The 71,332-nt window shown below is 41.6% G+C and overlaps 3 protein-coding genes and 1 long non-coding RNA gene across 9 annotated transcripts; 3 read left to right on the forward strand and 1 right to left on the reverse strand.

Moving 5' to 3' along the window:
• The first annotated feature begins 5,325 nt into the window (after positions 1-5,325).
• LOC113448046 (cyclin-dependent kinase 4 inhibitor B-like) lies at positions 5,326-16,914 on the forward strand. Of its 4 annotated transcripts, none has more exons than XM_087926559.1 (3): positions 5,326-5,485; positions 6,978-7,728; positions 16,158-16,914. In XM_087926559.1, exons 2-3 carry the CDS (start codon positions 7,585-7,587, stop codon positions 16,413-16,415), a joined length of 402 nt encoding a protein of 133 aa, XP_087782685.1. In that variant the 5' UTR covers positions 5,326-5,485; positions 6,978-7,584; the 3' UTR covers positions 16,416-16,914. The 4 variants fall into 4 exon arrangements, with proteins under 4 accessions (XP_087782685.1, XP_087782686.1, XP_026574384.1 ...); XM_087926560.1 differs by having other exon boundaries at positions 6,984-7,728; XM_026718599.2 differs by having other exon boundaries at positions 6,997-7,728.
• Positions 13,968-34,768, reverse strand: LOC113448047 (uncharacterized). Of its 2 annotated transcripts, XR_015742144.1 has the most exons (7): positions 34,200-34,768; positions 33,106-33,286; positions 28,546-28,650; positions 21,604-21,739; positions 21,240-21,300; positions 16,133-16,355; positions 13,968-15,394 (listed from the first exon to the last, which is right to left on the reverse strand). It is a non-coding gene; the product is annotated as an uncharacterized LOC113448047 (long non-coding RNA). The 2 variants fall into 2 exon arrangements; XR_003375691.2 differs by lacking the exon at positions 21,240-21,300 and having other exon boundaries at positions 34,200-34,766.
• A 39-nt stretch (positions 34,769-34,807) lies between these two features.
• On the forward strand, positions 34,808-45,881 carry LOC113448044 (uncharacterized). The gene is made up of 3 exons (XM_087926556.1): positions 34,808-35,562; positions 44,440-44,589; positions 45,596-45,881. Exons 1-3 carry the CDS (start codon positions 35,389-35,391, stop codon positions 45,704-45,706), a joined length of 435 nt encoding a protein of 144 aa, XP_087782682.1. The 5' UTR covers positions 34,808-35,388; the 3' UTR covers positions 45,707-45,881.
• A 5,545-nt stretch (positions 45,882-51,426) lies between these two features.
• On the forward strand, positions 51,427-55,377 carry LOC148127266 (cyclin-dependent kinase inhibitor 2A-like). Of its 2 annotated transcripts, none has more exons than XM_087926557.1 (2): positions 51,427-51,621; positions 54,524-55,377. In XM_087926557.1, exons 1-2 carry the CDS (start codon positions 51,481-51,483, stop codon positions 54,788-54,790), a joined length of 408 nt encoding a protein of 135 aa, XP_087782683.1. In that variant the 5' UTR covers positions 51,427-51,480; the 3' UTR covers positions 54,791-55,377. The 2 variants fall into 2 exon arrangements, with proteins under 2 accessions (XP_087782683.1, XP_087782684.1); XM_087926558.1 differs by lacking the exon at positions 51,427-51,621 and adding an exon at positions 52,424-53,673.
• The last annotated feature ends 15,955 nt before the right edge of the window (positions 55,378-71,332 follow it).

The following is a 71,332-nucleotide window of genomic DNA, read 5'->3' on the forward strand; positions in this document are numbered from 1 at the left end:
CCCCCCCCCCCCCCCCCCCCCCCCCCCCCCCCCCCCCCCCCCCCCCCCCCCCCCCCCCCCCCCCCCCCCCCCCCCCCCCCCCCCCCCCCCCCCCCCCCCCCCCCCCCCCCCCCCCCCCCCCCCCCCCCCCCCCCCCCCCCCCCCCCCCCCCCCCCCCCCCCCCCCCCCCCCCCCCCCCCCCCCCCCCCCCCCCCCCCCCCCCCCCCCCCCCCCCCCCCCCCCCCCCCCCCCCCCCCCCCCCCCCCCCCCCCCCCCCCCCCCCCCCCCCCCCCCCCCCCCCCCCCCCCCCCCCCCCCCCCCCCCCCCCCCCCCCCCCCCCCCCCCCCCCCCCCCCCCCCCCCCCCCCCCCCCCCCCCCCCCCCCCCCCCCCCCCCCCCCCCCCCCCCCCCCCCCCCCCCCCCCCCCCCCCCCCCCCCCCCCCCCCCCCCCCCCCCCCCCCCCCCCCCCCCCCCCCCCCCCCCCCCCCCCCCCCCCCCCCCCCCCCCCCCCCCCCCCCCCCCCCCCCCCCCCCCCCCCCCCCCCCCCCCCCCCCCCCCCCCCCCCCCCCCCCCCCCCCCCCCCCCCCCCCCCCCCCCCCCCCCCCCCCCCCCCCCCCCCCCCCCCCCCCCCCCCCCCCCCCCCCCCCCCCCCCCCCCCCCCCCCCCCCCCCCCCCCCCCCCCCCCCCCCCCCCCCCCCCCCCCCCCCCCCCCCCCCCCCCCCCCCCCCCCCCCCCCCCCCCCCCCCCCCCCCCCCCCCCCCCCCCCCCCCCCAGTCTTGGAGGAGTCTCCTCTGATGGACTCTAGATCAGCTTGGTTGGAAGTTGGGGTTCCTAAAAAGCGTAATCCCTGTTGTAATACCAGTAAAAGCTGGACTGCCGAGGCAGTGGAACTTATCCAAGGATTGATAAAAGCCTATCTGGCACAACTCCCCAATCTTTGCATCTCCCTTTGCAACACCCCACTTCAGAGATCAGCATTGTAGTTCTCCTAAGTGGGCTGACCTGTTGCCATGTCTAATCAAACAGTCCCATTGGCTGACCTGCTGCCATGTCTAATCCAGGCAGTCCCCATTGTCTAACCTATTGCCATGTCTAATCCAACAGTCTCATTGGGTGACCTGTTGCCATGTCTAATCAAACAGTCCCATTGGCTGACCTGTTGCCATGTCTAATCAAACAGTCCCATTGGCTGACCTGTTGCCATGTCTAATCAAACAGTCCCATTGGCTGACCTGTTGCCATGTCTAATCCAGGCAGTCCCCATTGACTAACCTATTGCCATGTCTAATCAAACAGTCCCATTGGCTGACCTGTTGCCATGTCTAATCCAGGCAGTCCCCATTGACTAACCTATTGCCATGTCTAATCAAACAGTCCCATTGGCTGACCTGTTGCCATGTCTAATCCAACAGTCTCATTGGCTGACCTGTTGCCATGTCTAATCCAGGCAGTCCCATTGGCTGACCTGTTGCCATGTCTAATCCAAGGCAGTCCCATTGTCTGACCTATTGCCATGTCTAATCCAACAGTCCCATTGGCTGACCTGTTGCCATGTCTAATCCAACAGTCTCATTGGCTGACCTGTTGCCATGTCTAATCCAGCAGTCCCATTGGCTGATCTGTTGCCATGTCTAATCAAACAGTCCCATTGGCTGACCTGTTGCCATGTCTAATCCAGGCAGTCCCACTGCTGACCTGTTGCCATGTCTAATCCAGGCAGTCCCATTGGCTGACCTGTTGCCATGTCTAATCCAACAGTCCCATTGGCTGACCTGTTGCCATGTCTAATCCAGGCAGTCCCATTGGCTGACCTGTTGCCATGTCTAATCAAACAGTCCCATTGGCTGACCTGTTGCCATGTCTAATCCAACAGTCCCATTGGCTGACCTGTTGCCATGTCTAATCCAACAGTCTCATTGGCTGACCTGTTGCCATGTCTAATCCAGCAGTCCCATTGGCTGACCTGTTGCCATGTCTAATCCAGCAGTCCCATTGGCTGACCTGTTGCCATGTCTAATCAAACAGTCCCATTGGCTGACCTGTTGCCATGTCTAATCCAGGCAGTCCCCATTGTCTAACCTATTGCCATGTCTAATCCAACAGTCCCATTGGCTGACCTGTTGCCATGTCTAATCAAACAGTCCCATTGGCTGACCTGTTGCCATGTCTAATCCAACAGTCTCATTGGCTGACCTGTTGCCATGTCTAATCCAGGCAGTCCCATTGGCTGACCTGTTGCCATGTCTAATCAAACAGTCCCATTGGCTGACCTGTTGCCATGTCTAATCAAACAGTCCCATTGGCTGACCTGTTGCCATGTCTAATCCAGGCAGTCCCCATTGTCTAACCTATTGCCATGTCTAATCCAACAGTCTCATTGGGTGACCTGTTGCCATGTCTAATCCAGCAGTCCCACTGCTGACCTGTTCCATGTCTAACCAGTCCCATTGGCTGACCTGTTGCCATGTCTAATCCAGCAGTCCATTGGCTGACCTGTTGATATCAATGTCCCCATACTAACCTATGCCAGCAGTCCCATTGGCTGACCTGTTGCCACTGTTGCCATGTCTAATCAAACAGTCCCATTGGCTGACCTGTTGCCATGTCTAATCCAGGCAGTCCCATTGGCTGACCTGTTGCCATGTCTAATCCAACAGTCTCATTGTCTAACCTATTGCCATGTCTAATCCAACAGTCTCATTGGGTGACCTGTTGCCATGTCTAATCCAGCAGTCCCACTGGCTGACCTGTTGCCATGTCTAATCCAGCAGTCCCACTGGCTGACCTGTTGCCATGTCTAATCCAGGCAGTCCCCATTGACTAACCTATTGCCATGTCTAATCCAACAGTCCCATTGGCTGACCTGTTGCCATGTCTAATCAAACAGTCTCATTGGCTGACCTGTTGCCATGTCTAATCCAGGCAGTCCCATTGGCTGACCTGTTGCCATGTCTAATCAAACAGTCTCATTGGCTGACCTGTTGCCATGTCTAATCCAGGCAGTCCCATTGTCTGACCTGTTGCCATGTCTAATCAACAGTTCCATTTGGCTGACCTGTTGCCATGTCTAATCCAGCAGTTGCCATGTCTAATCAAACAGTCCATTGGCTGACCTGTTGCCATGTCTAATCCAGCAGTCCCACTGGCTGACCTGTTGCCATGTCTAATCAAACAGTCCCATTGGCTGACCTGTTGCCATGTCTAATCAAACAGTCCCATTGGCTGACCTGTTGCCATGTCTAATCAAACAGTCCCATTGGCTGACCTGTTGCCATGTCTAATCAAACAGTCCCATTGGCTGACCTATTGCCATGTCTAATCCAACAGTCCCATTGGCTGACCTGTTGCCATGTCTAATCAAACAGTCCCATTGGCTGACCTGTTGCCATGTCTAATCAAACAGTCCCATTGGCTGACCTGTTGCCATGTCTAATCAAACAGTCCCATTGGCTGACCTGTTGCCATGTCTAATCCAGGCAATCCCCATTGACTAACCTATTGCCATGTCTAATCAAACATTCCCATTGGCTGACCTGTTGCCATATCTAATCCAACAGTCTCATTGGCTGACTACTGTTGCCATGTCTAATCCAGGCAGTCCCATTGGCTGACCTGTTGCCATGTCTAATCCAACAGTCTCATTGGCTGACCTGTTGCCATGTCTAATCCAGGCAGTCCCATTGGCTGACCTGTTGCCATGTCTAATCAAACAGTCCCATTGGCTGATCTGTTACCATGTCTATTCCAGCCAGTCCCCAATGACTGAATTGCCATGTCTATTCTAGTTCATGAACTATGTACATGGACATTTTTCTACCCTTCACAGGGAAGGTCAGCCATATGTGGACGCCATTGCCATCAAATCCACCCACTCTCTTTTTCATAAATCCTAAAAGCAGGCCTTGCCTCTAAATCCCTGCCTTGAGGGCTCCATCCTCATCTAGTATTGTTGCTGCTTCACCCTCTCTCAAGATGACTGTTGCATTATGAACCCCCCCGATCTGCTGTCTTGTCTAGCTGACAGGAGACACAAAGCAACACTTACAAAGTTACAATATCTTACACAGGAGTTGACTTGCTTGGGATGCACAATTGGCCTGACTATGGAGTGCTCAGCTCAAACCCTGTCACTAAAGTAAAAATTACATCCCTTCAAAGCATGGGATTGGGGGTGTGGATAGTCTTTCACCAGGAGTTCTCATTGCAGCCAGATGAAGAGACCCCTACCAGGTCCTTCTGACAACCCAGGCCACCCTCAAAATAGCAAAGCAAGACTCCTGGATCCATTGTTTACACATGAAGTCTGAAGTAGAGGACCCCAGCAATGAGACCAACACAACCACCTGAATATTTCTTATCCAACTTATCACAGACCCATAAACTGACCAGACGATATTCAAAGCTCTCTTCCAGCCTTCAAACTGAACAAACCCACTAGAAATGAAAGACTTGTTGGGGCAATGGGGCTCATTTTCTGTGTCTTTTATTAGCATCAAGGGCAGGAGGATAGGATCTTGCTGTCAAATTCTACCCCCACTTCAAGCAGGCATCCCATGCTTATTTACCTGTCCCGGAACAGATCATGTATTTTTTTTCTAACACACACGTATCTTGATTATCTACTGAAAGGGTGGAAAAAAGTGAGCATGTGCTAATCAGGCCCCATCAGGCTACCTTGTATACGAAAAGATAATGCTGTGTAGGACAGCATTGTCCTACATGTAGGGGTGTCAAACTCACTTCATCACGTTTCGGTCATGAAATGTATTGTGACTTTTTGTCCCCTTCGCTAAAATGGGGGTAGTCGTGGCCAGCCATCCAGCCCATAGGCCGTGAGTTTGATACCCCTTGTGTATGATATATCTAAAAGAGGGACATGGAGTGAAGTGGCCCTTAATCTTTATTTTAAAGGATTTTATTGGGAGGGAGGTATTGATGATAGTCAGGCTTCGTGAATCTCAGCAAAGCATCAAGTTGAATGTATCTTTCCCTCTGCACTCTGCTAAATAGAGGAAGAGAGGCAAAAAAAAACTCCAGTTATTCCATTTAGGCTCTGATTACACCCCTGCCCACTGTTGGCACACTCACCCATCCCAAGACATTCTCTCTAAAAGAAGCATAGCCTTTGGCAAAATGAAAAATAAGTAAAAATATTTCCTAAAAACAACAGCCAAAAGAGTCCGAATCAAAGGTTATGCTGTATAGCTATAGTCATCTGACAGCTCAAAACAGATTTTAGATTCTGTGGACTGTGAAGTTCAACAGCACAGCAAGTCTGGACTTGCCCAGAGATCATTTTTCCTATAAGAGGAAGTCCAAATTTGGTGAGCTTGGAGCCAGGCAAACTGTGAGTTTGGTCCCTTGGAAACAAATGTTCAGATTGCAGCCTGCAGGGATGATGAGGTCACTGGAAAAGTAAGTTTGTTAATACCTTTGTTTCCACGGTGGACCATCAAACTCTAAGGACTCCAAGGATGTCTCTATAGGACTGGCTAGCTGTTGCAAAGGTAATGTTAACTTTTTCTTATTTGGATGACTCTGACGATATATGACTGTTTGAACAAACTATCTCCGTGCTCCAGTGGGTGGATTGAAGAGTGGGGAATGGTGGGAACTCTGTGGGGCTGCCCTATTTGCTCTCTGAAACACAAGCTTTGTGGTACTTCAGCTGTTCCTACTGGAATGCACCCGAAGATACAGCCAGTTAAATTGGGAGGCGTTTCTGAGGGAGCTATCAATGTTTACAAGACTCCTTCTGATTCAAAACATAAATATGTCAGGCTATTTACCCAGGCACACAAAACAGAATTAAGTGTTCTGCCTCAACCCACCAACCACCCCCCACCAAAAAAAACCCAAAACATTTTGAACAGTCCCAAAGGTGCTTTTTCATGAGGCAACTGGACTTTCTTGTTTTTTTTTCCTTTTGAAGATGTTTCGCTTCTCATCCAAGCAGCTTCTTCAGCTCTGGCAGTAGCGGGGGAATGAAAGGATTTATATTCCTTGCAGACAGCTGGTCATTGGCATCCTTTTAGAGGGTCCTCGAAGCACTTGGAGGTTTATCTGTGTCCTCGGGGTCACCTGAGTGGTGCTCCTGGTTCCTGTAGTCTGCAGTTCCCCCACCCCCCACTCCATTCCTACACCCCACACCATTCAAAGGGTGATCATCCCAAATTGTAGAGCTGAAAGTCTGTAGAGATTCTCAGTCATCCAGATCATGGTTGTCCCAAAGGTGTTTTTTTTTTTTCAGGAGGCCATTGGACTTAGTTTGTTTCATTTCTCATCCAAGAAGCTTCTTCTATTTTGAGCATGTTCACCCAATGTATCAAGTCAAAGGTTGGGTTCTTTACCAAGCACAGCCTATTCTAACAGCTTGTGTGAACTCGGTCACAGCCTAGTGGGTTTTTTTTTGTTTGTTTTGTTTTAAAAAGACCAGCTGGCTACTTGAACCTATGCGAAATAGCACCAAACGGTCTTTGTGCTCCTAGCTCACCTGTTCCCCACCCCCCCACCCCCCCTAACGAAATAGCTCTTGGCCATTCCTTTTTGGCTTAAAGTCAGACTGCATGAATTTAACCCTCGGCAGTCTGGCATGAAATTGCACAGAGCTGTTTTTGGGAGACAAAAGGAACCCAGGGCTTACACATACCTACATCACTCACAAACGTTGCTCAGGTAAGTCAAAAAAAAAAAAAAGCCTCCCGGGACGAGTTGCTCATAGGCTACAGGGGTAGAGTTGTGGATCGTCCCATTTGTGACCCTAAAGGAGCATGGCGCTCTCATTGGGCAGCAAATGGGTTTCAGTTAACAGCCACACACAAGTTTTGGGGAGTGGGGGAAAAGCATCGCCCTAGATCAGAGGTCTCCAACCTTGGCAACTTTAAGACCTGTGGACTGAAGTCCTTTGGGTCTTCAAGTTGCCAGGCTTGGAGACCCCTGCCCTAGATTCACTTCTGAGCAAATGGGCCAAAGTGTTTTGACTTCATTATTAACCAACAGAAACAGGTCTCCTCCGCAGGGGGACTTTGCTCCAAACCACCGTCCAATCAGAAGAGGAAGCGGGATCCCCCCAATCCAGAATCCTGCCCCTCGTTCCGCGCTCCGTGGGGCAGAGCCCCTCTAATAAAGACGTCCCGAAGGGCGGACGCTCCATTCCAGGCAGGGATTCCATTCCAGCCTTCTCCGCAGGCATCAGCGATGCGCATGCGCCCTCCGCAGCCTGTTTTTTTTTTTTTTTTTTTCCCCTTCCCCGTAGCTACCGAGAGAGGGCGCTTAATTGGAAGCCTTGAAATAACAGCAGCGCCCCGGAGAATTCAATCCCAGCCTGGCCAGGCGCGAGCGGATTAAACCCGGGCAGGCTGAGAATAAGGGAAACAACGTCGATCCTCGCTCGCTCGGATACCTTGAAGGCGATCGGTGGGAGGAAGGGGGGAAAGAAACAGCCGAAGAAGGGAGGGAGATTCTCCGAGAGGTTGGAAGGGCGAAGAGGAAACCCAGAGGGCTGGATCGTGAAATCTTTTGCAGGACTGGTGTGCAAGAGAAAAGGGGACGGAGCCAGCCACTGGCAGATGCGCTCGCCTTAGAGACACCCCGCCTTGGGTCAACCATGGAAGCTCCAAATGGAGACGGCTGTCAGGCGAATCAGCTGGCCAACGCCGCTGCCCGCGGAGACCTGGAGACCGCGGCGAGGCTGCTGGAGAGCGGGGCGGACCCTAACGCCCTCAACGTCTTCGGCCGGAGCCCGATTCAGGTGGGACCTTCTGTGGACGAAAGATCAAAGAGGTTGACTGGGAGGAGGGACGAGGAGGCTGCTGATAGCTCAGCGTGCAAACGTTTCTTGGCATTTGAAAGTCTTACCGGGAAGACGTGTTTGTGGGAGGTGGGGAGGCCCTTCTGGTGTCTTGTTTTTCCCACCTTGGTTGCTTTTAAAAAAAATTGCAGCCCTTGATCGGCATACAAGACGCCTCCGAGCGTTAAACTCGAAAGCTTAGTTTACTCAGGGTTCGGGCTCGGAGTAAAAAAGAGCTGCAACCTCGGGGACCCTGAGAAGTCTGTCGACCTTTTGCCATTCCCCTTTCTCCCCGGCTTATCCCTCTCCTATCTCTCCCGGCCACTCACTCTCCCACACGCGCAATTCCTGCCCCTTAAAGAGCCCTTTGGAATTTAGACTTCATTCAGTAACCATGGGAATGGCTACTGTGCTGAGGGATGAAAACACAGTATTATGCTATGCTGCTCCTGTTCAGATGAAGCAGAAATTAGGGCTGACGGTTTTTATTATATATGGTATTTATTGTCTCTCCCCCCCCCCCCCTTGCCTTTGGGGGAAGACTGTGTGACTTTTGATCATACCGAATCGCTGCTTCAAAATTTAGGAGAAACTTTTATCCCAGCCCCAACCAGGGAGGAGCCTATGTCCACAAACTTACATCGACACGGTTGGTTACTTACATCTATAGATTTTCTCTCTTGGGAATTCAAATAAGAAAATGAAGGGCAAGGATGAAAAAAAATATTAAATACTCTTCTATATCCCCACCCGTTTCACCAAATAATTATTAAAACTATTTCACAGCAAAGATAGACTATACTGGTTCATCATTAGGTTAGCTCATTTTTTTTCCCATATCTAAGTTGATCAAGTTGGGTTATATTTTATATGAGGAATGTCTGGGTATGCAGCAAAAGATGTAAAAGGGAAATAAAATAGAGGGGTGATATGTATTTTTCAAAATATAATAAATTATAAGTGTGTGTGTGTGTGTGTGTGTGAATCAATTTTAATAAGATTTAATCATCCTTGCCTCCTTCCAAATTTTTAATTTTTATATGCTCTTTGTATATTTTGACATTTTGCCCAGAGTTCCTCTCTGAGGAAAATTGGCAGTTCAAAAACGTGAAGGGGATTAAAAAAACCTAATAATCATAGGCCAGGAGAAAAAAATGGTGCATTTCCTTTTCAAAGGATAATATCAAAGGATATTTCAAAGGATAATATCAGAGAGAGAGAGAGTGTGTGTGTGTGTGTGTGTGTATGTATATATATTATATATATATACATACATACATACATACACACACACACATACATACACACACACACACACACACACATATTCTCTTCTCAAGGCTGGGTGAGCCTATTTCTCCCTGTATTGCTTAATTGATTCGGATCCCTTCTCAATAATCGAGCATTTGGACAAAACAACCCACATTATTAAAATCTGGAACTAACTGCACATCTCACGCCGTATTTAGAACTGTACAGAACTGCAGCAAATAGATTTAACATGGGAGGGCATGACGAGACAAATGGAATTCAGGGAAACGCTTCTGTTTGCGCGAGAACTTTGTGGACTTCTAAGTTTGGAAAAGCAATGAAACCACACACTATTTCATTCCTTCGACATCCACGACGCCCACTTCCCCCACCCCACCCCAAAAATACTGAGATTTCTGTTCTTAAGACGGAATTGCGGAGGCGGCGGGACGTTAGATATTTCGTTGAAGGCTAAGGAATAAAGAAATGTAATCATCTAAGTACGGTGCTCACTGTACAAGACAAGCCAATTTTTCGGACTCTTAAATTGGGGGGAGGGGGTATATGTCTTATGCCTATCGGAAACCGAAAGTGCAGGCATATTGTCTCATCTACGAGGTGTGTCTGAACTCGGAATAAGCAAGGTAGGAACTCCTCGGGTGGAAATTACCTATGAAGCCTAGAAGCAAATTATTTCCGAGAAATCGTGTGCAGGGCATTTTTTCTATCCTTCCAAGCCGATCAGATTTTGTGCTTCGACGATTCTACTCGGTGTTCGTTTCCTCCGACGGCGCCCCCAAAACTTTAAATTAGAAAGACCAAAAACGCAAATATAGGCAATGCTGAATATCGCTCGGCAAAAGAAAACCGTCCGCGCACCGTTCATTACCCCGTCGAAAAAAAAAAAAAAAAGATTATTCTGTTTTGATTTTAAGAATTCGAGGTAACCAGAGAAACGTAGGTTTCCCCCCCCCCCAAAAAAAATGGGGTGGGGGTGGGGAGAAACCCCATCCCAATGAGAGTTTTAGATAAAGTAATTCCCCGAGCAGCTTTTCTCCCAACTTCCAAAGCTTTGAAGTGCGTCCAATGGATTTGCAGAGAAAGGCAGGTTAGGAACGGCAGTCTTGGTAGCAACCGCAAACGCGTTTGAGTCTGGAAGCGCTGCTGATCAATTTACACCGGGGTTTTGGCCCCGATCGTCCGTCCGATCTGCGTTTTATTTTATTTTTTTTGCTTCGAGAAACGTATTCCCGTTTTCCATGGCAATTGGAGTTAATTCGATTTGATCGAATCTCGTCGTTTTATCGACGCGTTTGCTCCCCGATGTGAGTTTCCCGGATTTAAAGCAGTTCGCCGGTGGTGTCAGATGACCGAGAGACCAAAACAAGACGTGGGTTTTGTGAGGCCATCTTTAAAACGACGAATATTCTACGTGGGATGGCATCGCATTGTGCTTGTGATAAGGCAGGGTGTCCATTATCTCGTTGCGCGCGTGTACTTTTCACCCTGCCTCTTAACTGCTTGCTGCCTTCTTGAACTCGTTGGACTGTAATCCCAACCGTCCTCAACCAACACAGGGTCGCCATCTCTACTTAGTGACTCCTACAGGATAACAAGAGTTGGAAGGGATCTTGGAGGTCTTCTAGTCCAACCCGCTACCCAGGCAGGAAATCTTATGCCGTTTCAGACAAATGGTTGACCAATCTCTTCTGCACCTCTATAACTGTCTGGTTTGGTTCTGCAACCCAACAAGACAGACCCAGACTCCAGAGAGTAATTAGGACTTCAGAAAAAACCATTACTACCCACCTGCCTTGAATCGAGGACCTGTATCCTGCACGAGTCAAAAAGAGGGCTGTGAAAGTATTTACAGACCCCTCACATCCCGGACATAAACTGTTTCAACTCCTTCCCTCAAAACGACGCTATAGAGCACGGCACACCAGAACAACCTTAAGAGTTTCTACAATTGACCCCACCCCTTTCCTAAGTGGTCTGTAGGGGCGTGCATAAGCGCATCAACGGTGCCTACCGCCCATGTCCTATTGTTTCTTTTATTTTTCTTATATGTATCCATTTTCTTTTGAATACCTATAGGTATAAGCCTTGCAGTTCAGCAAACAACCGCGTGAAGGAAGCAATTTGTCAGGACCGATGGCAAAAACGGTTCGAGTTTATACCTATTATCTTGTAAGCAATAGACAAACCAAATAAAATAAATAAACTAGACACAAAGACAGTTTTTTCCCCCAAACACCATCACTCTGCTAAACAAATAATTCCCTCAACACTGTCCAACTATTTACTAAGTCTGCATCACTATTACTATTAATCCTCTCATCATTCCTTATCACCCCTCCCCTCCCACTTGTGACTGTATGACTAACTTTGTTGCTTGCATCCTTACAATTTATACCGTTTCCTAGTATGATTTGATTGCTTATTGTACCCTATGACTATCAAGTGTTATACCTGATGATTCTTGATGAATGTATCTTTTCTTTCTTTTTTTCTTTTTACACTGAAAGCATATGCACCAAGAAAAATTCCTTGTGTGTCTGTCTAATTACACTTGACCAATAAAGAATTCATTCATTCATTCATTCATTCATCCATTCATCCATACTTCCCAAGTTGGAGCATTCACAACTTTTGGAGGCAAGCAGTTCTGTTGATTGACTGTTCTAACCCCTCTAGAAAATTCTCCTTAGTTCTAGGTTGCTTCTCTCCTTGATTGGTTTCCACCCATTGCTTCTTGTCCTGCCCTCAGGTACTTTGGAGAATAACTTGACTCTTTCTTTGCTGTGGCAGCCCCTGAGATATTGGAACACTGCTATCATGTCACCCCCCCACTCCTTCTTTTCATTAAAACTGGACATACCCAATGATCCCTACTAAACTTTACACCATGGTAAGGGTCTTCTTGAAAGGGACTTCTTGAATCCTGTTACTTGCACGTTACTTTCACGCACGTTACTTTCACGCAAACAACGATAAACACCTCTTTTACCAACTCCTCATGGCCTACTTTTCTTTCAAGTCACGGAGGCTTTATTAACGTGAGCTCTTCAGTCTTAGCCAATACTCTCTAATAAACATGCTGGGCTATATAGCCCCGTTCGCTGGAGCAAACGTTTTTCTTTCTTTCCCTTTCCGGTTTTCGCGCATAAGCTTTGCTGCTTCAGAAAGATTAAAGACGCCCCCTTTTCGGAAACTCAAATGGTTTTTGCCAATCGGTCCTGACGAATTGCTTCCTTGACGCGGTTGTTTGCTGAACTGCAAGGCTATCCTTGCATGCACACGAGAGATTGCTTGCAAATCCATCATTCGGAGCACCAACGCGGCCACGCTTAAGTTAAAACAACCCACGTCGGTTCGAGTGGAGAGGTTGTGGCTTGGATTGGTTCAGTTTCCCAGTGGTCTTTCACAAATCTCTTTCACCTTCCCAGAACCCCATTTGCATTTAGAGAAAGCCCCATGCCGCCACCTCTTATTATTGAGACTTTCTGTAGACTTTATTGGTCTTTTTATGACATTAAATGTCAATATTTGATCGTGGTAAGTCTGGCTCTGTGCCCAGTCCTATTTTACTCTCTACCAATTAGTCTGGTTTTTGTTGACTCATAATTTTCATGCTGCTTTTTCATTTCTTCTACATACCTTTTCTAAGATCTCAAACTGCCGCTCACTGTTTCACTATATCGTCTGGTGTTTCTTGCAAAGGCCTTCTCTGTGATGCCAGTTCTGGGGCCACTTATTTTTCGTATTTTTCATATTCAAGGGACAATTGTTCCTTGAAATGAAAAAATACCTGAGAGCACCAGGTGAAGTAACAGACAGAATCCATAGTCTCTTGATTCCTGGCATTAGAAAAGCAAATAAAAATGAAAAGGCAACAAGTGAACTATTACCATCTGGCAGACAGTAACTCTATTGAATTCTACTGTATAGTGCAATATTAAGGTAATATTGGGGGAGTTTCAGTTCGATTATATAGAATGTGAAGGATGCATGTTTGTGTTTTATTTTTATAATTATAATGTACACTGAAGATGGCATTTAATTTCATTGTATGAGGTGCAGTGACAATAAAGTAAGCTAAACTAAACCTAGTAAATATTGTAAAATAAGAGCAGGCCCATACATGATAACATCTTCAAGAAACATTTTGCATGAACCTGTGTTGTGGTAGGTCTGTCTTCCCAAAGAGAATGTGCAGGGGTTGCGAATGTGCATTGCATTTTGGCTATCAGCACGCCTCCTGAAAAAGCACCCTTGGGATAGTTGTGGGGATAGACTCTAAAGCATGCATTGGTGTATATGCTTGGAGCCTGTTTTAACTCCTGATGACTGCTTTGACAAGACCCTACAGTCGTCTTGGCAACATTTTCAGGAGTTGTTTGTCGCTACCTTCTTCCTGAGGCTGAGAGACAGCGATTGGCCCCCATTTACTTAAATCAGAACCAAAATTCCACAGTCTGCCCATTTTCTAGCCCTGGGTGCCTTTAACCACAACCCAAAACTGGCTCCCTTTAAGAGCTGTGTTGCCCAGGCCAAATCTGATCTCACCAGGACTAGAAGAGATGCAGTTGGTATATCAGATTGGACAAAGGGGCTCCTGGCTACAACTGCCCTTTTAAGTCTCCAAACGCTAAAAATGGATCTCCTAGACTGCAAGGAAGATTCTTTAGGAGCAGGAGAGCATGATCCATCCAAACAGGTGGGAATCCTATTCTAGAGTCTATCTGCTTTCTTAATGGGAATATCCCTCAAGGGTCTTGATTGCCTCACTTCATTAACATCTAAGAACCCATTACCAGTTCAGAACATCAGCCACTTCCCAAGTTAAAGAAAAAGAAATGTTGAAGAAAATAGATGACAATGTATGCCAATTCTCTAGTGATTACTTCTAACCTAATTTCCTGCATTTCCACAATCCTGTGTGTGTCTGTGTGTGTGCTTATTCAATTTATATTGAAATATAACATATGAACTCTGGATAGTACAGAAAACTCTCTCTCTCTCTCTCTCTCTCTCTCTCTCTCTCTCTCTCGTTCTCTCCCTCCATCCCTCAATTTTAGAGCTTTTCCTGGAGGAATGGTAGGATGGGTGGACAGAACCTGTTCAGGTTGAACATCAGAAAGAAATGTGCAACTACTAGATTTTCTCAGTGGTAACCAAGAATAAATTGAATGTATTTGAATTGTTTAGATTAGGCTAACTTGACTCTGAGATTGCCCAGTGTCAGTATAATACTTTACCACTACCCGAGATTGGTTCTTTTCAAAGAAGTCTTCCAACAAACAAGGCTGCCATGAACCAATCACATCCATCAGAAAAAGGTGTATGCTTTCCTTCAGATTCCTAGGTTATTATATTCTACTTTTAGTGAGTAAAATATAACTGACAGCTCATCTTTTGATAATTTATCAATTGTTATTTGAGGCATTCAAGCCTGACTGAAAAAGGAAGCCCTTTGTTTTCAAAATATTTAGGTTTTTTATAATGGCATATGGTATGTCGTATATGCCATGCTGTGCTGTGTGTGCTGTAACTATGCTAAACTCTACAAGGCAGACCTAGAATTACAGTTGAATTGTAATAATTTTAAGTTATTTTAAATACATTTGAAAAATAAATATATTTATCCCAAAGGCAGATTATCCTGAATTTAAAGTAATCCTCACTACCACAAAAGAAAGCCTATATCTCAGCTGACCCAATATCATACTTTCAATAAATGAAAAATAATGGTCTCATTTTACAGATAAATTACTTTGGAAGAAAAGAAAAAAAAAGAAAAAGAATGATCCCCAGTAAACATAATGACAAAGGAAGGGGAAAGGGGCCAGAGTAAAATGGGACAATTTTTATTTTTATTTTGGGAAGTTTTAACCACTGACAAAAGCCAGGGAGAAACAACAGGTCAGACAAACCACAATGGAGACATCCCTTTCTCTTATAGGATATAATTTTAGTATCAAAGCTAGGCACCCTGGTTTTCTTCAGTAGCAATGGAGAGAAGAAATGGTGGTTCCAGGTTCATTATTGGCCTTTTTTCATGTCAGTTTCCCACTAACCATATAAGGCATTAACTAATCCTTGGGTCAACATCACTAATCTGTCTTACCTCTGACGTAATACCCATTGCCAGATTTGCAGGTCTTCAGATGTTATAGATATGCTGATTGGTTTTCTCTTCTGATTAAGTTGTTGTCCCATTAGCACATCATTAGCCAATGGGGAAATGCATTTCATTCAGGAATGCTGGAACATATGTGGTGTGGATTCCTTGGGCAATTTGAAGACCTCCCCATGAACTCATCGAAGCGGATTGTCAATTTTTCATCCAACATTATTCCATTTGGGTGACATTCTGAAATTCAGAAAGATTGGAAAGATGAACTCTACCACAAATGTGCAATTATGAATAAAACAGGCACCATTAAACCCACCCTAGGGGGAATTATCAGAGCATTAAAAAGCCCAACAAATCACTCTATGACTGTGCTTGAATAGCTAAGTTCTGTAAAAAGGCACAACTGAAATTGGTTAACCACAAGGCAATCCAAAATAGGTGTTTTCCTATTTCACTGGAGAAAAGTTCTGGTGTGCAAAACGGACCCGTGCTGGAAATGAGATCAAAAGAAAAGATGGAGGTTAACACAGCATTATGCTGGTGCTGTAACTGTTAGTAGACATGGACCTCTGCTTCCTGTGATTAATTTAATTTCGGGGACCATCGGCAAGTGGTTCAGAATGGTCTGACACCCCATCCAAAGGCTTGCTATCTGAGATGCTTCTTTCAACCAAAATAATATCACCATTTTCTCCCTTTTCAATCTTTTACTCCATTCCTATCCCATTGCAAGTTCTAAGACCAAAGGCATAGCTCCAGATTCATTCTGTTTTAAAGGCTAGGATTATGCTTTGGGGACTATATGCATGTGTGAAGATGGAAGGAGGTTACAAAAATAAGAATAAAAACTTGAAATCAAAGCGGCTCCTGTTAAGACGAAGGTCTTACAGACCAGACTGAGGTTGGCTGCTGCCCAAAAGGGAGCTGAAATTTATAGAGGACAAGCATGAAAAGCTGCCCAGGTCAAAACTCAACTTTTTTACTTTTGTCTGTCCTTCAGGTTATGATGCTGGGAAGCTCCCAAATGGCAGAGCTGCTGCTGCGGAGAGGAGCTGATCCTAACCGGCCGGATCCCTCCACAGGTGCGACGCCAGCCCATGACGTGGCCCAGGAGGGATTCCTGGACACTTTGAAGCTCCTACACCACTGGGGGGCTCACTTTGATCACCTGGACAGATGGGGCCGCAGCCCGCTAGACCTGGCAAGACAGAATGGGCAAAATCACGTGGTTGATTACTTACAAGAATTACCTGGTTGAAAATGTTTCAGTATGATACCCAAGGAAGCCGTAGAAAGACAATTGCAGGGGAATTGCTCATGAAAAGTAATGAAAATAACAGCAATAAAGACCATGGTGGCTTGGACAGGCCTGGCTGGGATGTTCATACTGGGTGCCTCTTTTTTTTTTCTTCTTTCTCAAGACTCGTGGAAAGACTAGAAGTTCCGACTGAAACTGGGGTCTTCCTTTTTTTTTTTTTTTTTCTTTTCCAGGCTTTTTATTTAATATTTTTAAACCCCCCACAAGCATTTAAAAAATATTAACTGCATATATAAGAAATTTATCAACTGGGGTAATTATGAGTTCTCTTTTCTGGATTGGGAATTTGATACATGCTCAGATTTTCTTCCAGCTTCCTCCCAAACGGAACTGTGACTCAGCACAGAATTCTCTGCCAACCCCTGCAATGTACGGCCTGGTTCCAATGAATTTAGGTTCCTTTTTATCCTGCTTGTTCAAAATAAATAATTTATTCCTATTTGGAGAAGAGCGGAAGTGGATGGGGGTGGAATGGACAGGAAAGAGCTTCAGATGATGCACCCTTTCCAACCTGCTTGGGAACTCAATGGTCCCCCACCTACACACACACACACACACACACACCTAGCTGTGTCGCATCTCTTGGCTTCTCTTTATAGACTTCTTTCAACAGATCCAACATCCTGGCAAGATTTCAGCTCTCTGGCAACGAATGGCCAGAAAAACCCTTTTGCTGAGAGCGGAGTGGCTTCCCCCAAGCCACAACCTGTCATCTTATCCTAGGCAGAAAAGAATGCCCATCAACTCTGGGGTGCAAAGCTGAGTCCAAGTCGCTCCCCACTGCCCTACTTTCAGGAATGCTTGAAGAGGAGGGTCAAAAAAAGACAACATGTCAATTGCAACCATATGATCATCTAAGACCTTTTCTATATGTGTCATACATGTGCTCCTCCCCCAACACCCCACACACAAAAGAATCAGGGCTTTGACATGCAATTATAAGTCTTCCATCCTGACTTTTTAAAATCTACTCCTGAAATGTCCTCACTCCTTTCTTAATGGTGAGGACTGTCCCACTATCAAGCCTGTGGCTTTGGGCAGCAGATGGATATAATTCAATTCAAACCTTGAATTGTCAGAGTACAACATGTGTACAGTGGGATTGGCTGAGCATCAAATTTAGAGTACTCTCCCATTCTCTGCCAGAATGCCTCTGCTAGAGAGCACCATATGTATCTACTCATAATAGGAGTAACAAGTAACAACTCCTAATCTCATTTGTGTTCCTCGAAATCATACATACATACATACATACATACATACATACATACATACATTGGATAGGCAATTTCAAACTTCCCATTTTTACTACAATTGCTCCATCACCAATATCACTACTATGTTCCTTGAGCCAAAAATTTTCCCCTTCCCCGAAAGATGCAAGGGAAGTGTTCACCTTCCCTTGGAATATTATAGGACAGTAAAAGATTCCATATTCAAAGGCAACAGAAGTGCCTTTGAGCAAATAAGAGTGCTCTTAATTCTTGAAAGCAGCTGCTGCTTGGCCTAGGTTTCTGGCAGCTGTTCTTGGCAAATGCTGTGCAGTCCCAAAATAAGACTGGTTTGAATTAAGAAAGTTATAGACATTGGCTACATTGATATCCCAATATGTTCTAGAGAATATCTTTTTTTGCCTTCTATTCTGACACGCTGCACAGATTTCATAAGCCAGAGGCTATAATGTGATGTATAAATAAATGAGAATTGTAGTACGGGGAAGGCTAGGTTATAACTTGCCAGTGGAAAATAAGCCATTTTCTGTGACATTTTAAACTACAATTAACATACTATTTTTTTTTTCATTTTTATTTTGAAATTGCAATGCTTTTGGAAGAATCCGGTTTTTGGTTTTGTTGGAAAAAAGTGCAAATAAGAGCAAATAAGATGATTAAAGGCCTGCAGACTAAAACTTATGAAGAATGGTTGGAGGATTTGGGTTTGGCTAGTCTAGAGACGAGAAGGACTGGGGGGGACATGATCGCGGCATTCCAGTATTTGAGGGGCTGCCACAAAGAAAAGGGGGGTCAATTTATTTTCCAAAGCACCAGAGGGCAGAACAAGAAACAATAGATGAAAACTAATCAAGGAGAGAAGCAACCTGGAATCAAGGAGGAACTTCCTAATAGTGAGGACACTTAACCAGTGGAATAGCTTGCCATCAGACATTGTGGGTGCTTCATGACTGGAGGTTTAAAGAAGAGACTGGACAGCCACTTGTCTGAAATGGTATATAAGATCTCCTGCTTGAGCAGGGGCTGGACTAGAAGACCTCCAAGGTCCCTTCCAGTTCTATCCTGATTCCGATTCTGAATTGTTCTATTTTTATTCAGTAGTGAGAGCTGAGGCAAAAGCTGGTCAGTAGATCATTTACAATTGCTTCCAAATGAAAACAACAACAGTTAGGGTTAGAAATCCACCTAGGAGTAAGACTATACCACATGCTGTCATTTCCTCAACTGACTGAGGACCCGTCCAAAGAGGAGGAGGAGAACTCAGACAAAGTGATCCATAGGAGACAGCAGAGATTCCTAGTCCAGTCCTAGCAATAGCACCGAGAGTGCCTCAGGCTTGAGGTGTGACTCAGACCTTGGACTCTTGAGTCTCTTTCCCCAGAAACGCCTCTGCTTCGGTACGACAGTAAGGAAGGCGAAGAAGGCTCAGCTGTGCAGAAGAGCGTGTGGGCACAGAGGGGCTACTGACTTCATGTGTGTACGGGGAAATCCGAAAAGATCAGTCCATTGTGCTCAAGCAGGATCTGAGAACTCCTCAGTTTTAACTCCCACATAATGCACACCAGCACTGAACGGATTCTCTTGACAACCAAGCCTTCTTGGTTCGCATGCCTTGAGCCATCTCCTGGTGTCTATAGTTGCCAAGAAACCTACAGGGACAATGTGAAATAATGTTACACTGCTTTTCTTCAGGGATGTTGTTCAATTGTCCATATTAGTCTCCGGCCTTCGGATTTCTCTGGTGATCTTCCATCCAACTGTTAACGAGGTCTGGCCCCACTGAGCTTTTTGAGCTGCTGCTCAGAAAAAAAACAGATGTGACTCCAGCCCAGTACTTTGCTTTAAATCAATTAAGCTACAGTGCTAACTCTTTTGATATTCAGCCCTGAGGGGAGTGTGGTAGTTCGCCAGGCTCACAAGCTTCCAGGCCAAGTAACAGCTTGTACTGTGCAGTATTGGCATCCTAATCAGCAAGTGTGGATTGTGGAGGAAGGACAGCAGCGTCTGGTCCTTTCCAAAATTAATCTCTGGGCCTTAAACTAGACCAGGGGTGACCAACCTTGGCATGGCTGTCTTAGGAATTCAGGGGGTTGAAGTCCACAAGTCTTAAAGTTGCCAATGGTGGAGACTCCTGAGTTAGATAATCACTAGATCAGAAATGGTTTGGGGCCCTTTTAATGATGACGCTATAGTCATTGCGTGTTCCTGAGTGTGCGGCTATCAGTTCTCTTTCTAGCACAGTCACAGATCTGGATTAAAGCTAAAATCAATAGACAACATTGTTGAGATTTTGGCAGAAGAGGAGAAAACTACGGAGCAGTGAAAAATGCCAAACTGCAGTACACAGAACAAGCTGCCTTCACTGAATTACACAACAAAGGAAGCAAAAGCTGAGTCAAGCCAAGAATTAAAACAGATTACAGATTACTTCAGAAAGAAAAGAAGAGAAGTGGCTGAGAAATAGCACAGGAAGCGTTCAAAGTGCAACGAAGAACAAGAAAAACTAGGTAGGAAAACAACAACAAAAATGTCTTTTCCCTAACACATCACAATTCTCACAGTGCCGTAAAGTATTCCTTTACTTAAGAACAAGCTTGCTAGGTTGAGAAAAGAAGACTACACTTCCTCTCCAAATGAGGTTTAGGAAAGATAATCACTCCCTAGAGACCATTTTGGGAGAGCTTTGTCTTTGTGGTTTAAAAGCATTTAATACTGCTTTTGGTGTGTAAGATTCCTAGTAATCAAGCTATTAGAGGATAAGATAGCAGAGCTCTGGTTCTTTTGAAGTACTCTAAGGATACCTTCAGACTGATAAAGGATCTTGCACGGTTAGATGTTGTGAGGTGGCAATTAGTAGCACCCAGTGTCAGAGTTTTCAATAAGTTGATCAAGTTTAGATTGGGTGTTCTTTAGGGAAACAAAAATGGCCACAATGTGGTAGAACCATAAAGACAAAGCTTTGTTTCTACACCTTGAATGGCATTGACCTCACGTATCATTGCAAAATGATTTGAAATAACTTTATCAACCTTTCTAAAACTAAAAGTACAGTAACAGTAGTTTTACATTTTAACATACATACACAAATGTACACTCACTGTAAAACTGGTGTCCTGGTAAGCAAGCTGCAGTCATATATGGTTTTAAACCACATAAAATGACCCCCTTGGCATTGCTTAGGTAGCGATGCCATAAGAGAAGTTTTAACTGGACAAAGTCTGAATACTTTCACATTCCTATCAGACAATTGCTGCATGCCACCTCCCTATTTTCCTTAGCAACAAAAAACTAATTTGCAGCGGGATTGTTGGGACAGAAAAAGGTATCCCTTTGTAATAACTCTTGACTCAGCTAAGTGGTCTTTATATAATACCCACCCACCCACCACACACACACACACATGGGTGTGTGGGTGTCTGGGTGTGTGTGTGTGTGTGTGTGTGTTAAAAAGTAGGATATCCTTAATTTATTTATACACACACACACACACACACACACATATATGCATATCAAAATTCACTCAGAAACTAACCTGATCATTAGATGAAAAAAAGAATCCACATCTGTCAAAGCACATGATTTGGTATATTGTCCTTAAAAGTCAGCAGTGAAATAAAAAGAGGAATAGAAGATGTCAGTAAGAAGCAGAAGGAGGGTTGAAAATACCCAGGCAGGAATTTTTCTGTAAGAAGTACTGCTGGGAAAAATATTTAAAAAGTGGCTTATGAGTACAAAGTTGATAAATTTAGAAAGAAAAGGAATAGAAATTCAACATAACTGGTTATAATTATAATTGTCCCAGACTAAGAAACAAGGATTTTACTTTCTGAATATGTAATAATAAATAATTGGAAATAACAAATAATTAGAAAAAACACTGAAGTTACAAAAAGTACCTTTTGCTTTCCAGCTTTTTATTATAAATTCCAGGCAGGGGTCTCCTGAGTTTTCTATTGTCTTGGAAGGGTCAGCTTCTTGAATATATTGTATTTCTTGTGATACTAAGGAGAGCAGATACTAAGAGGTTTAAACCTAAAATAAAAACAGAAGTTGAAAGAAAGCCAAGTAGAAAGAAGTGTCTCCTTAATACCTGGCAATACTAAAGAAAATTGTAAGAAACGTTGCCATAAACATGCATATGTAGCCACCACACTATTCAGACTAGAAGTAGTTTTACACCAAGTGCAGAAAAAGAGTAAAAATAATAATAGGCCAAAGAAATGAAAGATATAATTCACTTAAAGGCCTCTTCACTTTATTATATATATATATTTGAAACTATTTCACATTTGTACATTCCTCAATGATTTGCCAAACAGCAAAAGTTGGTCTGCCCAGCATAAACTTCCCTTCACAAATTTTGTTTACTCTCTTCTTGCAGCCTTTCAAACAGAATTCTGCCAAAATCTCTCTGATAAATCTATCCCCCCTTAAAGTTTTTGGTTTTATCCTTGTGGCCCTTTCCTTGGTATATAGTATGGTTTTCGATATGAGTCACAACCACAAAGGAGAGAGGGGGATTGTCATAAGACAATGGATGGAGAGTTGCCCATAAGTGCCTCTCTCAGGCTGCTTTTCAAGTAGGTTAACCAGTTCAGTGCAAAGTATGTTGTGTAGAAAGGAATGCTCGGAAATTTCCCAATCCCTTGCAAAGCCTGAGTAGCCTTTCTGGGAAAATTAGCACTCTGTCATTTACTTTTCAGAAAGGTTACTTATCTAGATTCTTTCAAAGATCTGACCATGTGACCTGATGCTTTTTCTGTAGACAAATTGCTGCACAGTCTGGTGAATATGTGGTTGTACTGGAAGAAAGGGTGTCACAACTAATTTACAGCCTGCCATTTTTTGGGAAGCTGCAGAATTTTAAGAACCGTTGAATGGTGGCAAAGAAATACCTTTTTCTTTCCTTCTCCCCGACCCCCTTGCTTTTATACAATAATAGGGGGTGTGTGTCTTGAAAATGAAGGCCAGATTTCAGGAAATTGCAAAAGTAACTTCCTCCTTACCATTAAAATATGTATTTGAATTTTCCTGACGATTTTTCAGTTGCTTATTTCCAATGAAACAGGTTTATGAAATTGTAAGTCTGAAGTTGTAAGATTCTTTTACATGATATATAGATTGAGATTGTGAATTATTAATGTACAGGGTGTGTTTATTTATGACCCAACCACTCAGCTCAGTGAAATCATTAGTTTTGTTCATGGAGGGGTTGCAAAAATTCATTTTATTATTGCAGGGGCTGATAGTGTTGCAAAATTTGGGAACCAGTAACATAGAAAATGCATTTTTCATCAGGTACAGAAACAATTTTCACTTATTAAATGAGCTGCACAGCCAGCTGCACAAGCCACATATATTTAATATGTTTGCAATTTTTATCATTCCTATATGAATCTTTGAAATACCTCCCAAACATCTGATCACTCTTATTTTTAATTCAATTAACTTCCTTAGGGCTCCTTTTTACTCACTTCCAAAACATGTTTGTGCTACTCTACATTATTTGCAACTATTTCCACATAGATATTTTGCAATATCTTTATTTCCCTTTATTAGCATCCATGTCTTGTTTGCAGTTTTTCATCAATAGCTTCTTCTGATTCATCATTCTAATAAGCAACTGTTTTTACATAACTCCACATACACACCCTTGTCACACGAATCTTTTCACTGTTCTAATTTCCACATCCTCCTTCCCAGAGCCCATTTTCATTCCTTCTATTTTGAGGTGTTAGGCTGCCAACAGAACAAGATTTGCATTTTTCTGTTCTTGCTTTCCTCATTACATTTCCTTCATCCTTCTCATTCAATCCATTTCTGTCATTTACCCAATAGTGGTTCATCCAGAACTGAGAATCTCTCATCCCCTTGTATCCCTCCTTAATATTTTCTCTTTTTCTCATTACCAATCCATTTAGGGTTTCTTGGCACTTTATGAGTTTGGTTGTTTTCTTGCACATATTTCATTACCCAAACTAGATAACATCATCGGTGCTAATCAGGAGTGGGGTTTGCTCTCTCTATTACTCCTTGCTAGAACTGATGAGGTTACCTAGTTTGCTAATGAAACATCTGCAAGAAAACAACCAAGCTCAGAGAGCAATCCTGAGCTACAAATGGTCTCCTTTATTGGTATAAATATTTTTTTTTTGAAAATTATGTTCCTTGACATGTTTCTGTATAAACTCTTATACCTAAACCACATGTTCAAAACAAACATAAATTTTTCTTTGAGTCATTTATTATAATTGCCTTGTTTGCTATGACTACACCTCGAGTTATTCTGCTCCAGAATGATTGATGTATAACAAAATATTATATTTCCAAACATTCCTAAAGATGGACAAAAGCTAGTAGAAGATCACAATGAAGGAGTTTCATAAAATATCAAAGGTCTGGGATATTCTAAACATTCAATAGGTAACAATCTCTTCATGATAAGTTGCTCACTGGATATATAGCCTGTAACTACCCTCTGTGCAATTTTTGCTAGCCATTATGTTAACCTTAATCTAATTCTACTACACATCATAATTGCCTGGAAATGGGAAAGATTGCTAAGGTAACTCATGTCTGGAATCCCCCAAAGAAATAAGATCTAGGAGTGTCAAGCAGATCTGTATTTGCAGTGCACAAAACATAGCAGAGGATATTGGTGTAATATCTACACTTGATTGTCATGGCCTTCACAACATTAAAAAAGTTGAGATACTAGCACTCAAGGGAAAAAAAAATCTTACAGCCCAAATTTTGCATTATCCAAAATGTGGCCGTGTCTTGGGGAAAGACTGCCAGCCAAAAATGAGGGAAATCTCAGTTAAGGTCATCATTAATAATTCTGGTTTGCTTCAGCAGGGCACTGCTTTGTTGATTACCCCATATTTGGGAGCAAAAAACTACCAATGTTACTTCAGTATCTCCAAAGCTTGACATCATATGGGAATTTCACCAGTCAGCAACAGCATGAGCTTAAGCATGACAGCATCATTCTAGAAAGTTTACTCAGAAGGAAATCCATCCCAACTGTAAGCAAACATGAAAGGCATAACTATGAAGGACAATGAATGGAGAGAGCAGTGGAGAATTTTGATCCTTCATATACGATTATATTCCAACTCAAATAAGCAGAGCCAATGATTAGGGATATTGAGAAGGCTTCCTGACAAAGGCTACCAGTTACCCAAAGGCATCTGTCTACCTTCGCATGCTTCTAACAATTCTTTCTGCCAAACCTATTTGGGCAAAATATGGGAGGTTGGGGAGGGCATTTCGGTTTTAGTTCAGTCACTCAAATCAGGTTGTTCCACTGACTCATAGCTGAACTGGAAAAAAAAAAACACAGCAAAATTTCTCTTCCCCCAGCCGGGGACCAAATTTTGGAAGAAATTGGAAATAGCTCTGAAATTGCCAGTATTTCTCAATCTTAGCAACTTTTAAGATGTGTGGACTTCAACTCCCAGAATTCCCTAGCCAGCCACAAATTAAAATTGTGCAGGCTGAGAAACCCTGCTCTAAAGCATGGCTCTCCAAACTCGGCAATTTTAAGACTTGTAGACTTCAGCTCCCAGGATTCCTTGGTCATGCCATGCCATGCCATGCTGGGCAGGAAATTCTGGGAATTAAAGTTAACAAGTCTTAAGGTTGCCAAGTTTGGAGACCCCCAGTTCTAAAGCCAACAGAGACCCTTGTAATTAGAGAGGTGGGGAGCTTCTGTTACTAGAGAGTAACCGAAAGCAAACACAGGATTCTCTAAAGGTACAGAGAACTTTGAAGTTTCTTCTCTTTATCCCTTGAACAGGCATGGACAGGGTTTGAAAACAAAACCACAAAAAGATCCTTTGGATCCTCAGCAGTCCAAATCAAGAACTCTAATGTTCAAAATGAAATGCTTAAGCAAAGAGACTGCTCTCCTAGTCTCTTTCTAGCCTCAATTGGGGTCATATAAACGGTCAGCCCTGCAAGATAGATCTCACTGTCTTAAAATTACTTTTATTAAAATGTAACAGAATCTTCCAAGTCTGATGTGCTTCCCCTTCCATTTTATCTTCCCATGAATTTCCTTCCTTCCGTCCTTCCTTCCTTTCCTTTCCTTCATCTATCTATCTATCTATCTATCTATCTATCTATCTATCTATCTATCTATCTATCTATCTATCTATCTATCTATCCAGGGGTGGGATACGACAGGGTTAACTACCAGTTCGGAGTTTACTAGCATCCCTGCCTGAGCCGCACCTGTAAATGTTATTAGTATGTCATTAGAAGCAGCCTTTGAAACAACCCTCTTTTCTTGTTTTTTTTTTAACTGCAGCTGTGCCTCATTCCAGCTGAAGTTGAAAAATCAGGAAATAAAGATCAGGTAAGAGCCCAGGTGGGCGGGTAGGTGGGCAAAAACATCAGCAGACATAGAACCAGTTCTATGTCTGCTGCTCATCAGAGCTACCGGTTCTACAGAGGTGGACAGAACCGGTAGAAACCCACCCCTCTATCTGTCTGTCTGTCTGTCTGTCTGTCTGTCTGTCTGTCTGTCTGTCTGTCTGTCTGTCTATCCTGCCTGCCTGCCTGCCTACAAATTTATATAGCTGCTAAACTCATACAGAGGTGACTCCAGGCAGCTTACAATACAGGTAGTCCTCGATTTACAACAGCTCATTTAGTGATTGTTCAAAGTTAAAACAGCATTAAAAGGAGGGGGGGATTATGACCATTTTTCACACTTACATCCTTTGTGGCATTCCCATGGTCCCATGATCAAAATTCAGATGCTTCGTACTTATGACTGCTGCTGTGTCCCAAGGTGATGTGACCGCCTTTTGTGACCTTTTGGCAAGCAAAATCAATGAAGCCAAATTCACTTAACAACTGTGTTACTAACTTAACAACTGCAGTGATTCACTTAACAACTGTGGCAAGAAGGTCATAAAATGGGGCAAGATTCACTGAACAATAGAAATTTTGAGCTCATTGTGGTTGTAAGTCAAGGACTACCTGTAGTTAAAAATTTTAAAGCTCCATCATATAATAAAACTATTAAAAATCCCCATTCCAGTCCACATGGCAGCAACAACACAATTATATGGGCCTCTTGATCAGTTCTGTTTCCATGTGTAGTGCCCAGGCCTATTGAAAATGCCACGCTTTAGGGCCTTTAGGAAAAGGAACAGATATGGGAGTTGATGTTAACAGGGCTCTCCAACCTTGGCAACTTGAAGCCTGGCGGACTTCAACTCCCAGAATTCCCCAGCCAGCTTCAGAGTTGAAGTCTGCCAGGCTTCAAGTTGCCAAGGTTGGAGAGCCCTGTTCTATAACAAAGGGGTCACCACCAAGCAGGCCCTTTTTTCCTAATTCCAATCAGATAACAATTTATAATTGATGGGATCTGAAGCATGCCCGGCCTTCTAGCCCTAGTGAGTCAGGTGAACATAATAGGTAAGAGGAGGTTCTTCAAATAACCAGGGTTGTCTATCTGAGAGATTTTCATATAGGCTACGCCACACTTATACACAGTGGTGGGATTCAAAAATTTTTACGATCGGTTCTGTGGGCGTGGATTGGTGGGCGTAGTGTGGCCTGGTGGGCATGACAGGGGAAGGATACTGTAAAATCTACCTTCCCTCCCACCCCCCTAACCTTGTTTCCAGCTCTGTTCTCCTATGCAGGGCAACCAAAGAAGACCCAGCCGATCAGCTGGGACTCAGGAGGCAGAGAATAGATGGGGGCAGGCCAGTCAGAGGTGGTATTCGCTGGTTCTCTGAACTACTCAAAATTTCCGCTACCGGTTCTCCAGAACTGGTCAGAATGTGCCGAATACCACCTCTGCTTATACATTTATTGCATTGATCATGGATTCAGGCTATCTTCTCTGCTCATTACATAAGCAGCTTCTTACTTATATAGTTTCTGGCTCCCTTTCTTCCTGCCTGAGGACAAATTTCCAATTTCAGGAACCAGCTGTCTTTTCTGCCTGGGCACTGCCTTGGCAGTGAGGCCAGGCAACATATAGAGTACTCCAACAGGCAATTTCTTGGCAAGTTTCTCTTTAATGTCTTCTGGAATCTGCCATCTCTATCAACCTTCTTCTCCACCCTCCTACACCTTTATCAGAGTAGCTTTTCTATTTCAACACACACTGAGCTTGTAAACACCCATATCTGAGCTTGTAAACACTCATATCTTACTCAAAACAAGGCTAATAATTTTCCTTCACCACAAGAGAAAAACCCCAAAACATTTTTTTTAAATCAGCAGCAGCAGCATCTAAAAATTAAGCATTGTAATGGTCCCTTTGCTATGTGACTAGTCAAATCTTGAGTGCTGAAGCATTAGGTACATCTGAGATAACTCCTGTGTCATAATTTAGGCCTTGAATTTAAACTCTGGATCAGTCATGCTGTAGATTTTAAGAACCACTGCTTCTATCTCAGGAAAGCATTCTTTTGATGCATGTGAATGATTCTGGAATAGGAATCTGACCTGAACAAGAACGAAAGAAAGGACTTTTTAAGTATAACAGAAAGATGTACAGTATTTACAGGAAATACATCACAGAGATAATCAAAGATTAGCATTTAGCTAGCTGCATCCTATCAAATGGCCAATCAAAGAATGTGTGCTCCGTGGGAAAAGAACCTATCAGACAAAAAGAGCAGGCAGAAAAATAAAGAAGTAAAACTTTAGTGCTGGTAGCACTGCATATCTTCTTGTAATTAATAGATACACTTCCAACAATAAAAGGACAAATAAATAAGAGGTATGCAACTCATACACCTATAATACTCCTTCCATTTCCTCCACATCTGACCATGTTTTTGCTGTTTTTAAATAAAAAGACTCACCCTGAATAGTAATCCTGGCATGCAGCAAAGCATCACCTTCTGATCTTTATTTTCTCCTCATGTATCCCAGACAGGACAATCTGGATGTTTAAGAATGGGTCTCACCTATCCATAAAATAAAAACATTTAAACAAGGTAAGGAAGAGAGTGATGAACAAGCATATCAATTTGCCTCCTGGTTAATTGGATGTTTTGGACTAATTACACCCACCACATGATTAGCAAACTCTGCCGTGTCAACTCGTACCAATTTATCCATGATATTTATTGAAATAATATAGAAATATTGCATTTATCCAGGATGCTTTTTTGGACTTCCCAATCTATTCCTCAACTCTGTGATTTCCTAACAGGTCTCCCATCAAATTCTTAACCCTCTCTAATCCTACCTAACTTTTTGATATTAATAAAAATCAGCTGTAGGCTACTAGAGATATGCTAAGAATAATTTTCTTTCTATAAAGTGCACACTAGGGAAATTGTGCATGCAAATTTATTACAGCTTGTTGCATTTTATGCTATGTAAATTTCATTAACATAACATTTCATGCTATATAAATTTCATTAATAATTACTACTATTGAAAATGACTTGGCTCTAATAAAAGTAATAGTCAGGATAAAATCACACTGATCAACCTCAGAGTACAGTGTTAAATATGGGAAAATTTAGATTTGCCTGTGTCTTTTCAATTTCATGCAGGACTCATTAGCACTCCATTTCCTTGTACTGTAGAGAATGTGTTTGTAATCTTTATTACCAGTTAAAACCGGATGCATAATTTTTGTTGAGCAGGGTGATGCAGCAATTTTGAAATGAGAGAAAGAATGTCACAATGGACAGAACCAAGAATTTTATTATTTCTGAATTGTGAAGATGGAGATCTTTGTTATTACCTTCAAAATGAGTTATAGTAATTAACTTTGGACCAGTGGACCTTGTGAGAATATATTAATTAAATATCGAAGCTGGAAAGGAGAAAAAGAATGATTGTAACCCTTTAGGCATAATGGCACAGAAATTACAAATTTGTCTAGCTCAAATTAATGTTGTTATTTTAAAACCCACTAGATATCCTCAGCCAGTTTAAAACAACAACAAGCAAACCTCATGGTTTAGTTGTAACTAAGCAATTATGTGTCTTTTGAGAATAGATGTGCTACATCAGTTAAAATGCCCCACTAAACCTAAAATGAATTCATATTCCTGCATACTGTTGACGTTCAACCAGTTTCTGCTAGATTAGCCAACCTCACAAGTTTTGGAAAAGATAAAATGAAGAAAACATATATCAATAATTTTCATATGTCAAAATGTGTTCATATTTGTTTGCTTTGTTTGTTTGGAGTATTTATACTGCTTTTCCTCTTAAAAAGACCCCAAGATGGCTAACAAAATAATAACTGAATTATCTCCATGCTGTACCATGTAGTTAAAACCAGGTTTTAAAAAAAATAGTAGAAAATAGAGAGAACAAAAGGATGTACAATATATTTCAGATTTGTATGAAGTCTGAGCTCCCTTATTTCAAAGGGGAAACAGATATTTCAATCATCTTTTTCTGTTTTAGTTAAAACAGAACTGCTTTAAACACAACAACTTCCAAAATAATATTTAAAAAATCTTCCCAAAGGAAACAGGAGTTTTCAGCTTTTCAATGGTTCAAATACAAAATGTTATGCATATCCTTACAATTATCTAAATATTAGTATTTAAGGGAGATTAAAACAATATAATTTTAATATGATAAATATAAAAGGTTTCAACACAATAATCTTTACAACTAAAATGTTTTTTTTTTATAATCTGTTGATTCTACATATGTGACAGGGCCACATTTTCCAAAATTCCCATTTATGATGGCCACTGATCTTTCTGGCTGGAGAGCAAGTACCATATTCCCAAACACATTAGGAAGACAACAAATTAAGAAAGACTGGATAAAAACAAAGTGTATTCAAATACCATTAGGAGAAAACCTATACTTTGCTTATCTTTTTTGTCCTTTATCAGAGAAGGCTCTGATAGCATTATATATTTTTTTTATATTTACCTTTCAATTATATTAAATTAACTGGATATTCTGTACTGAATCTACAACTACCTGCAAGTATGTTATATTTTATTATCATGATACTATTTCAGTCCTTTAAGTGTATAACTCTAAGTATAGAAAGTGATATATTTAAAAGATAGAAAAAACAATGGTAGCCATCCTCTTTCAGCCATCTCCGACTAGCCCTGCTAAATCAACAAAATCCGAATATTTCAGCCACTCAATATTCAAATAGCAAATCTACAGAAACAATACAGTATATTATATTTTTTTAGACAACTCTGAACAGCAACATTTTCTACTTCCATTTTATTACCATAAAAGTTTAATTATCAGCAAATTATTGGGAAATTAGAAGTAAATAAATATCTTTTTCTGATCAGGAAGAAGTTTAAATAGGTATTAGGAATAAATGCTTACATTAAAAATAAGAACAATCTATTTACTATTAGAAATAATACAAACATTTCAGCCTGCTTGCTTATCAGATGTTCTGAGCAAATAAAAGGAATATTTATAGGAGAAAGCACAATAAAGTCAGTTTCAAGCTACTTAAAGAGTTAAAATATTCTATCAAATATCATGAATTTTTAATGCACAAAACTGAAAGTGATATACATTTACATAACAAATGTCTCTACATTTTAGAAGTTCTAATCTAGATAGAAATATTTGTTACAGCTAACTATATATTTATAATTACACATACCAGTTTACATTTATATATTGTTACAACTATATATTATTACAATTATTATCTATTATTACAATATACATTATATATCCCTTTATAGTCCTTTCTCTTACAGAAAAAAAATTACATGGAAATAAATACAAGAAATGCCACGTAGTCTTGCCTTTCTGATAGCAAGGACCAACATTTCATGAATAAGCTAAACCCCATAAGATCAATACAAATAATAAAAATGTACCCAAGATCCATTTGAGACTTATTCTCACTGTTTTTTACTGTTAATAAATGGTAATAATGTATATTCGAGACATAATCTGGAAATAATTCATAAGAGCCACCCCACCCATAAATTATAGATGCATGAATTTTACATCTTTTAAAAGAAGCCACCACTTTTCTCAGTTTCTGCATTAGCCATTCTATTTTTTTTTCCCCAGGCTTACACACAGAAGACTTTTAAAAAAGAAGTTTCTTTTTTAAATGTGCTCTCACATGTTAGTTATGTCAAGCACCTGCTTTGAATAACATTCAAAACATGCCAACAATTACTATACTGTCTACATATAAGTAGTTCCCAAAGATAGATTTTTTAAACAATGCGGGAGGCAAGAGAAGCAAGTTAAATATTATTTCAGCTTTATGTCATCTTCCTACCTAAGGAATGATGATAGAATGAATATTTTCTGTAATCTGAGTAATCTGATTTGCTGCCAGGTATAATTAAAATAAATGAGAATTTTGCCTTTCATTATAACAAAATAAATGCACACACATTAATGTGTATATGACCTATCTGTTGTATCTTTTTTGTTGTTGTTATAAAAGCAAAGTAATTAGATAAGGACAAATTAAAATAAAAGTAGGAGTAAACTGAATCAGACAGGATACAGTGCTGTACAAAGAGACGGAGAGCCAGGCTGAGGCCTACACTCACATTAGCACTAAGATGGCTGAATGAACTGTAATGTCTTAATGCAATGTCATCACTTCCTTATATGAAGTTCAAACCCACCCATGCCAAGTCTCATGTTTGGTTTTTCTCTTCCTCAGACACCCCCCCACACACACACACATTTTAATTAAAGAAGTTTTAGACCTTCTTTAATGTGTACAAATATTAATCACTAAAAATCTTCAGAAACTTGTCCTGAATGGATATAATAAAAGATTCACATTTGGAGCATGTACACAGGCTCTCTCTCTCTCTTGCACCCACACACTTTTAAATATTTTGAGAGCAAGGCTATCTTCTTTATTGATTTAGTTACAGGTTTTATGATCATCCTGAGAGGTGCACAGCAAAGAAAAACACAGATTCCCCCCCCCCAATAATTTCAGATAAAAATCAGAACACAGTCACAGGCAAACATGCTATGGGGCTGAAGGTTAGTTAAAATAAAACAATATTTCTAAATGCAAAGAGACTTGGGGCCAGCAATTGTTCTGGAAGTTAAGTATTCCAAAGAGATGAATATTTTAACTATTCCAGAGAGAGGATTTTCAAGAATATAAATATCCATACATAACAAGATTCTCAGATAGCCTTTCACAGGTGATCCGATTATACGGACAGAATTAAGCTTAGTAAAACACTCCCTCTCTCAAGTAGCTAATGCCATGCCACATAAGCTTTTATAGGGGGGAAAAAACCTCCAGCAATTTGATAGGACCAAAAAAACAACTGACAACCACTGCAATAATGTAAGAATATATGTAATTCTTCAGTACCCATTTGTTCTAGCTAACAGCCTGGCTACCATGTTACACCAATTTTTCTTAGTTTCCGAGTTGTCTTCAAAGGCAAACTCACCTAAAGGGGTTTGTTGAGTCTTGTGGTAGTATAACCGCTTATTATTTCCATTGACTTACTGTAGAAAACGCTCACAAGTCAACATTTTCGGCATTTTCTAAAGCTTAACTTCACATGTAGTAGCAATACTTCAAACTTGGTAGTGATTTCCCCCCTCCTCCCTGGAAATATATTTTTATTTCTGAAAAAGAAAATGGGAATGTGGTGGAAATAAAGCAATATTGAACAAAAACAAAATTTGGGGGAGCAGGAAGAACTTTAAAACCACTTAAAATGTAACTTACAGACAAATAAAGGCAAGATAGTAGGCTCAAAAGAGGGAGAATTTCTGAAGATAAAATGGGAAGAAGGGTTTGGGAATATGGTGACCTGGAAAAGAGAGAAAAAACTATTTTGGACAGTAAGGTGTAACATATGTTCCTCCTAGAGAGGGTATTTACAGATAAATTATTTTTAAAAGAGAGGTGAAGTTATGTTGTAATCGTCTGGATTATCACTGAGAAATTCATATTCTCCATCATTACTCTAGAAATAATGTGTTTTCACAGAAATCAGTCAATGTGTGGTTTGGTTAAGGGCAATTATTAGTGTAATAGTTTTGTTATTGTTTTACTGAGTCACAGATACATAAAAGACTCCGCCCTCCAATAAAAAAGGTAACTTAATACACGGTGAGATCATCTTACAGTTTATTGCCCCACCTCTGAAGGACACACTCAAGCCGGGTAAAAGAAATCTGAAAATCAGATTTTGCTGGTTTTGAAAGCAAAACGTTCAGAAGAGATCGGACTCTTTCTCGTGTGCTAGAGCTTCACGCTCTTCTACTGTAAATGCCGGAACGGCGCAGATACGGAAATGTCAGTAAACCAGAAAGTATACACGCTGTTTTTGTCTTTCTTTCTCTCCGTTTGCAAATTTTTGCAGTTTGCAAAATTCACCGCAGTTAACGGGGAACATTTAAAACTCGGTTGGCACGAAGGGACGATTCGCTCCTTTGTTCATTGAAGACTAAGCACCAGCGTTTTTCTTCCCTCCCCAATAACGGACGAGAGGCCTGGAGATCCTGTTTTGGGCGACGATTAATGGAGACTTACCTCGTCACATCGCAGATGAAGGGTCCTTCAAGGAGGCAAGGAAAGCAGACGTCCAGCTGGAGGGCAAATAAATCCACCCTGCAGCTCAGCTGACTTGGCCGATCTCCAATCCAAAAGGTCTCCAAAAGATTCCCAGCGAACCGCTCTCCCGCCACACTGTCAACCCGAGCAGGCATCGCGTCCTCTTGCATCAACGTTTCCCCCCCACGCACACCCTTCAAGTTTTCTTTTTGAAAGGCTGAACTTTTGCTTTCTCTTTTTCCTTCGGCGGGAGGGAGATCATTAGATGGTCATTTATCCAAAACCGGAGACCCTGAAAAGTGGGGGGGAGGGGAAGACTTCGTTTTTGCTGCTTTTGTTCCAAGCGCCGGCTCGGGAAAAGAAAACGGAAACGGCCGCTTGCGAATTTAAAAATAAATAAATAAAAGCCGATCGTCCAAAAACTTGCAATTGCTGCTAACTTTTGTCTGGCGCGCGCGGACCGCTATTGCTTAGATATAGTTCCGCCTCTCCCGCGCCATTGGACCATTGAAAGGAAGTGAGCGAGGCGAAGAGATCGGGTGCAAATGGTTCTGCAGCTGATTCAAACGAGCGTTTCTGCCCCGGTTCATCCCCCCCCCCCCACTCTTCCCAATACACACACCTCCCTTCGCTAAAGGGGCAGTACGCGGGGTGAGGGTGGAGAACAAAGAGAGTGAGCCGAAAGCGTGCAAAGCGTCGCTTGATCGGTCGCCCGGGATAGAGAGAGAGACCGAGAGATTCGTCCCTCCTCCTCCTCCAGTTAGAGAAGGGTGAGAGGGCTGGCAAGGGAGAGGCGGGCCTTGCCTCCGCATCCCGGAGCTCGGCAACGCTCCCTCCTCCTTTATTTTTCAGCGCTCTCTCTCTCTTCTTTTTTTCTTTTAAAATATCTTTTTAATTGCAAGGAGGAGGAGGAAAGCATAAAAAGCAAAGCCGACTCCGCTCTGCGACTCGCGGCTTCGAGGATCTTTTGGGGGCCGGTGCCTAAAACTTGTCACTGCGAGATTCCGGAGCAGCTTCGAGAACGGGTCCCTCCGCCCCTTCCCTCATCCCCTGATCCGGGTGACGTGACGAGCACCTGCCGGGCATAAAAGCAGACCTCCGCCACGCGTTCTCGCCAGACGCCCCTCCACCCCACCCGGCCAAGACCTCGTGTGGATGCCAGCCAGGCATGAGCGGCCGCGTCAAGTGTCGCGTCCGAGGTGTGCGAGGCGAAAGGTTGCCTCGGTTCCTGCAGCGTTGCCTGCTGAAAGTGATCGGGAAGGTGGTGAGGACCAGACCCCTGCCTCACACTCTGGTGCTAGTGGTGAAGAACCGGCGGAGCCCGTCCTCCCGCCCTCTACAGGTAAAGAAATGGGGCTAAGTTTTCCTCTTGCTCCTGCCGTCGCCTGCTTGCCTCCCTGGGATGCCGAGGGAATGCCAATTTCCCAATTCCTCTTCTATTTCTTTCCCTTTTTTCAAAAGGAATACGTTCTCCCTCTTTCCCTTTAAGAGGTTTCGTTTTTGGGGGGCGGCGCAATTTCCCGCCCTCCATTTTATGTATGCATATATAAACATAATGCATATCTCATACATGCATATACATACATACATATATACATACATAGTCACTCACTCTGTTACCGACTGGGTTTCAGAAGTTTGTTTTTTAAAAAAATCCTTATTCTAATAGGTTTTTTTCCCCCAAGGGAAATGACCAAGTTCTGAAATACACATACAAACACATACTCTACACAGATCTGGTAATTAAAAAAAAAAACTATGGATTTTAGGTAAATCCCCCACGCTGGGTTTTGCACATTATTGTGAAAAAACCACAGCCATAGTATCAACATGAATTTACTAATTTAGAGATAGTGGGGGGGGCGGTGCAACAAAAGGGTCCGAAACAAGATCACAAACACTTTCTGTGCAATCTCTCGCCATGTGCCTTTTAGAGGCCTCCTGGTTGCTGTTCCTAAGATGAGTAGGCCTTTCCATATGAAAGCAAACTGACCTCACTCTCTCTTTGTTGTTATCACACAATTAAGCTCGGTTATCAATTGATAATAGTTCTAGGATCGTCTCCTTATCTTAAAGCAACTTTATTTTTGCAAGGATGCAAAATAAAGAGTGCCAATTATGCAGATGTAAAAGAAGCTCAAAACTTTCACTAGGAAGTCCATGCTTGTAAGAATAGACATCCATTCTGAATTCCCTCCCTCCACCATACGCCATTTTCAATGGGCCAGGAAAAAAAACTTGCAACATCAGTCTCCTGCTTTTTTCTTTCTCTGTGCCAACTTCTTTTTCGCTTTCCTACATTATTAAATCCGTACCTTCTACTTCCAGCAAATTATATTGCCTTTTGAACTTTCATTTTGCAGTTAGTATTTCTCAGACTTTTTTTTTAAAGAAAACCCCTGATACTGTATATATCCAAATATAATTTATATGATTTTTAAATAGATGTTTATATGTTTGGGCAATGGTTATTTTAAATAATTTGATAAAATCACCTCTGGCCTTTGAGTTCTCCTGTTTAATCTGGCCTGTTATGAAATCCAGTGGCAGGTAGATTTTTATTTTGCAAAGACAATCTGGGAAATTGTCTTTACAAGATAGAATCAATAGAATAAAATAAAGCAGATTGGAAAATATAAATAGAAGAACTAATGAAATCCTAGGAGAGAATCCCACTATGTTGGTAGTGTTTGGGGAAATAATTCACCATTCAACAATTGGTATTTACTCTAGTTCTTTGCCCTTAACATGATAGTTGCTGTCATTCTTATGATTTACTGAAAATTTATCTGGCACTTTATAGGCCCCAGAGAAGCTTAAAACATGACCTAAACATTAAAAAATATTTTGTTTTGCATTGGGACATTCTGATACATACTTAAATCTCCCTTTGAAATAAAATTTAATTCTGTCTGGAGACCTCTTTTCTATTTTTCTTTATTTTTTCTAAGAAAATGATCACTAAACTGAAACAACAGGAAGCAGGACCTTCCCAAAGAAGGAACGAAGATACGTTGAAGAGACATGTCTAAACATTTCGGAGTACTTTCAGTCTAGTGCAGCTATTTGTATCAAATGCATGGTTTGAAAAAAATTATTATGTAACAGCACAGTTCTGTATAGGTTTACTCAGAACTAAGATTGGTAGGATTTAGTGGACTTTTTTTTAACCCTTAAAGGTGCCAAAGACTGCAGGCCCAAGAATACTGCACCAGTTCTTCAGCCAAATATCCCACCATGAGTAAATTTTTGTCAACATACATTAAAAATGTATTATGGCTCCTCCCTGGACAGCCTCACTTAGAAGTAAATTCCAGAATTTAATAAGACTTGTTTTCAACTAATTCTTGCCCACAGCTGCAGTTTTTATACTCTTACTTGAGAGTAAAGGCCAGTTAATATCATTAAATTCTTATTAAGTAAACAAGAAAGGTAGCTCTGTTAAGCTTTGAAGTACAATGGACATTTTTCTTAATTTTGCAACATAACATTGTAATCCTATGTTTGTTCCAGGTGCAAATTTCCTTAATTTGAATGGAGCATACTCTGAAATAAGTGGGTAGAAAATCAGAACTGAGTTCTACTTTTTTGAAGTACAATCCTCATATTTTGGGGAATATGTAATATTCTGATATGGTATTTCATTTTAACTGAAAATATTTTCTTCCTACTAATCTTGGGCGAACCTTAGATAACTGTCTTACAGATGATCACAGACTTTTATTATTGTTTCATATCCTTTACCTAGTCCTTTTTTTTCTTTCTTTAAATAAAACAAACTTGAGTAAGCAAAAAAAAAAAGCTTCCCTCATATATTTACGTACTCAAGAGTCAGATTTTCTGATGGCCTCATGAAGTTTTGATTTCTTTATGGTCTCCATTATTAAGACATGGTCCAAAAAGAAAGTGTGCCCAAGTGCCTCTGAGAATATGAACATGTCATTGATTCTTTGATATTCCAATCAGCATTTCAATCTTCTAAAGGCTCATTGATTTCATTTACACAGCACTTTTAACCAGATCTGGTAAGAGCCTGGCAGATGTATTTATAAAATATACTAAATTTAGTTAGTGTTAACTTTGATTTGGGGGTTGCATGTTTGTGTGTGTGTGTGTGTGTTTTGGGACACCTGGGGACATGTTTATATATCTGCCTGCCAATAATACATACACACACCTGGCACTGTGGACATTGGGTTAAGGCGTCAGTCTAGAAGCCAGGAGACTCAAGTTCTAGTCTTAGAAAGCCAGCTGGATAACTGGACCAGTCACTCTCTCACACCTCATCCTAATTCAGAGGGTTATTAGTGTGGGGACAATAGGAGAAAGGAGCATTGTATGTATTTTTTTCCACCTTGAGTTATTTATAAAATAAAGGTGGCATATAAATAAATACTTCAGTAACCAAGCTGAGGACATCAATCGAAATAAACCATTGGGACACAAAAAGTATATCAGTTCCTCCTCTTTCAATGCACTTTTAGTGATAATATAGACCTGTGCTTCTCCGCCATCAAAATGAATGCAGGTGCTCTTGCACCTAAAACCTTCCTGGGGAAGAGGTAAGCAGATCATTAAGGGAAGGGAAGGAAGGGAGAGCAGAGATGCCAATGGACCTCTATATTTCATCTTCAGCTCAAATATAAATATCGGTATGGTCTTAGGGGGGAAGCCCTGAAGCCCCTCTTTGGATAGCTGTGTGTTATGGGGGGAAATAATCACCATTTTCTTGTGAAGAATAATTTCCTGTCAAAGAATAACAAAATTGGCACCTTCAATTTATTTATTCATCAATCACATTTAGGAACTAATCTTTCATCACAGACTATGCTCAGTTGCCCATCCACCTTGCTGAATTTCCTCAATTGTGGCATGACAAAAAGCTTCATTAATCCAACTGGATCCATGCCTGCTGTTTGTCTCCTGCTCCTGGAGAATCATTTCAGGTGCCTTTGGCAATGGGAGATGTCAGCCCCATGGCCCAACCTGCATGCAGAGAGGGACCACAGACTGTTGTGAATGGGTTTTTTTAAACAAGAAAGCCGTAGATCCACCATTGAACACTTACTTGAGGCGTAAAGAAACCTGGGCTCAATTCTTTTCCACATAGGACTGAAAAGATCAAGAGCCCCAGAGGAACCCCCCTGGCACGCTGGTAAAATCCAGGCAGACATACAGTGCAATCCAGCCAGCTAATTCACCATCTGTCATAATTCATTTAACCCTGATTTCTTGTGTGTATGCAGAACCAGTATTTACTGGACTACACAAACCAATATTTGAATTGGTAGCTGAGTCAGCCAACTCAAGACTTTTGGGGGGGGGGGGCGGGGGGGGGCGTGCTTTCACGTCAACCTTGATGGCTGCCTGGAAAAAAAAAATCCATGCAAGGTGTATTTGCCATTACTTCTTCCTAGGGCTGAGAGAAACTGACTGGCCCAAGGTCACCTAGTAGACTTGTACCTAAGACCAGATTAGGACTCACAGACTCCTAGTTTCTAGCCTGGTGCCCTAACTACTACACCTAAGTGGCTGTCAAAGTATGAAAGAATATGAATCAGTGGCTGAGTTAAGACTTAGCAGGTCCATTTTCAATAAGGGGCAATCCTGCTCCACAAGTTAAAATGCAGCCTACTGAAGCAATTCCCCCATTGTCATCCTTTGTCATTCTGTGGGTGTCCACACTCCAGATGGCTTTTTCTTGAATTTTGGTTTGTGCCCTTCCACGCACTGGTGGATGTTTACTTCTAAGCTCCTTCCATTATCCTGGGATGGGCAATACATCACTGACTTTGGGAGTTCAAAACTCCTCCAAGTGAATTCGACGACAGTACTTGCTTTCTCTTTTTTTCTCGCTTTCTTTTTCTCGCTTTCTCTCTCTCTCTTTATGTCTGTCTCTTTCTTTGTCTCTCTTTCTGCCTCTGTATTTCTGTCTCTTTTTTTTCTTTCCAACATGGCTGCTGCTCATCTTTCCCTGCTGAGGAACTTCTTGCACGTTTGATTATTTGTTTGCAAAAGCTGATGAACCAGTTACTCGCCCAGTTCTCGGCTACTTCGGAAAAGGAAGTGGCGATCCTCATTCCATTTTCAGAAAAATGAAGCGTAGACTCTGAAGAGCACGCACGCCGTATGAAAGAAAAGGGAAGTTAGGCAAGTTTATCCGTTGAAAGCCAAGGCTGCTGCTTTCAGAAAGGTCATAATAGGACGCTGTTTTTCGCCTTTAAGAACCACAATATTCTTGGGTGGTTTTTTAAAAAAACAAAATAAAATGAAGAGGGGGACAGCTAAGAAAGTCATGGAATACATTTAGGAGAATAAATGGGGCCAAGAGGAAAAGGGGATTTTCCCGAAAATGGGGCTTTATTCTTGTAGGGCATAATTCGATTCAAGTAATGGCTTGTCTTCATTTCTATGTGATTATGAGCAGTGGAGTTTTTCCTTCTCTCTCGGGATCGCCCCCGCTGCCTCCTTGCACGGATCGATGGTCGCCTTGATTCTTCGGTGGGTGGTCAGGACAGCCCACCCTACATAACCCTTCATAACCTTTGCAGCCTTCATTTTACCTGGCACCCCCCAGAAGTGTTGGAACTCCAATACCCACCTCAGCCCCAAGCAGCTTTCGTGGGGGTTTGCAGTTAGTCGTTCAGACGGCTTTCCCCTGCTTTCCCGACGCATCGGAAATCCTACGGTGGCGGTAAAAGGGTAGGCGCATTCGGATCCTTGAGCGTCTGAACGCCCCTTGACAGAATAGAATAGAATAGAATAGAATAGAATAGAATAGAATAACAAGAGTTGGAAGGGACCTTGGAGGTCTTCAAGTCCAACCCCTTACGGCGATCGGTTCTTCGAGGTTTCCTTTCCATTAATATACATGAAGGTGGCCTGGGTGTTAAATTCGGAACAAAAGAAGTCCTCGGCCTTCTCCGTCGTAGAGTTGGAGCCGATGGGGCGGAGAGGCTGCTGCGCCCGTCCTTCCGGGTGAAGCGGCCTAGGATGAGGCCGGTTCGGCTTTGCCAAGCGCCGCCGGAGTCTCCTCGCTTTTCCCCGCGCAGCCTTCAAGCAACCTCGAAGAGGGAGGCGGGGGGGAAGATATTGTACCAAGGGCAGAAAAACCTGGAGAGCGTCTTTTCGAAGCCCTTGAGCTCGAACCCGAAGAAGGTCAACTCGCTTTCTGCTGCTGGGCCGGGAAGGCCTGTCCCGCGTTGTCCCGACCTTAGGGTTTCCCTCCCTCTTGTCTCCTGCCTCGCAGGCTGAAACGAATATAATTGTTGTTAAGAAAGGCCTTTGAGAGCCCCTTCGTCTACTCCTTTACTCGTAGGAGCTCCAAGTAAAGGAGTAGGCGAAGGGTCCCTCACAGGCCTTTCCTTTCCAGAATTGCCCTGTGCAATATGTACACATGTATCCAGCTTTATTGGCTAGTAATAAGTTAGAATCAATAATCAGGGATGGCTGTACTATCAGCCAGATGTGTAGATTTGGATGGATGGATTTGGTATTTTTATCCACCTCTTGAGTCTTTTCCAAGGACCTGGGATAAGTCAGGGCTACCTTAAAGCATGGGCCTGATGGGCACTGGCTCATGGGCCCCACGAGCATAGCAGCCCCCTACGAATCTGTATGTTAACCGTTCAGTGCACCTTGTGTCATATAAATATACATATATTATGGAAATATATGTTTAGTTTTATCCACCATTTGCATTTTTATTCCTGTGAGTAGTTGCCAGTACACTGCTTTGCCCAGGGCCCATAATGCTGTTAAGACAGCCCTGGGATAAGCAGCTGTTTGGAGCTGTTAAAGATGATCACAGGATGTGTGACCTGTTCCAAGTAAAGCTGCTTTTCTGCCTTGTGGTTATTTGTCAGTGCTGATAGCTTTCAAATGCTACTCCAGTTGTTTTGAGATTGCACCCAAAACACTTGCTACTATTGGTACCATCTTTGTTTTCTTTTGATACGTTCTATTTCTGTTTTTGAATTTTGTTATCTTCTCCAGTTCTTTCTCTTCTCTTCTGCTGTCTCCTGTCATGTCCACTATCCAGACTTTTTCTCTGTCTTAACCAAGGATTGCAATTATCGGAGGTCTCAGATGGTTGTTTGTTTGAATTCTAATGTCCCAGAGCATCCATATTTTCTATTACTTTGCCTACTTTTATGGTCCAACCAGTTCTTATTTGTGGGCAACTGGTACTTCTTGCAAATATTGCAGTGTACTATTGTTGCTGTTTTGTCATCACATTGTTTCTGACACAGCTAGGCAGTTGCTCTCTGTTGCTGTCTTTTCAGTTCTGGATTTATGAGCATCTCTTATTAAGGCTGGATCTTGTGCAACCAGAATTAGCTCCTCTGTCTATTACTTAAACTTTCCAGCTCCTAATCATTGCCATGACTTGTTGATACATGCTTCACTTGTTTGTTTGTTTTTATTTCATGTGCTGCCCCTGTAATAAAATGCTTTTTTCAAAAGACAACTGGACTGTTTGTTCTTGATAAAGAAGAAAATATTTCCCTTCTCATCCAAGAAACTTCAGCAGTTCTGATGATGGGGGATGAATGGATAAGTACTGACAGTTGAGACAGGATGTTGGGGGTGGGGGATGGAAGGATAGACTCTAATAGGATGGTGGTATCAGAATGACTCCTGGACCCTGCAACCTTCATAAATACAGGAAAGTTGCGAAGCTTCCACATTTGATCACATGACCACAGGGATGCTGCAATGGTCGTGAATGTGAAAAATGGTCATAGGTCACTTTTTTAGTGGCACTGTAATTTTGAACAATCACTGAGTGTCTATAAGTCGAGCACTACCTGTAATTGAACCCAGAATTATGATCATAAGTCATAGTTGTCATTTAGTGGGTCACCATGTGACCAGGCCTGATTTTGTTACCTTATTTCTGGCAGTCATTAAATGTGTCAGTTTTCCCCAATGGCGATTTTGCTGGAAAGAAAGTAAGTGCTAGAAACTGGCCAAAAATAAATAATGTTATATGTATGTATGTATGTATGTATGTATGTATGTTTCAAAGTCATGTAAGGTGGGATTCTTTGCAAGCAGCTGTATGTGGTTGCCAATCACTCAAAATGCAACCATATGGCCACAGGAAATGTATGATGCAGCCATTGGAACTTCAAATTGGATCATGAGCAGCCCTGAGGATCTAGTGTAACTTCAATGATTACTAAGTAAGAACCATTAACTGTAACTGAAGCCATGCTACATATTAGTTGATTTGTTTCTTGCAATAAGCTGCTATTTATATTTGATATTACAGTACTGGCTTCTTTTAATATTTGTGCTAGCTATTTCTTCAGAACAAGTTTCTATGCATGCAGTCTTATTTTTTAGTCTTTGTGCTATGCTAGGTGCTCAGTTATTCTTTGTTTCAATTCCTCTTGTTTTTTAGTTAGAAGGCTTTATTTTTTCTGAGAAGGCAGAGTAGAGGTGCCTGGTTTGAGAGTAAAAATGATTCAGTAGCTATGTTGGGTTTCCTTTACTGCTGATTCCCCCTAGTTTGCCTTTACCAGGCCTGTCAAACTGTTGGCCTGAATGAATCATGTGTAGGCCATGCCCACCTGAGCTCCGCAAAGGCAAAAAAAGTTGTGATACATCATAATATGTCGTGTGATGCAATCGAGTTTGACACCCGCGCTCTACAGTCTGAGTTACTTTTGGTAAGGCTTTGGTTTATTTGTAGACCTTTGCAGTTCTTCCAGTTCTGCTTCTGTGAATACTTTGCTTCGTATTATAAATTGTCATTGGTATGCTATCCTCTCTTATCTTTTTACTCAGAATTTTGTTCTTTCTAGAACTGGTACATTTTTTGCAGTATCCTTTATCCCAGGACTTGATTTGTCATAGCAAATCATTATCCCACCCCCGCCCAAACGCAGTCTTTGTGTATTTGGAATGGGAAAGCAATTTTCTTCTGGTAGTTCTGCAGTTGCTGACCTCATTTGCTCAGCCCAACAGTCCTCAGTTCCATAGCCTAATTGTCACCAGATGTCCAGAACTCCAACATCTGATGTGATGCTTCTAGACCTGGCAATGACTGATCTAATATGGGTTTCCATCAATTACATCTCACCTTGAATGTGGTTATGGGACTTCCATGCTCTGAGGTTGCAATTGGACAAGCCTCATAAAAAAAAAACTAATCTCTTTATTCTCATCATTATCACCACTATCTTCATCAATATAATTCTACTTTTTCTAGGATGCTGAAGAGGTCATGCAAATGTCTTCACTTGATAAATACCCACTGGAACCCACAGTCAGAAGGGCATTTCAACTGCAGGCTCCTTGCAGCTCCTCAGAACAGCCTCCTGGCTTCCAGCAGATTGGCCTGGCCATGTTTGATAAAGTGGTAAGCCTTGCTATATATTTACTCATGGACCTCTGCAGAGTAACAAGAGGGAAGAGAATATCTAGTTTCACATGTGAAAAGGATTGCTTTGCAAGCCACCATGGTGGTTTAAAACAACGGGCTTTGCCAAACCCCAACAGAGCAGTTTTTTGGTTTGGTGAAATGTGTGAATTCAGTTGAGGTTGGATTGGCCTGACCAACAGCCTTTATTAAAGTGGAGACACAGCAGAAAGTTAGCCAACTATGTACAGGTTGTCCTTGACTAACAAGCATTCATTTAGTGACCAAAGTTACTGAATGAAAGTCATTTTACTTATCTTGGAAGGCTGAGTCAACCTTGAGCCTGGGAGACTTGAACTACCAAACTGCTGGCAGTCAGTAGTCAGCAGAATTAGCCTGCAATGCTTCATTCTAACCACTGGGCCACCACGGCTAATAATAGATTCAGTGGCTTTTCCTTTAAGGAGGCAAGCATTGGATTGGTGTTTAAGACACACACCCATTCCCTTCTTTCTAAGTTCCTAAGGGTATCCCCCATGTGCCCCTAGTCATATTGAACTGCAAAACCTATCGTTCCCATAAGAGATGGTCAGAGTTGCAGTATGAGACACCAGTGTAACTCCTAACTTAATTTGAAAGTTATGCAATTTGTTTGTTTGTTTGTTTGTTTGTTTAACATATATGCTGCCCATCTCACTGTTGCAGTTTCCCCATAAGAGGGCCAGAGATTCTGGATCTCTGGCATTAAAAAGTCCCAGTATTTCTGTAACTCTAATTAATGAAAACCAGTATGGTTAAGATGCTGGGCTAGGAACAGGGAGATCCAAGTTCTAATTGTCCTTTAGCATTGAAGTTGGCTGGATAGCTGTCTGTTAACCTTAGTCTGGGAAGTCAGAAAATATTTATTCACCAACTTACCCTGAACCATTGAAGTAGGTTGTGGTCCGTAGTGTTCAAACACCCTGCAATTAATTTTTTCAGGCTAATTCCATTCTGTTTCAATCAGTCGTTAGGAGCCTGCCTGGGAAGTGAGGATGCTTTGATCTCATTGAGACAAAACTGCCAACCAGATACACAAGATGCAGAGGACTCAGCTTTCTTGAATAAACACAATTGATGGAATGAACACAACACTTTAAAGCCAAACAAAACAATCATGTTATGGCTTAGCATGTGCAAACTACCTAGACCAAAAGGTCAATTCAGAAGCATACAAAAGCCAATATTGTTTTGCATCTGTACTTAGGTTTGCACAATAAAATAATTAAAAATTAAAAAAGTACTTAGTAAAATATTTCCGTATTAATGAGTGCTAATTACTAGTAAAGTTGCTAGTATTATTAAAATGTTCTTGGAAACTGCACTAGTTCATTCCAAAACGAGAGTCTTGAATCTAAGAGACTGACCCATTTATGACTGTGAGTATACAGTTCTATGGATTGCAGTCTATTTCATCATACTGTATGTGTGTTCTGAGAAAAAAATTGCTCTTCACCATTAAGACAGAGCTCTGAAGAAAACTTTTTAAGAGCTGGAGTTGTGACAAAGTCATGTTATAATCACAAAGACTGACTTGAAAGTCTGTCTCACCATTGGGTTCATTCCACATGCTGTGACTTTGTGGGTAAGTTGAACGTTGTTATTTTAGTTTGTGAACTATGGCTGATAGTTTCACATGTTGTATAAACCCAGCCAATTCTGACATATAAATAACATATAAACCATGCTTAAGCAAAGTACACTCAGGTGTATTATATGAACAGGGCCACTGAGTTCAAGGCAACGTACTCCAATGGGTAGTATTTTGCAGCTTTTTGGTAGTAGTTTGCAGCAATTTTCAGCTTTTAATGAATTTCCTCTTAATATTTCAAAATGGCTGAATATTTAGAAAACAAAGAAGCTATGTTGTTACTGTTTTCTACCACCAGATAGAGTATCTTACTTCTTTTCTATTGGAACAGTATCTTGCTGTGCTATTGAACAAGGGTGGAAACACAGGAAAAGCCAATTCTCCCTCTTCTTCCCATAAAAACTTCACCTAAAAACTTCCACTGATTTTCTGACTGCTAACAATACATCAAGACTGACCACTTTTATTAAAAAGCAAAAGATTTGATCAGTGAGAAAAGATGCAACCAGACTACCGGTTTTTAGCCATCACAGACTAATATGGCTCTTTTTCTACAATGCTAACCCAGGAGCCCAAAAAGTTTTTTAAAAATTAGCAACAGTGATCAGGACTGATTATCCTCCTTGGGTGATGCCATTGCTTCACAGAAACATACATTATTTGCCGAGCCAATTATATCAACATAAGAGTGGCTGTTGAGCTCATTTGCTCTCTCACTCAGACTTTTGGATTGAGTGGGTTGGCCTTGGGTCTGATCCAGTCCAGCATGTCTTAGATTCTTAGATTTCCTAAGGAAGCAGAAGAGTAAAGCTGCTCAGAAGAGAACATGGGAAGGATACGGTAGAAGCTGGCTTTGGGATCTCATGAGTGAAATTGGTGCATCAGCATTTTTGTCTTGGGAAGCCTGTAATTGCGATAACCAGACCTGCTTTGGAAGTGAAAGTAGATCAGATTTGCTCTGCAGTTAGAAACTTGCATCTCTGGACATGTCTACCTCAGAGCAGTTCCCTGCCTCCCAGCAACAGAAATAAATATAAATACAAGAGGAAGTCATTTGCCCACACACTCTTGGGTCCTGGAGTTAGCCAACACTGCCAACTTAAAAAAAAAAATTTTTTTCCTGACTTCTGTGGGAAGAAGCATCCTTAAGCATGACTAGTTTCCTTCTGACCTCAGTTTAGACACATTGTTCTTGCAAGAAACTTTGTCTGATGAAAGCAAACCAATAGTTTTTCACCGTGGAATCCCCAGCTCCCAGAAAAGGGATAGATCAGCCCCATTACTATCAAGCACCAGGCTAACAGAGGGATGGCTCACGGGTTTTTTAGTACCCCAGCCAATGTGGTTAGTTTAATTCCCTAGGTCATGTGAACGCAGGCAGGTCTGTTCATTCAGGGAAGTGTGTTGTGGAAATACACATGTAGTTGCTGGGTACATCTACAGTCATGTGAAAAAGAAAACATACCCTCTTTGAGTTCTATGGTTTTTACGCACCAGGACATAGTAAAAAAAAATCAACTGGTCCTTAGCAGTTTTTAAAATGAGGTAACAAATGAACAACAACACCTGACACCATGTCACCATTCACTTTACCAAAATGGAGAAGCCATATCTGAACTGCCAAGTGCAGATGGTCCTCGACTTATTATGACCAACAATTCAGCCCAAAATTTCTCTTGTTAAGCAAGACATTTATTTATTAAGTGAGATTTGCCCCATTTTACGACCTTTCCTGCCACAGTTATTAAGTGAATCGGTGCAGTTGCTAATGTTAGCAACAAGGCTGTTAAGTGAATCTGGTTTCCCCACTGACTTTGCTTGTCAGATGGTTGCAAAAGATGATCACATGACCCCAGCAACCACCTTGAATATGAATCAATTGCCAAGCACCTGAATTTTGATCACAAACTATGAGATCATAGTTTGTGATGAGGGTCACAAACTAGGAGTCACAAATATGAAAAATGGTCATAAGTACCTTTTTTTTCAGTGCCATTCTAACTTTGAATCATCACTAAATGTGCTGTTTTAAGTTGAGGACTATCTGTACACTATGATTCAATAGCTTGTAGCGCCATCTTTAGCAGCGATAATTTGAAGCAATCATTTTCCGTATGACTTTCTCAGCCTCTCATCTCGTGGAAGAATTTTAGCCCACTTTTCTTCCCAACATTGCTTCAGTCAGGTGAGATTTGAGGGCATTTGTTTATGGACAGGTCTTTTAAGGTCCTGCCCCGGCATTTCAATTGGATTGAGGTCTGGACTTTGACTGGGCCATTGCAACACCTTGATTCTTTTCCTGTTCAGCCCTTCTTTTGTAGACCCAGCAAAGTTTTGACTGCAGGACAGGTGGCCTCACATTTGACTCAAATACTTTAGCATACAGAGGAGTTCTGGTCAACTTAATGACTTGCAAGGTGCCAGGTCCTGTGCTGCAAAAAAACCAACAACACCCCAAACCCAAATTATTGCTTTTACCACTGTGCTTGAGAATTGGCATGAGGTGTTTGTGCTGATATGCTGTGCTTGGTTTTCACCAAATGTGGCACTGTGCATTATGGCCAAACATCTCCACTTTGGTCTTGTCTGCCCCAAAGAGAATGTTCCAGAAGTCTTGTGATTTGTTCAGATGCAACCTAAACTGCGCTGCCTTGTTGTTTTTACAGAGAAGAGGTTTTCTCCTGGCAAACCTTCCAAACAAACCATGCTTGTTCAGCCTTGTTCTGATTGTACTGTCATGAATTTGAACATTTACCATGCCAACTGTAGGGTCTGAGATGTAACTCTTGGATTTTTTTTTCTGAGCATCGTACAGTCTGATCTTGGAGTAAATTTGCTGGGGCATCCACTCCTGGGAAGATTGGCAGCTGTCTCAAAAGTTTTCCACTTCTGGATAATCTTCCTCACTGTAGAATAATGGACTTAAAATTGTTCAGAAATGACCTGATAACTCTTCTCAGATTGATGGGCATCAACAATTGCTTCTCTAAGATCATTGCCGACGTTTCAACACAATAACAGAGTTGGAAGGGACCTTGGAAGTCTTCTAGTCCAGGGGTCTCCAACCTTGGCAACTTGAAGACTTCAACTCCCAAAGGTGGTTGAGGAACTCTGGGAGTTGAAATCCACAAGTCTTCAAGTTGCCAAGGTTGGAGACCCCTATTCTAGTCCAACCCCCACTGCCCAGGCAGGAAACCCTATTGCTAATACAACCTCAATGTTGGAGACCAGCAAACTCCTAAAATTTGACTTTAATAGAGGAAGTCACACTAACTGATGATCAATTGACGAAGGGCAATTGATTAGCAGCCCCTCTTTATACCTATGGAAGCAGTAAGGATGCATTTAATTTTTCACATGGTTTCTCCCTTTTGGATTTCTTTTACACATGATGCCATGGCGTAATATGTCATATGTTATTATTCACCCAAAGTTGTATTTACCTGCTTTTAAGAACTGCTAAGGACCAGGTGATTTTTTTTATTATTATGTCCTGAAACCATAGAACCCAAAGAGGGTCTACTTGCTTTTTCGTATGACTGTAACTATTTACTTATCAACTTTACAAACTGTCCACCTCCCTCACAGATCTGGGTGGCGTTTTTAAGTAAAAGATAAAAACAGAAAAGCTGTGTGTTAATATTACATTAAAAGGCAATTAAAACAAAAAGTAATTAAAAATTCAGGTTAAAAAGGCAGTGGGGGGGTGTCTTCAAGGAGCTACCCAAATAACCAGCCCCATGGCTGGGTGCTCCTCTACAGCTCCCAAGTAAGTCAGCAGAGCCAGGTCTTCAGACATTTCCAGAAGACCAGGAAGGGTGGTGGTGGAAACTGCCTAACCTTTGCAGGAGGAAATGTTCCAAAAAGTGGGTGGGGTGGGGTACAGCAGAGAATGCTCACTTCCTGGACCTCCACCTGTCCAAATGCTTTAACCAACCAAATCGTTCGTTGAACAGACAGCCTGCAAAACCCACCCTCCATATTTATGGGATTAGGAAGAAGGGGCACTTATGAAGAATCTGAATTCACCTGTGGGTGGTGCAGGGGCGGTGGGGGGGGGGCCTTCCACGTGCAAAGAGGGACGTGGGTTTGTGGAAGAGCAGCCATGCTGCTGTTTCCTGAGCTGTACAATTAAAAGAGGTGGGGTGACATGGATGGCGGGAGACTTCCAATACAATCAAGATCAAGTGACGTACTAATACCACTGGATAAAGCCTTAGTAAGACCACACCTAGAGTACTGCATCCAGTTTTGGTCACCACACTATAAAAAAGATTTTGAGACTAGAAAAAGTACACAGAAGAGCAACCAGGATGATGAGGGGACTGGAGACTAAAACATGAAGAACAGTTACAGGAACTGGGCTTGGCTAGTCTAGTGAAGAGACGGTTCAAAGGAGATGTGATAGCGGTCTTCCAATATTTGAGGGGCTGCCACAGAGAGGAAGGGGTCAAGCTATTTTCCAAGACACCCGAAGGCCTGACAAAGAATAATGGATGGAAACTGAACAAGGGGAGATTCAACCTAGAAATAAGGAGAAACTTTCTGACACTGAGAACAATCAACCAACTTGCCCTTGGAAGTTGTGGGAGTGCCATCCCTTGAGACTGTCAAGAAGAGATTGGAGTGCAGTTTGTCAGAAATGGTATAGGGTCTCCCGCTTGGGCGGGAAGGGGGGGTTGGACTAGATGACCTACAAGGTCCCTTCCAACTCTGATCATCTGTTACCTGTTAAATTTCAAACTCAAACTTTTATTGTCGGAGTACAACCCGTGTACTTGGCTGAGGCTCCCTTCGTGTGCACACACAACCGCAACACAATGCAACTCACAGTGAAAGACAGAAAATCCCTAACCCAGTGAATCCTACTAACACACACACACACAATCCTATTGCACCATGTCAACTTATTGCACGTCGTGCCGACCCCACCCTCACCCCCACCCCGCAAGTCACTCGTTGGAAGGGCACAAGTCTTAAAAGAGTTGGCAAGTTTGGAGACTTCTGCTCTGCTCTACACTTTTCTCCTTTGCAACCCCACCCTGGCCGAAAAAAACCAACCAAAACCCCAAAAACAAAACCCCAAAACCCTAGTTAGTGTCCCTCTGCTGCCGTCTCTAAAGGCGTGTTCAAGAGTTGGAGCCAATCAGATCAACACCCGGCCCGGGAGGAGTTGGGGGGGGGGGGTTGGAGATAAGCTGCTGAGTGGCAGCACTAAGCCCGCAGAGGAGAGGGGGGTGTGTGTGCAAGCAGCTCGCCCGATGGAGCCAACCGGGGGCAGGACGGCGTCCGACCGGCTATGCCGAGCAGCGGCGGAAGGGAACGTAGCCGATCTGCGGAGGCTGCTGGACGGCGACGCCGACCCCAACGGGCTGAACGTTTATGGCAGGAGCGCCATTCAGGTGGACGAAGAAGGAAGGGAGCGCGCAGCGTGGACGGGGCGGGGGGCGGCGGGGGCGGGCTGGTTTCTTCTGTTGGGGAGGGGGGCGCTTCCCGTTTCCTCCGGAGGTTCTCTCTCTCTCTGTGTCTCCCCCCGCCCGCCTCCCCGGGCAGGCTCCAGGGTGAGCATCGACGCTTTCGGCAACGTCGGTGGGGCGAGAGAACAATGGAGGCCACCAGGCGGTGAACGCGGGGCTTGGCAAAGCCAAGGCCAGTCGCGCCAACCCCCTTAAGCAGCCCTTGAGCGCCCCTTAGGATCGGAGCAAGGGGGATGGCACTTGAAGCAACGCGGGTCGGCTCCTGCGTGTGCAAAGGAGAAATGGGGACAGATGGGTGGCGCGCAAGACGTTCCCAGGGCGCAATGTGTGTGTGCGCGCGCGCTTGTTCGTAGGATTCACGGGCTGGAGGCTTTGTGCCTTCGCTGTGAGTTGTATTGTGTGCGTTGGGGGGGGGAGGAGGGGGAGAGGAGCGTGTGCAGGAAGAGAGGCTCAGCCCATCTCGTTGTACACGGGTTGAATTGAACGAGGAAGAAGGGAGCGAGGCGCTTAAAAGAGGGGAAGGAACCGTCGTCTGAAGGAGGGCGCGAGGCTTGGAGCGGTGTATTTCTCCTCCCACGCCCCGGTTTCTTGCCCCTGCTTCCAAGTTTGGGAGCCGAGGGGGAAGCGACGCGATCCCAGAAGATTTCTCAGATGATAACACAACGCCATTAAGGCAATTCCATCTATCCATTTCCCCACCTTTTTTTCTTTTCTTTCCCCCCACTTTTTTTCCTTTTCTTCTTTTTCTTTTCTTTTCCCTTTCCCCTTTTTCCTTTCCTTCTTTTTCTTTTTCTCTTTTTCTTTTCTTTTCCCTTTTTTTCTTTTCCTTTTCGCAATACGAGCACGGCTCTCGCCTACTGTCACTTTGCGCGCGTTTTCCTCGTGCCGCGCCCGTTTGGGATTTAGGGCTGCGTCAGATTCTTGCCGGGGCTCCGACAAGTCCGCGAAACGGGCTTCGCTGCGCCCTCCGACGAAGGGGCCTGGATTCCTTGCAATAAAGCGAGAAGAGAGTCGGTCCGTGCAGTTTCTTTCGTTGGTTGCTGAACTTCCAGTAACTTCCTTTCCTGAGGGTGGAGGGTGGGTGGGGGGGAGGGCAGGACGCTCAATAAGAGGTGAGCTTGGCTACCTTTGGGGGTTTGAAATGAGTGGGCAACCAGAGCTTTCCAAAAATTAGCAATATCACTCCTCAAAAGAAAAGGTAAAAATCTGCTTTTCCTTACAGTGCTGCGTTGTTATTGTTGTTAGTTCGCGATGGGTCGGACGAGGTAATAAGGGACCCAATGTTTTATCTGTTGGCTGAGAAGTAAGGCTTCCTAGTTTAGATCCCTGCAGAAGTAATCAATTGCCTTTATATTTGTTATTGCCTTCTTGGACAAGTAACAGTATGCCAAAGTGGCTTTTCCCACACTGTCACACGTAGCCACAGCTTTAGTCTGGCCCATAGCTGTAGGGTGGTTTTCCTCCACGCCCGGTGGTCTCCCACCCATGTATTAACTAGTTCATTCCTACTTAGCTTTTTGAAGTCAGCTAAGATTGGTTTGAGCTTGTCTCTTGCCTACTTACACGGAGAAGTAATTTCGCCAGGTTGAGAAGTATTTCCCCGACGCTGGAATCTCTTGCGAGGAGGTCTTTGCTTTGTGATCCCTGCGGTGAGGGCTATGTGAATGTGGAACAGAGCGGACAATATCTTCTGGTCCAAGTTTTCTGATTTTCTTGTTATTCCAAAGACCCTTCTGCCAAAAACTATGGATTCTCTCTCCCCCCTCCTCCAATTGAGATGCCTTAACTTCAAAATTAAGGGCTGAGTCTATAAAGGGGTCGACTCGCAACTGTTCAGGTTAAATCCAGATAAGAGATAGGCAGAGTTGGAAGGTACCCTGTAGGCCATCTAGTCCAACCCCCGGCCTACACCATTTCTGACAGATGGGAGTCCAACCTTGAAAGTCTCAAGTGATGGCGCTCCTGCAACTTCCGAGGGTAAGGTGTTCCATTGGTTGATAGTTAGTTCTCATTCTCAGAAAGTTTCTCCTTATTTCCAGGTTAAGTTCAGTTTCCTTGTTGTTCCTCCTTGTTCAGTTTCCATCCATTATTCCTTGTCTGGCCTACTGGAGCTTTAGAAGATAGCTTGACCCCCTCCTCCTCTCTGTGGCAGCCCCTCAAATATTGGAAGGCTGCTGTCATATCTCCCCTGGTCCTTCTCTTCACTAGACTATCCATGCCCAGTTCCTGTAACTTTACATGTTTTAGTCTCCAGTCCCCTCATCCATCCTGGTTGCTCTTCTGTGTACTTTTTCTAGAGTCTCAACGTCTTTTTTATAATGTGACCAAAACTGGATGCAGTACTCTAGGTGTGGTCTTACTAAGGCTTTATACAGTGGTATTAGTACCTCACTTGATCTTGGTTATATCCCATTGTTAATGCAATTTAGGATTGCATTAGCTTTTTTGACTGCTGCTGCTGCACACTGCTGGCTCATATTTAGCTGGTTGTCCACTAAGACTCCAAGATCCCTCTCACAGTTACTGCTATTGAGCCTGGTTTCACCCAGTCTATATGTGTACTTTTGGTTTTTCTTGCCTAAGTGTGGGACTTTACTTTTCTCTACATTGAATTTCATTTTCTTAGTGTTTCTAGTCTGGCCCAGTGTTCTAGTCTGTCAAGATCCACCTGGGTGTTAGCTATTCCTGCCAGCTTAGTATCATCTGCAAATTTGGTGATTTTTGGTAAATCCATCCTTTTTGTCTGCTGCAGCTCCAAATCGGCTCTCGAGGACACGCGTGGAAAGCTGCCTGACATCCCCTCTCCCTTCTTTTTTCTCCCCTTCAGGTCATGAATCTGGGCAACCCCCGAGTGGCTGCTCTGTTGTTGGAGAGAGGAGCGAATCCCAACGTGCCGGACCCTTCCACCGGCTCCCTGCCGGTCCACGACGCGGCCCGCGAGGGGTTTCTGGACACTTTGGAGGTCCTGGTCTCCGGCGGAGCTCGCCTCGACTTGCGCAACTGCTACGGCCGCCTGCCTCTTGACGAGGCTGCCGAACGTGGGCAGAACCAAGTGGTCCATTTCCTCGCCCGGCGACAGAAGGACGACGCTTAGAAGCGGAGGGCGCCGGGCGCTGCTGGTCGGGGACTTCGCGGCCGTTGGCAGCCTCACCGTTTTTAGCCGGTGCGCTTATCCGCTGCGCTGGCTCCTTCGCGTTGGCTAGCTTAGCTGGAGCAACATCGGGAGGATTGGCCGCCTCTCCGAGACAACTTGTTTTTAAAAGCGAGTTAATTCAATTATTCAGTTGCAAATTAGTTCCGCTTGGTAGAGGGAGTAAATTAAACCAAGCTTAATTGCAAGTTAGTTGTAAGATAGTCAACCGCAAGATAGTCCCCGTTGAAGAATAAGTCCTATCCTGAGGTTGCTGCCTGTTAACTTGGATACGAAACCTCTTATCCAAGTTAACAGGCAGCAACTTCGGGATAGGACTTATTCTTCAGCGGGGACGATCTTGCGGCTGACTATCTTACAACTAACTTGCAATTAAGCTTGGTTTAATAAGACTCATTTGCACTGCCCGCTGCCTGCTTCCTTCTTCTATCTGACCATATATTCCCTCTGTGGAAATTTGGATTAAAAATGAAGGACACCCAGTTTATATGCTTGATTTTCTTGGGCGGAATAAAGAGAATGCAAAGCCAGCCTGAGGATTGTATATCTGAGTGCAGGAGACTTCACTGCAAGGTTATAATGTAAAGTGTAACTATTTATCTGGGCCTTTAGATAATTCCCAGACAGATAAGTCCACATCACATTGTAACACTTTAATTCTGTGTAATCGAAATAATCCCCACTAAAATCTATCTGGACTTTCACTTTAAGGGTAGGATTAATTTTTTGTGCAATGATATTAAAATCTAACCAACCTCCCCCTCCCCCCCCCACCTGATCAGTGCTGAAATTCCAAAATCTGGAACTGTCTCTTACAAATATAACATTAAAGGGCAATCCTGCATAGGCTCAAGCCTCACTGGAAACAATGTCAGGGATTGGAGCTGTTTTGATGGGTTGCATACAATCCAGGTAAACTGGAGCTCCAGTTGCACAATCATAGTTGTCATCTTAACTTTTTCTTACTTCCCTCCAGACGCTCTTTCTCCTTTACCCAAAAAACAAAACAAAAAAACCACCCCTACCACACAGTGTGTCCTCAACACGATCTTCATTTACCTGAGTTTCAATCACACACCTACCTATAATAGGAAAAAAGAAGAAGAATACTTCTTCTTCTATGTATGGTGAGAATTATACAGTAGCATGAGAAGTAAAAAAGATTTGACAGTAAATTTTTGCTACTACCAGTATATCAGGCAGATATACTGGTAGCAGCCAGTTGTGGTGCTGGTCTCTTCTTAAAAGTAATGAGTCCTCTTTAAGCCCTTTCCACAGCATCCTTGTGTCAGCAAAAACAAGACCAAGGTAAATCAATAAAGTAAGTCAATAAAGTCTCAGAAATTGTAAACATCTTCAGACCGCCTTTAGACAGACTCAGTTAAGGGAATACCATTTTAACTTAGGGACCTCAAAGGATGCTTTTATGTCTGTCTCAACTTTGGGCTGAAGGTGTAAAAGTTATTTGTGGCATTAGCTATAGAGATGTCAGGTTTATTTATTTTGTCACCAAAGTTCTAAAGACTCTGAAATATATCAGAGAAATGGCTTGGCAAAGATGGCAGAATGAGCAGAAAGGACAATAGCTACATACAGCGGATGGCAACTCTTTATATAGCTTTTGCTCAAAAAATAAAATAAAAAATGAACTCATGATTTATGGAGCTGATTAAAAATGACACATTATGGAAAGAAATTAGAGAATGGATAATATACTTGGAACTGATATTAAGAAGGTGGGAGTCCACTCCTTTATAACCTTTCCTTTCCCTTTTCTCTTTCTCAGCATTTTTTTCACGCTTACGTTTTTTTTTCTCACTTTCCACTTACAAAGTTATATTGCTTTTACTTTTTGAACAATTTCTTTAATGAACTCAAGATTCTAAATGCTTTCTCCAGTACTCAGTGGCACAGTATGACATTTGCTGAAACAAGAAAATTAGTTGGCAGATGTTACCAGAGACGGGGGGAGGGGGGGAGAGGAAAAAACCATGCTCACATATGCATTCATTTAACTACAATTGGCCTAATTTGCCTAGTTACTGTAGATGTTGCCACCCCCTTGGCAAACCGTAAACTAGTCCTACTGGGTTGATTTGTAGAAAAGCTAGTTTGTGAATAAGGTGAACGCATACCAAGTTCAATGAGCATAAGCTATTATCTCACTTCTCACAAGTTTCTAAATTAATGGACTCTCTCCTGGGCTGTTTTAAAAATCCACCATCTTTTTAAAAGGGATCTTAAAAACTGCAGTAACTTGAGGTTTACTCACGCAACCAGGGTTGTTCGTGTATATATATATATTTTTTTTAAAAGGCCAAGGTCTTTCAAAGACATGGCATATATATATGACGATTCGCCATGTCTTTGAAAGACCTTAGCCTTTTAAATATATATATATATATATATATATATATATATATATATATATATATATATATATATATATATATATATATATATATATATATATATATATATATATATATATATATATATATATATGTATGTATGTATGTATGTATGTATGTATGTATGTATGTATGTATGTATATACATTCATATATATATATATATATGAACAAAAGTCATTCAAAGACATGGCATATATGTATATGCATTTTTATTTTGGCTTCCCAGAATCAAGATTTACCAATTTGGGGGCGGGGGAGAGGGGGGGAAAAATAGCACCGATCTGGTTTCCGTAATTACTCCGCCTCTTCCCTGCTAATTGGAGCTCATTCGACAGCAAGAGAAAGGGCGAGGAGTGGAAATTGCAACACGGTCGCTAAAATTAGGAAAAAGCAACGAGGGGGAGGTGCGTACTGGGCTGGAGTAGCTTTCACAATAAAGGTCAAATTCAAATTCAAATTCGAATTTCAAATTCGAAGCGTACATTTTGTCCTTTCAGGGCTATCCCCTGTAGTTGGAAAATTTGGCGCCACTCCCTTGAGAAAAGGCGGGGGAGGGGGGGCGCGTCTTCTTCATAAAAGGAGAGAGAGAGAAGGACGTCGGAGTTGGGGTGGGTGGGGTGATGTATACATATACCTCTTTCGATCAATAAAAATGAGTGGGGGAGGACGGGGAGAGAGAGAGAGAGAGAGAGAAGGGAGGGGAGGGAGAGGAGGAAGAGGAAGGAGGAGGAGGCCACACGTGTGGCAGGCAGGAAGTTATTTCAAACCCGAGTCACCAGTACTGGTTTATTCCGAGCCTTCTTTCATAGACAATTTAAAACAAAAACAAAAAACCTGTAGTCCATGACAGGGCAAACATGCCAATCTTATTCATTAACTAGGTAAGCATCTCGAGGCAGCTTTCTGGGCAGCTTACGGGACATACGCGCCGTTGTTGAATTGGTTCCTGTGTCAAGAAGGAGAATCGTTTGAGTCCGAAAATAATCGCTGCGAAGAAAATAACCGGGGATTTGGGGTTAGGTGGGCGGTTTAATTAAGCCGTGGGCGGAGGTCAGCATAAAACAGTACAGGAAAGTGTGAAGGTTTCAGAAGTCGTTCCCCCCCCCCCATCAAAGGGAATATACTTCCATCTCCAAAACATACTGATAAGAGAAGCTTGAACCATGTTAAAATTATACCCCTTCGTGGGGTCTTGTGAAAGGGCTTGCACAACTCAAAAATGCTTGCTAAATTGCACCGCATCCATTAAGGCTTGCTCATGAATGAATTGGTCACATATTTCAGCTCTCCCTCTCCTAGAGCAGTAAATCAAAGTTACGGACCCTCCTGAAGTTGCAGCCCGGATTTTGACTTAAATATGGAGAGGAGGAGGAGGAGGAGGAGATCGGCTTTCATGACAAAATGATTGCAGAACAGAACAGCATCATTTCCTCTTCACACACTAAAACCCTGCTTGCTAGAACGATGCCATCAGCCCAATTTTACCTATTGCTTTAGACCAGGGGAATCCAACCTTGGCAACTTCTAAGACTTGCGGACTTCAACTCCCAGAATTCACCAGCCAGCAGGGGAATTCTGGGGGTTGAGGTCCACAAGCCTTAAAGCTGCTGAGACAGCCCTTCTTTGGGCAATTAGGCCACCCTCAAAAGCCCTTTCAGCTTAAGTGCCTTCTACTCCTGAGGGTAAAAGGAAGATACTAAGAATCCAGCTACAACAAGAAATGTTTCTCCCACTTGGGAGCAATTCACTTACAATCCTGGTTTCTTTGCTTTCGTACCCAGGCATCACTTTCCTCTAACTTATCTCTGAGGGCTGTTATACTTGGGGGGGGGGGTTGATATCTCCCAGTTTTTATAAATTACAGCAATAAAATAGAAGCCTTCAAAGAAGGGCTCCAATATTTTATTTGAGGCGGCAAAGGGGCCGTTTTGCACAATTTTGCTTTAAAACTATTGTTGGGGGGGAATAACTCAGCTTCCCCTTAAGCTTTTACCTGCCCCAGCTTTCTTCATTGCAGAAGATAATCCGAAATACCCAGTTAGATTTGGGTTGCTATATGCCACTTTAGATGTATCTGTCAATCATTGTTCAATCCCCACCCACCCCAGTATTTTTCCATTTCACTGCTGCTCTGGAGGTGCTTCAAAGCTGCCAGAGTTTCCTCCCTCTTCACTGGCTGTGTCCCCTGAGGTAATTTTTATATCATGTCAATTTTGTATGGAAGATGCCTACTGGAGATTGGAAGAAGGGTGGGATCCTAAAAAAAGAGTCCAGAGTCCGAAGTGACACCTACTCATAGTACTAATACCACTCTATAAAGCCTTAGTCAGACCACACCTAGAGTACTGCATCCAGTTTTGTTCACCACATTATAAAAAAGATGTTGAGACTCTAGAAAAAGTACAGAGAAGAGGAACCAGGATGATTAGGGGACTGGAGACTAAAACATACCACAAATGGTTGCAGGAACTGGGTTTGGCTAGTCTAGTAAAGAGAAGGACCAGGGGAGACATGATAGCGGTCTTCCAGTATTTGAGGGGCTGCCACAGAGAGGAAGGGGTCAAGCTATTTTTAAAGTGCCTGTAGGCCAGACAAGGAATAATGGATGGAAACTGAACAAGAAGAGATTTAACCTAGAAATAAGGAGAAACTTTCTGACAGTGAGAACAATCAACCAAAGGAACAGCTTGCCCTTGGAAGTTGTGGGAGCGCCATCACTTGAGACTTTCAAGAAGAGATTGGACTCCCATCTGTCAGAAATGGTGTAGGGTCTCCCACTCGGGTGGAGGGGGGTTGAACTAGATGACCTATAAGGTCCCTCCCAACTCTGTTTATCTGTTATAGGATGGTGTTCTGAAGGAGGAATGTTTTCCCAGCTGTCTGGGTGCACACCTGCAGCTCCTGAAGGGGAAAACAATACTTTTCCCTATAATAAGCGGCCAACTTATTAACCAGGAGATCACCCAGGAGAGCAACTCAGAACATTGCCCTTTTACCTTTGTAATGATCAGAACTGGGAATCCATACCATACAAGGCTTAAACAAAAAGAGAAAGTCAAAGAATACGAGCCAGAAAAAGGTGGAGAAGAACCTCAAAAACACCCTGCAAGAGCATGATGTAATAATGGTTGAGGTGGCCAGAAAAGCAAGAACCAGAACTTTGTGTCTCCCTTGACACCCAAAGCTGTAAAAGAGGAAGTAAAGATCACAAAAAAAGAATGATCAGAATTAACTTTTATATTGTACTTTGAACATCAGAACCAACAAGAAGGAGCTGTAGATATGCCTTTTAAAGTTTCCTCTATTGTTTCTACTTTATGTACCACCCCAACTTTTCTATTCTCCCTATATTAGGAAACTCTGGGGAATGATCTCCCCATAATTCATTTTATTTATTTTATTTTATTGTATTGTATTGTATTGTATGTGTGTATGTATGTATGTATGTATGTATGATTATATACACTGCTCAAAAAAAAAATAAAGGGAACACTTAAACAACACAAAGTAACTCCAAGTCAATCACACTTCTGTGAAATCAAACTGTCCACTTAGGTAGCAACACTGATTGACAATCAATTTCACATGCTGTTGTGCAAATGGAATAGACAACAGGTGGAAAGCATAGGCAGTTAGCAAGACATCCCCAATAAAGGAGTGGTTCTGCAGGTGGTGACCACAGGCCACTTCTCAGTTCCTATGCTTTCTGGCTGATGGTTTGGTCACTTTTGAATGCTGGCGGTGCTTTCACTCTAGTGGTAGCATGAGATAGAGTCCACAACCCACCCAAGTGGCTCAGGTAGTGCAGCTCATTCAGGATGGCACATCAATGCGAGCTGTGGCAAGAAGGTTTGCTATGTCTGTCTGTTTGCTGTGTAGTGTCCAGAGCATGGAGGCACTACCAGGAGACAGGCCAGTACATCAGGAGATGTGGAGGAGGCCGTAGGAGGGCAACAACCCAGCATCAGGACCGCTACCTCCGCCTTTGTGCAAGGAGGGACAGGAGGAGCACTGCCAGAGCCCTGCAAAATGACCTCCAGCGGGCCACAAATGTGCATGTGGCTGCTCAAACTGTCAGAAACAGACTCCATGAGGGTGGTATGAGGGCCCGATGGGGGGGTTGTGCCTACAGCCCAACACCGTGCAAGACGTTTGGCATTTGCCAGAGAACACCAAGATTGGCAAATTCGCCACTGGCTCCCTGTGCTCTTCACAGATGAAAGCAGGTTCACACTGAGTACATGTGACAGACGTGACAGGGTCTGGAGACGCCATGGGGAACGTTCTGCTGCCTGCAACATCCTCCAGCAACACCATTTTGGCAGTGGGTCAGTAATGGTGTGGGGTGGCATTTCTTTTTTTTAAAAAAAAAAGTTTTTTATTGGTTTTTAAAAACAAACATAAACAACCCAAAACATAAAAACATCAAGCTATCTTCCATAGGTGTACATACAGTGTGCCGGTTGGTTTACAAATTGTTTTGTGCTTCCATTTTGTAGTCTTCAATTACAATTACATTACATATAATCTCATATTGTCAATCAAAAATTAAATACCTTAGTATCATTATTAATCATTTGACTATACTTTTATTCATTCATGTTTTACAAGATTTACTTAATTTATTATTTAACTTAATTTACATAATTTACTTAATTTATTTTATAACAGTTCATATTATCATCCCAAATCTATCCTAAAATCATTTTGTGGTTATAATAAGAAAGAAGTACATCTTTATATATTTATTATTTTCTAAAAATCTACATATTTCATTACTGTACTTTGTTGTCTAACCATTGATAGAAAAGATCCCAAATTTTATAAAATTGTTTATCCTCTTGTTCTCCAATTTCAAATGTCAATCTACTCATTTCAGCACATTCCAATATTTTCTTAATGATTTCCTCCTGTGATGGTATTTTCTCATTTTTCCAGTTTTTAGCAAATACAATCCTAGCCGCTGTTAATACATTTACAATCAGGTATTTCAAGTCTTTACTATATATTTCAGGTAAAATTCCCAATAAAAATATTTCTATATGTTTTTTCATCATTTTTTCCAACCACATGTGGATTTTAGTCCAGTATTTTTTAGCATCCGCACAAGTCCACCACATATGGTAATATGAGCCAGGTGTCTGATGACATTTCCAACATTTTTCAGATTTATTCTTGAACATTCTTGCTATTCTTTTTTTAAAAAAAAACAGTTTTATTGATTTTCAAAGACAATACACAAACAAACATAAAAACATAGAACATCTTTTCTGAAAGCTGCTTGATCCCGGGTTACAACTCTTCGTACAGACACAAATTCAAATTCATATTCATTTTATATACCATTCCATATCTTATTACCACTTTCAATTTTCTATATAACTTCTCACCTCTTTTAACTTTCTTAGTTTTATTTTATTTATCTCATCTCAGTTCAAATCATAATACTTATTATTCTTTGTCTGTTCTATTTCCAGCTATCCATTTATCTTTTCTCTTTAAACAAAATTTCTCCTGTACACTGATTGGAGTAACCCTAAATTTATAACACTTAATATAATACATGACTTCCATTGGGATTCTGTTTAGTACATTCTAAAATTACACACTGTATTTTAGAAATAAGAAAAAATTATAAATGTATAATATAATTAAAACAACAATCCATACCAATTCACTTCTATCATTAATATTAATATTCATTAACGTTTTACATATTACTTTTCAGATAAGTATCATACTTCTATGGGAACACTTATAAACTTTCCATAGTTAATTCCTCCCCACTTCAGTTATATTTTATAAATCATTAAGTAATTAAAATGTTCCCATTCCTTCCTAATTCAATTCTCTCATTTATATCATTTCATTTATTTTATTCACAATTTTATTCTCTAAAATTACACAATGTTTTTTATAAAGAAAAAAAAAGGAAATTATAGGTATATGATGTAATTAAAACAGCTATTAATGCCAATACAGATCTAATCATTAATATTAATATTCATTTATATCTTAAACACTTTACACGTTACTTTTCAATTAAATATCATACTTTTATGGGAACACTTATACTTTCCATAATTATTTCCCCCCCACATCACATATTTTAAATCATTATTTCATTAAAATGTTCCCATTTCTCCTACTTCAATTCTCTCATTTATTTCATTGCCTTCTTTTTCTTCACAAAAATTTCACTAAATTACACTAAATATTTTATCCCATTTTTAATTACATGTTGTTTCCAATTTTCTAACATTATTTCTAAATACAAATATAAGGATACAATCTAGTGTACCTTTACAGAATCCCTTTTTCAATTAAGTTTACCCATTGTCTCTAAAAGAATTTTGTTGCTCCCCACCATTGAGGCTTCTCATCCCTTCCATTCTCCCTTGCTTATTCTTCTCCTTGCCCTGTTTACCCCCTTGTCTCTCCACCTCCCTTTTCTTCTTCTGCTTTCTCCCTTTCTGTTGTTTTCTAACATTATATCCACTTTTCACCTTATTTTTCTCTTTTTGGGTTGCTTTTTCAAGTCGTAAAGTCCCCTTTTTCTTTTCCTCTTTCTCCTTTCCTTCCCCAAGTAGAGTCACTTGTTCATCAAAGATGGCCTCTTCTTTATCCCAGTCATCCTGTTGTGCAGTCAGGTTTTCATAAGTACAAACTGCCATTTCTAAAAATTGAAAAAGAGTGCCAAGAGAATCTTTCCCTTCTTGTTCTTTTTTTTTGTATTTTTAGTATTCAGTTTTCAATTCATCCAGAAGTGATGCCATTGTAGAGAGAAAAAGTTTTTCCAAAACAACCACCCAAGTGCTTTTAATCAAAGGTAGTTCCCAAAAATTCCAAAATCACCAAACAAACCAAATAAGCTGTTTCTTTTAGTACTTTCTTCTTTCTTTCCTTTCTCTTTCTGGGGTTACTGTTTAGTCACAAAGTTCCAGTTAAAATATATCTTTTAGAAGTCTTGTTAATATTTAATACCTCTTTGAAGTTCTAGGCAATCTCCTCCTTACTTTCAAATTCTGCTCCAATTTTTTTCCCTCTCCCTTCCCACTTACAGCAAAAAAGGTTTTTTTTTCTTTGAATATTCAGAAATCCTTATCCCTTTAGCATTTAATTACCTCCAATGCAGGTTTTCCGATTTCTCTTGCGGTTCTGTTTGCTGTCACGTTAGGAAGGAGAGTGAAAAGAAAGAAAAACTTTCCCTTTTAAATCTCCATTCACCACTTATAAATCTCTGGAAACAATGTATCTTTGGCAAATTTTAAAATCAAGGGTACTTTCACTGTTACTTTTCCCAGTCAGCAAAAAACACTTTCACTTTTTCACAACTCCTCCTGCACTTTCTTTTTCCGGCTGAGCCCTTCTATGTGGCGGCCATTTCTGATCGCCGCTCAGCTGCCTTCGGAAAAGGGGGTTTTGCCGGCTAGGGAAGAGAGGTGCAACATCTCTCGACCCTGCCTGGTCCCCCCTGTCTTCGCCACCTTCTACGGAGGTGGCTAGCCCTGAAGCCGGGTGGCTCAGGGAACTCGGGCAGCGAACACAGGCAGAAATTGCGCACAGTCGCAGATTCCTGCCTACCCCAAAGCGCTGCAGACCAGAACTCCCCAACATTCTTGCTATTCTTGTCAGGGAAAATGCCACCTGTAAAACATCTTATACAAATTTTCTTTATATGCTGTTGACATTGTCATTTTATAATTTTGAGACCACAATTTTTGCCATTTCTCTAAATCAATCCCATATCCAAAATTCTTCCCCCAAGCAATCATAGTTTCTTTAACTTCTTGTTCTTCTAGTTTAATTTCTAAAAGATATCCATACAATTTTTTAATCACCTTTTCATCAGTACCTGTCAAAATCTTATCTAAGTCAGTCAGTTTATCATAGAAACCTTCTGTTTTAGAATCTTTATCATACCTTGAATGTATTTGCAGATATGAAAACCAATTCATCTTTATACCTTTTTCCTCTAGTTTTTGCATAGATTTAAGTTCACCCTTTTCATTCAGTATTTCACCATATCTGTTTGTTCCTTTTTGTTCTTTTTCCTTGTATATTATAGGATACAAGAATGCTTCAATAGTCGATAACCAGACTGGAATTTTCAAATAACATTGTCTTTTAATCTTCTCCCAGTTTAACCACAGAGACTCTAGTATATGATGTCTTCTAAAATAGCCCTGTGTTTTGGTTCCCTTATACTATAAAAAAGCATGCCACCCCAACAACAGATCATGTCCTTCTAATGTCAACAATCTAGTATTTCTTAATATTATGCATTCCTTAGCCCACATCAAGTTTGTAGCTTGGTAGTACAACTCCCAAACCAAATCCTCCTCTAATTCTAGCATCTTGCAAAAGTTTTAACTTTATTCTCGCTTTCTTACCTTGCCATATATATTTCAACACAATTTTATTTAAATCTTCAAAGTAGTCTTTCCCAAGCCTAATTGGAATTGTTTGAAACAAATATAAAATTCTGGGTAATATATTCATCTTGATTGTTGAAATTCTCCCTATTAGTGAGAGTTGTAAGTTTTCCTATTTCACCAAATCTAGCGCTATCTGCTGTTTAAGTTTAATATAATTATTCTCTTTTAATGTACTACATCTTGCTGTCAAATATATCCCCAAGTACTTGATCTTATTCGTGACTTGAATTTTCCATAGGTCTGCCAGTTCTTTCTTTTGTCTTAATAGCATATTCTTTATCAAAATCTTTGTCTTATCTTTATTTATTTTCAAACCAGCCACCTTTCCATATGCCTCTATCTTTTCTATCAATTTTGATGCTGTTTCTAAAGGGTCTTCTAAAATGAAAAGCAGATCATCCGCAAATGCTTGCAGCTTAAATTCTTCCTTTTTGATTTTCATTCCTTTTATATTCTTTTTATCTCTAATATGTTTGTTTAACACTTCCAAAGTTAACACAAACAACAAAGGTGATAGTGGGCACCCTTGTCTTGTTCCTTTTCTTATATTAATAGAGTCTGTCAGCTCTCCCCTCTATCATTACCTTTGCCGTTTGCTTATAGTATATAGCTACTATTGCTTGGCTAAATTTTCTAGCAAAACCCATCTGTTCCAACAGTAATAACATGAATCGCCAATTCACATTATCAAATGCCTTTTGTGCATCTAGAAATATCAGAGCCATTTGTTTTTCAGGATGTGCCTTGTAGTATTCCAAGGTGTCCAAGATTACTCTCATATTGTCTTTAATTTGTCTCTTTGGTAGAAATCCATTTTGCTCAGGATGGATAAAATTACTTAAATATTTTTTAAGTCTCTGCCAATATTGAAGCAAAGATTTTGTAATCTGCATTTAGTAAAGAAATGGGTCTATAGTTCTTAATTTGTAATGGGTCGGCCTCCTCTTTAGGAATAAGTGTAATATAGGCTTCTGACCATGATTTAGGTATCTTCTTCTTTAACATAACTTCATTCATAACTTCTAGCAATGGAAGATTCAACGATTCTTGTAATGTTTTATAAAATCCTGCCGGAAGTCCATCTGGGCCTGGTGCCTTTCCATTATTTTGCTTCTTGAGTGCTTCAGCTAACTCCATCATCATTACGTTGCTTTCTAACATTTTTTCAGTCTCTTTAGATATCTGAGGTAAAATAGCATTCTGTAAGTACTGCTTGACTCTTTCTTCATCAATATTCTCTTGCATATATAATTTCCCATAGAAGTCTCGAATGATTTCCTTCTTCTCTTTGCTACCATGGCAAACTTGGCCTTGGTCATCTATTAATTGCAATATTTTCCTTGATTCTTTCTCTTTTCTCAATTTGTATGGTAACCATCTACCTGGTTTGTTTGCGTCTTCAAAGTAGTTCTGTTTAGCACCTCTAATTTTCTGTGCTAATTCTTCTTTTTCTATTTGACCCATTTTGTGTTTAATTATATTCATTTTTAGCTTGATGTCCTTTTTCTGTGGCATTTTCTGTAGCTCTTTTTCAAGTCTTTTATGCTCATCCTCTAGGGCCTTAGAGGCTAGTCTTTTCATAGTATTCCTTTTCCTTGTATAGTCTATTAACAAGCCTCTAACATATGCCTTCACTGTATCCCATACATTCTGAACTGATGTATCTTCTTTTTTGTTTTCTCTAAAGGAAAAGGCCAATTCTTTCTCCATCCACTGTGTGAAGTCTTTTTCCTTTAAAATAGTATTATTTAACGTCCATCTAGATCTTCTTTTTTGTCCTTTCCATTTAATAGTCATTGGATTGTGATCTGCCCAAGTACTTGTTTCAATATTTATTTCTTGAATGTTAGGTATTAATTCAGTTGACATCCATATCATATCTATTCTGGACCATGATAAGTGTCTGTTTGAATAGAAGATATATTGTTTAGTTTTAGCATTTCTTTCTCTCCATGTATCTTTTAAGTTTATTTCATCTACCATTTTAAAAAAAGATTTAGGGAGAGTCTTTCTGTTTTGCTTTGTTGTTTTCTGTGCTGTATAGTCCAATTTGTTGTCTACAATTCCATTAAAATCTCCCATCATAACTATATTAGCATAGTCCAGTTCAATTATTTTTATATGTAGTTTTTTGTAGAATTCTTGTTTGTCATTCGGAGCATATATTGCAATCAGGAGTGTTTTCATATTATTGTCCATTATTTCCACCATTAGTATTCTTCCATCATCATCAATATAGATCAATTTTGCTGGGGTGGTCTCTTTAATATATAAAAACACTCCTCTTTTCTTACATTGGGTCAAGGAAGTAAATATTTCCCCTAATTTTGGCTGTACCAACAATTGTTCATATTGTTTTTTAATATGTACTTCTTGTAGACAGATTATATCAAATTTTAATTTCTCTAATTTATGAAAGGTTTTCCTTCTTTTAACACCTGAGTTAAGCCCATTTATATTAATTGTAATCAATTTTTTCTCTTCCATGGTTATATTTTATAGTTAGGTTTAGCAGCTCTCGTAGATCTTAATTCACGTTGTTCTTTGGCTTCCACCTTTCCACCTACTGCACCTTCTTCTTTTTCAGTCGCCATTTGGCAGTCCTCTAGGAATTCAATTAGTGAGATCTCTTTTTCTGCCTCTTCCTCTTTCCTTCCAAAAAGTTCTGTAAAAAATAATTCCACTTTCTCAATTGAGTCAATTCTGTGTCTCTGTTCTTGCCATGTGAACATTAAACCTTCTGGAATCAGCCATCTATAATTCACCTCTTTTTAAAGTAGCATTTTAGTCAGGAATCGGTATTCTCTTCTCTTCTCTCTCACTCTTCTGGGTATTTGTTTCAAGACCACAATCTCCTTGTCTTTGTATTTCAATGTTTTCTCTTTTGCCACTTGCAATATTTGCATTTTAATGGCTTTCTTTGTAAATCTAATGTGGACTTCTCTTGGTAAGCTATTTCTCATCGCATATCTTGTGAAAACTCGATAAACCTCATCTATTCCATCCATCATCTTCTCTTGAGTTATTTCCAAAGCTTCAGCCAGTATTTCTATTATTATCTCAGCTAGGTTTTGTCCTTTTTCTTCCTCTACATTTTGGAATTTAAGATAGAATTCTGATCTATCCATCTCCCATCTCATACCACTTTTATCTTGTTCAACCACCACTAATCTATTATCAATATCTCCAATCTTCTTGTCTCTTTGTTTATCTTCTTCAGTTTTTTGGAATCTCTCATCATACTTCAACATCATTTGTTGGATGTTCTCCATTTTTTCATCGGTTTTCCCTATTCTTTGTTCAATGTTCTCAGTTCTTTGTTCAATGTTCTCTGTTCTTTGTTCGATGTTCTTTCTTCTGTTTTCAATAATCTCTGATCTTGCTTGAATATTTTGAATTCCTTGCATAATCATCTGCAGAGTCACTTTTTCTTTTCTTTTTCTTGCTTTAACATTGTCTCTATTGAACATTTTTCCTCCAGATGGTGGAGAGGAAGAAGTAGAAGTTGAAGAACCAGGAGCTGTAAATTTCCTACTCATTTTAAGCAATTCAAAATCTTACAAAAAAAGATAAAAAAAATACAATAAAGCTGGTGAGGAGGGATAGCACAACTTAGGAAAAGTAAAAAGGGCACATTGCACTTTGTTTAATTATCCAAGGCTCTTATTATAGCTCTCTTCTCCAAAAACTTATCACCTTTTTACCCCCTACATTTCAACACCAGACTCCAGCTGTTGATAGAAACCCAGAAGAGCACCTGCAACAATACTCTCTTATGCTCTTCCCTCTATCTTATCAAATAGCAATGTCCTTTGAAAAAGAGTCTCAGTTCTTTCTTTCTCAGCTTTGTCTGGTCACAGGGAAAAGAATATTTTCAAGCCTTTAGTTGGCAGTGTTACAAAGTTTCTTTGCTCTCACTTTCTCCCTCCTTTTCCGAGCAGGATATAATGAGAATTAATTTTAAAAAAAAAAGATTTAAAAAAATGAATTAACTAAAGGGAGCCTCTAGCCTAAAATATTACAAAATCAAAAAGGAGAAGAAAAAAATAAATATGAACGGAAAAACCAGTCCAGTTTCAAAATACAAGATCATATATAGAAAATCCAGCAATGAGAAAAAAGAACACAAAACATTAGTTTGACATTCCTGTTTAAAATCGCCGCTTAATCACTTCTGTCAAAACTTTTACAGATTCTTTCTTTTCCTTAGGCTGTCCTTAGAGTAAAAAAAAGTTCTCACCAAACCGGCACACTCTCTCTTTCTGCTCTCTTCCATTTCAGAGCTGTCCCAACTTCAGCAGCTTTAATGGCTGCCTCTTTGTCACTGGCAAGAAGAGCTTCTCCTGGATCTACCAGGGACTTTGCGGTATCTCTGGGATCGACAGGATGCGCTCTTCACTTTCACCATCTCTTCAGGATGGTTTAGATCCGATAGGACCGTCCAGGAGCAAAGATATCGGCAGCGATCTCAGACCTCCGAGATCGCGTGCCGTATCGGCACGACACCAGCTTCACCTTCCCGGGGTGGCATTTCTTTAGGGGGCTGCATAGCCCTCCATGTGCTCACCAGAGGTAGCCTGACTGCCATTAGGTACCAAGATGAGATCCTCAGACCCCTTGTAAGACCATATGCTGGGGCGGTTCGCCCTGGGTTCCTCCTAATGCATGACAATGATAGACCTCATGTGGCTGGAGTGTGTCAGCAGTTCCTGCAAGACGAAGGCATTGATGCCATGGATTGGCCCACCCGTTCCCCAGACCTGAATCCAATTGAGCACATCTGGGACATCATGTCTCGCTCCATCCACCAATGCCACGTTGCACCACAGACTGTCCAGGAGTTGGGGGATGCTTTAGTCCAGGTGTGGGAGGAGATCCCTCAGGAAACCATCCGCCACCTCATCAGGAACATGCCCAGGCATTGTAGGGAGGTCATACAGGCACGTGGAGGCCACACACACTACTGAGCCTCATTTTGACTTGTTTTAAGGACATTACATCAAAGTTGGATCAGCCTGTACTGTTTTTTTCCACTTTAATTTTGAGTGCAACTCCAAATCCAGACCTCCATGGGTTGCTAGATTTGATTTCCATTGATAATTTTTGTGTGATTTTGTTGTCAGCACATTCAACTATGGAATGAACGAAGTATTTAATAAGAATATTTCATTCATTCAGATCTAAGATGTCTTATTTTTGTGTTCCCTTTATTTTTTTGAGCAGTGTATATATAGGCTTCTCTCAGGTACAGGATTGTTGTGTGCGTTCATTGACTGTAAATTTGACAATCACTGTTTCTTGAATAATCCACAGTTAGTTGGATTCATTGTTCATTTTATATTATAAAGTGTGGTCTAGATATCATAATGATTGAGTTCACAAAATACATGAAGTCAAAATCAAGGAAAATAATAATATGGATTACTTTAACATTATTCAGGCTGAACATTCAGGAGTCTTGTATTTTGGCTACATAGCCATTATAAAAAGGACTTGAATTTACCATGAATGATTTAATGTTGAATTAATGATCTGAGGTTAATTATCATTTGCACCCCTTTGCCCTGGGCCCAATAGAACAATTCATTGTCCAAGATTAGTAATCATGGACAAAATGTATTTAAAATAAAGTC

Source organism: Pseudonaja textilis, chromosome 2 (assembly GCF_049901715.1).
Source record: "Pseudonaja textilis isolate UNSWEBS1 chromosome 2, rPseTex1.2, whole genome shotgun sequence".
Taxonomy (NCBI): domain Eukaryota; kingdom Metazoa; phylum Chordata; class Lepidosauria; order Squamata; family Elapidae; genus Pseudonaja; species Pseudonaja textilis.

Excerpts from the sequence above, each read along its gene's own strand:
- LOC113448046 (XM_087926559.1), top strand. The coding sequence starts at position 7,585 with ATGGAAGCTCCAAATGGAGACGGCTGTCAGGCGAATCAGCTGGCCAAC. Across the intron at positions 7,729-16,157 it reads TCGGCCGGAGCCCGATTCAG|GTTATGATGCTGGGAAGCTC; the intron begins GTGGGACCTTCT and ends TCTGTCCTTCAG.
- LOC113448044 (XM_087926556.1), top strand. The coding sequence starts at position 35,389 with ATGAGCGGCCGCGTCAAGTGTCGCGTCCGAGGTGTGCGAGGCGAAAGG. Across the intron at positions 35,563-44,439 it reads CGTCCTCCCGCCCTCTACAG|GATGCTGAAGAGGTCATGCA; the intron begins GTAAAGAAATGG and ends TACTTTTTCTAG. Across the intron at positions 44,590-45,595 it reads TGGCCATGTTTGATAAAGTG|TCGTTAGGAGCCTGCCTGGG; the intron begins GTAAGCCTTGCT and ends TGTTTCAATCAG.
- LOC148127266 (XM_087926557.1), top strand. The coding sequence starts at position 51,481 with ATGGAGCCAACCGGGGGCAGGACGGCGTCCGACCGGCTATGCCGAGCA. Across the intron at positions 51,622-54,523 it reads ATGGCAGGAGCGCCATTCAG|GTCATGAATCTGGGCAACCC; the intron begins GTGGACGAAGAA and ends TCTCCCCTTCAG.